The sequence below is a fragment of the Mastigoproctus giganteus genome, chromosome 7, assembly GCF_048544385.1.
Source record: "Mastigoproctus giganteus isolate SK-2022 chromosome 7, ASM4854438v1, whole genome shotgun sequence".
Classification (NCBI taxonomy): domain Eukaryota; kingdom Metazoa; phylum Arthropoda; class Arachnida; order Uropygi; family Thelyphonidae; genus Mastigoproctus; species Mastigoproctus giganteus.
In genome coordinates this window covers 124,418,718-124,490,806 of record NC_143581.1, presented here as the reverse complement: position 1 = coordinate 124,490,806, position 72,089 = coordinate 124,418,718, and positions in this window count along the sequence as shown.

The following is a 72,089-nucleotide window of genomic DNA, read 5'->3' as shown; positions in this document are numbered from 1 at the left end:
CGTTTCTACACGTATAGAAAAACCTTCTGCAAGAACGCTAGTGTTACTGCGAGTGCTTTAATGCCTGCTGGGAACTTCCTCTCCTGCCTAAAGCTCAGGAGTACCATGTGAACTATCTACATGGAAATCGCCTTGAGGAACTTCTATAGCCCTACTCTACAAGCTCAGATTCTACCAGGGAAGAAATTAAATGAGACTATATTTCCTGAACAGTTAGACTACTGGACAGTCTTTACCATTGTATAAAACGGAAATACATGTAACTATTGGAATGTAACAACAAATGTTGCTGTAAAAACGACTGTAAATAATTCTCAAATTCTGTTGCTAGAACTGTCAAACAAAGAGACTGGTAAATCTCACTGTAATGTAAATAGTGATCAATGTTAACAGTTTATTTCCTTGTTAGTGCTAAACTTAATAGGATAACTGATATACATAATGCTCCTGATAACTGCAGGTCTCTTTAAAAATGTTTGTCTTGGCTGTGTGACTTCAATGGGTTTTTGGAGCTCCAGCCTTTTTTTTTTTTTTGCGGGCTCTAGGCCTGGGCAGCCTATGAGCGGGATAGCGGGCACCCACTGGTATTGCACTATTTCCAGTCGGTGCGGGATTTCGTGCACTTTGGCATGTAAAAGGTTTAAAAAAAAAACTGGCTACTCGCGCCTGGGGACAGGCACCAGACAGCAGCTGCACAGGAGTTGGCTGCTCCTTTGCAGAGGTCCTACATTCAATACAGATCCACTAGGTGGAGATGGGCTATGCCTAGGGGCCACCCTTGATACCAGGACACACACACACACACGTTATCATTTGATACAGTACATTTGCTTATTGCAAATCGTGACTGTTTTAATTTATTTCAGGAGTTTTCAGCTGCTGTTTTTGCAAGAAGAACTGTTCTCAGAGCCTTTCTTGAGAGGCAAACCTAGTGTCTTAATTGTCTTCATGGAGTTTCATTATTTGTTTCTACAGCTGGGGTGCTGGACCTGATTCATGGTGTTGGGTCTGGTGCTCTGGTTAGTTGTCTTTTGTGCTGCGATCATGAATACTCCATTCTGGATTCTGCCGTTCTGGATCAGATTCAATGCGTCGGGTCAGGTGGTCTAAAGGTTCTATTATCCATGGCGTACAGTTGGAGATTGCTGGATAGTACCGTTATTGGTTTTGGAGGTTCCAGTGCATGTGAAACAGCAACTGAGGAAATATTCAGTTGAACTGTGATTTTTGAAGTTTATAGTTGTGCCATCCAGACTATTGAATATTATTGTTGTTTTATTATATATATATATATATATATATATATATATATATATTTTATTATTTTTTATTTTTATTTTGTTTATTCCCATAAATTTCCTATCTTAATATTGTTAGACACTAATTATGTATCTCTTCAGTCTTATAATCATTGTGATTACTGACTTGTCACTAATGTAAACCTCACTAGCTCTATGCTGTCTAGGGGTGAAATTACGATCTCCAACTGAATAAATAATTATATTTATGTAAAGCTTACCAGGTATTCGGATGGAGCGTCTTCGAAGTAGTGTCCACGACTCTAAGTACATCGATTCCGACCCTTCTGAAAGCATTCTTCCCTTCGGAATTACTAATAGTTCTTTAATCGCAGCAAATCTGCAACCTTTCGCGGGAGCCTTAATCTTGGAAACAAAAACAAACACAGGGAGCTGAATCCAATGAGTATGGTAGATGCGGAACCACAGTAATAGTGCTTCACAAGCAATTTTTTTTAATGGAAAAGGTCGAGTGTATAGGGGCTTTGTTATGATGAATGTGCCAGTTTCCTCTAGCCCATTCTTCCGGCCGTTTTCTCCGAGTTGCATCGCGAAAAGGCAATAGAACTGTTTTTTAGTATTCCTTTCTTACTGTTTCACAATGAGTGACAAATTCATAATGAACAATGGTCTGCATGATCTTCACCAATTGAATCATTGGTTTTTTGAAGTTGAAGGGCGTCTAAAACTAGGATTATCTTCGACGTAGAAGCGTCCCTCTTGAAATTTTGCAACGACACAGAAGTCTTTCCAGTACGTGGCATAGTCTCCGAGAGCTGTTTTTAAACATTTTGTGTTGCATTTTTCCCTAAGTTGAAAAATAAAAATGTGAATTCACCCTCAGTAAAATCATTCATTTTAATTCGAAAATAAATTTAAAATAAATAAAAACATTTTTAAAATTTTATAGTACCTTTTATTGCTAGTATTCATAATTTAATATACAATTTTTTTTTATTTCTCTGTTCATTAATTACGATTCACAAGGAAATAAAATACAAAACAATGTGAATTTTTCTGCATTGCATAAATAATAAAAACTAATATAATAAATGTGCTATGAAATCCTTAAGCTCAAACAAAGTGATCATGTTTCTTCATTCGAATTTAAAAAAAAAAAAAAAGTAAAGACTAATCAATCTGTGGATAATCAAGGGCTAATCTAGGCAGAATGGGTTGAGATGATGGGAAATTTACTGTTCCATTTGTAATATTTTACAAATACATTTTCAAAATACTTTCGGACGTATCATTTTCCTATATTACCATCTCTCCCCCCCCCCCAGAAAACCGCGCGCCCACATGCGAATGCTGGATCCTCCCTTTGGGACCACCGAAGGGTACAAAATGTAATATATTCTTACTCCAATCGGAAGGAGCCGATTGGATAGTGGTAGTGATCACGAGCGCAATAGACTGAAATGGATTACCGAATGTTCATTGTGTTATTTCAAATACTCGAATGATTGTTTCATTCGGCTTGCAGAATGAATACAATGCACAAAGAAATGTTGATTTAATCACCGATTCATTCGACCGTTTGAGAAAAAACAAAGCAGTTCAATAATTTTTATTTAATCGTGCTCAGACAAGTTTTTTTTTTTTTTCTTATAGTTTCATATGTATCGTTTCGCTAATCTGAGAGAAGAAGCGTTCATTTACATAAAACTATTTGTCATTACCTAGGGAAGATTGGGAATTGAATCTCTTGGCCATTTGATGATTCCAGAAATCATTAAATTCCGCATTCACTGGCCGCTGCCACTACGATGAGTGATGATTATTTCGACGCGACTCGATGATGACCTGTCCCTCTTCTCTAATGATTCGTTTGGTCCATGTCTATTAGGCATGAAAGACAGAACCCCGTATTCTCCCGTCCACTGACCCTCTACTTTTGGATCTCTTTTCTCTTAACAAATCTGGTGTACTTTATTTACTGCCTATATACTCTAATGAATCTGGCAACGTTACCTGTTCGTTCTACCTGATAACAAGCTTTGAAAATCTAACGATGCATCATCCACTATTCTGCTTTAACCAAATTACATTGTATGAAATCAATCAGATTATTAGTAAAGACAAGTATGGTTTCTCTCGACTAGACATCAACCATTTCGCGTTTGAAAACGAAGAATTCTTGACGCTTAACTTGACAGTATTGAATATGCAATATTGTCTGCACCGATGATCCGAGATATTTCTCCTCATTACGAATGTTTATTTAATTAGCAGTTACCGTGCACATTGCATTCATTCAAGAACTTTGTCAGCTTACAATAGCTATGTAGGAAATCTTTCAGGATGGAAATTGATATTCTAAAGGCAGGCTTTTGTGCTTGACGGGATTCTCCAACCAAAACATTGACCGTTACTATGATCCAGCGAACTAAAGTCATTAAAGCCACGAAGGCTCGCTGTAAACCGAATTAATGAAATATAGACTGACTAATTTTAAAGGAATTATCATCGAAAATTATCTTTGAACCGCACGCTCTTTCTTAGCTGACAGTTCCTACACGGTTAATATGAACCTTGAATAAAAATTGCCTTAATTTAAGCACGATAGTGCTTCAACTAAGCACTTCCAGTTTTATTTATTGTCTCCTTCTTTAATTTCTTACCGCAGTATTTCATTAATTAAAAACAAATTCTGCTATTAAATTGAAATTTATTCAACGTCATAATTCTGCGCAATTATCCTCCACACTTATTCACTTCAACGGTAGGGTTTTTAAAGTGAAGGGCATTACCCATCCTTCAAACTGACTCATTACAAAAGAACAATGAAATTTATTCACCAAGAAATGATACTGTATTTAACCTCAAACACAAGAACTCGCTTTCAAATTAACTTTGCATTTTTAAGGCGACTTTGAGTTAATGAACGAAACTTCTTATCAAGCATGCTGTTTATATATATATATATATATATATATATATAATGATAAAATTAGCAGTAATTAATAAAAATACAAAAATATGGAGAAGTAAACAACACAAGGTGCCGAGTCTAATAGGGGGGGAAAGAGAAATTAAAAGAAAGTTAACCTAAAAAAAAAAAATTATGAAATTATATAGAATTAAAGGCTGAAAGTACATGAGCTGAAAGGGAAAGAAGAAATTAATCAATGTTAAATAATAGAGAGCAAAATGAGGGTGGCAGGAAAGGTAATTGGGGGAAAAAAACTTTTGATGCAAATTAAATAAAATTGGTACATAGATCAGGTATTTCAATTTTTACCTCTTTACCACATCATCTGATTATTTCTGTACTTAATGAATTATACTCTAAGTATAAGAACGTAGATGAGATTGTTTGGAATAACTATTAACCTATGTATTCTCAACAATTACATTTATGATGGTAAATGTACTTGAGTCAATCTGTAGGAGTACCCATGGGCTCGCAAATTTCCAGCATAGTCTAATTTATTTCTACATTATTACGAAGGTCTTTATATTCGTGATAATCCAAACCATAATTTCCATGAATTTCGATACTTTGACGACATGCTGGTTCTAAATGTTCATTTTGAAATCATTGCAAAAACTATACATCCTACAGAATTCACCTTGAATTAAGAAAATAATTGTAATCAACACGCAAACTTCCTCGATTTAAATATTACTTTAAATAGCCCCCTACTTCAACATATGTTTGGAATTATTTGATAAAAGAAGCAAATTTAATTTCAACATTATTTACTTAACTAATTGGAATTCAAATATTTCTATTAAAGTTCATAAAAACATCGTCTATACACAAATTATTCGTCTCGCAAATTTAAGCAGCAATCAGAAACTTTTCCATAATGCCTTAAATGGCCTTTATACTAAATTACGCATAACAATATTCCTATTAACTTCATCAATTATATTGTAAAAAATATATATCTGCTTTTATCAAACAAAAATCTGGATTCACTATTTCTCATTTTGGTTAGGGCTAACCTGATACTTATACAGTTGTATAGATGTAAATGGTGGTATTTCCACTAATTTGAAAGTGAACGCATTACATGACTTCTTTTTGAACGATATTCATGCTTTTTCACTCCCTAAGTTTATTTTCCATTTTAATAATCATTATCAATTGTAACGATATTCCATTTTCTCTGCTATCGTCTATGACATGTTGCTCACATTTCTTTCAGAATTTTTCTCCAGTTCACATCTCTTTTTTTATTATTTTTTTTTGTGTTATCTCAACTATAGAGGGCTTCTAGTTCCTTGCGCGTATTTCTCTACTGAGCAACTCGATAGTCGTCATGCTTTCCTTCTGTTTATATTCCATGTTTATTTACTTACTCATCTTGATGAATTATTTTCTTTCTGATATAATACTTTTTGGCCAACTTTGATGTTACATAACTTAACAGATATTTAATTGTTTTCTCCTATGCACTATTTTTATTTACTTTTCGGAATTCTAAAATATAACACAGGCTAGTGCTATTAGTTTCGACTTCTACTAACACTCTCACAGCCAAGGCCCTCTCTAAGAGGTTGGGCATTTTCACACCTAGCTTGCCTAGTATCCTTTAAACTATTTTCCTTTTCTTTTCATTACTTTCTATTCTTCTTTCTTCCGTCCGTTGAACTATTAGTGCAGTACGAGGGCGATTCAGACATTCCTACTTTTTTCAGTCTTGCTATTTTCGCCTCCCTTATTTTTATTACTTTTTTCCCTCCCTTAACCGTGCATTATTTCCTATTTCTATACCACTGCCTGTCACTTTTATCATAATACATAAAATCACCTTTTCGTCTTTTCAAAACAATTTTCAAATATTTTTTTTCAAAACTTTAAGTCCTTAGACGATTCAAAATTTACATTACATTTCATACTCTTAAGACATGTGCATGAAAATAAGGCTTTTACACTTTAATTTGCTTTAATTTAATTACATACACTGCGTTGGGGCTACCCTGCTTACGTTTTCGGAGGTTTTATCTTTCACCCCCCCCCCCTTTTTGTTGTTATATTTTAATCTTTCCTCCATCAGCATAAGTTTGCATAGAAACGCAGTGTTTTGGTACATGATCAGGTGTAGTTCCCTGATGAAATACCTGATCTATGTACCAATTTTATTTAGTTTGCATCAAACGTTTTTCCCCACTATTTACCCTTCCTACCACCCTCATTTTGATGCTCTCTATTATCTAACATTGTTTAATTTCTTCTTTCCCTTTCACTCACGTACATATGATTGGCTTATTAATTCAGCCTTTAATTCTATATAATTTATTTTTATTTTTTTTTTTAGGTTCTTGACATTCTTTTTCTTTTAATTTCTCATTCTCTTCCTTTTCCCCCTATTAGGCTCGGCACTTTGTTATTTACGTCTCCATCTTTTTGTATTTTTTATTAATTACTGCTAATTTTATCATTATATCTTTTGTATCCTGCCTTTGCAGCTTTGCGCATTCAGGTGCAATTTCTGTTTTTCTCTCTTTGTCCTGTCTGTCTCTTTTTCTTGCTTTTTTTTTCCCTTTTTCTTGCATCTCTTACTCATATATACTATATATGTGCTAAGCACATATTGATTTCAGCATATCTGACAATCAGGACTCCCAATGTACAGATTTTCATGAAATTTTGAATTTGGGGTTGTTAAAAGTATTTGTCGAGCCAAGCAAAAATTTCATTAAAATGGTGCAAATAGAAATCGGGCAATTATTTATTTTTCCATACAATCTGTAAATAAAAAAAATTCATAGATTAAATGTAGTTTCAATGCTGTATTGTTAGCTTTAGGCAGATTGTACACATTTCACGGTTGTCTTATGAACGAGATGTAGCTTTTGAGCAGATGCATACACAGAGACATAAAAGAGACTTTAATAAAAAGAGTTACGAGAGAGAGAGAAGGAGAGGAATAAACATTATAATAATAGAGATTTAGTAAGTGTTCTATAAAGTTATAATTAGTAATAATTGATAGAGATAATTATATTTACTTTCCATTTCTATTAATCAAAGAAAATTCACGTAATTAAAGAAAAAAATCGATTTTTTTCAACATACTACATTCAATGTATGATATTCAATTATGTATCATACATTAATGTATGATATTAAATTATACGATAGGTTATTTGAAAATATTAGAAGATATTACCCCCCGACTACTACTCGGTACGAATCCTTTATTTTCTTAAGATAAAATTAATGCAAAGGCCTTAGTAACTGAAAGCTAACGCTTTAAAAATATATATATATATAAACTATCGTATCAAAAGTAATGGGATACTTATAATTATGAACAAAACATGTATTTATTCAAAGAAATTAATAGCATGATAGTGATTCAACTGGTGCACCTGTGATTCTAATGGCTACTTCAGTGTATCGTGGAAAAATTTTCCATTAAGTTTTGGTAGAAAGCTTATAGTACTATACTCCACTCCTTGTCTAATGCACCACGTCTAGGATTCGAATCTGTCTTTTCTGGAGCACTTCAAGGAAGCAAAAAAAATTCTATGCAGCTCTTTGGTCTGCTCGTCAGGAACTGGTTGGTTACGTCAATAAGAAGCTAATATCTAAATTTATCCAAACTTGTATTGTACCCGTGTATTGTACTCGTCGGAAATCTGGTCCTTCGCTCCTCCAACCTACCTGCAGCAGCAGTTCTTGGGGCTAGAGTATTGGCTACTGCGGTCCCTCATAGGTCTTCAAGACATCCCCTTACTATTTCTAGGATTATATTGCACCCACTGCATGGAATGACCCCTTGAAAAGAAATAATCACTACTCGCAATATAATGATCCTTTTGGGTAGACCAGATGCTGCCATCATCAATAGGCTCGCCATTATACCCAAAGATAACAGAAGAGCAACTAATCAGCAAACATCTAAGATCCGACCTGCTCTCAACCAAATCAGCTCGCTCAGTCATATGTTTCCAGCAAACACGATTGGTCTCCTGAACGACCTAAACATTAACACCCCAGGCGATTTGCGTGGACAAGACATACAGATCCAAAGTCTTTGGGATTCTTAATGAATACTGCAATTTTAGATGTTTCAAGTCTCCTCCGCTCTTTGTAGGCTTCTGTGTTTGATGACAAACTGCACTCTCCTCCTGTTCCAGACAGCCTTCTACAACTTGCCTGCTCTTCCGCACTGTGCTTCGAGGGATGCTGAATTTATTTAGAACATTTATACTGAATATTGTCTTAGCCTGCTGTAATAAACTTGATCTGTATCCTTTATATTAATGTATATATATATATATATATATATATATATATATATATTGTTAATCTGTTATAGTTATGTTTACCTTCCTAGAAAATGTTTTCTGTCTAGGGGTAGATTGTATGCTTTTTTTTTCCTTTACTTGAATAAATAACGATGTAGAATTAGGACAAGACCATATGAGCCTTGCCATAGTTCTACACTCCAATCCATTCAAAAGATATTAATTAGAAAGAGATCGTGACATCTATCATTGCTGACCACAGCAATATACCGATGTTGTTTCCCTTCAAACCGTTTGTTCCCAATCCTTGTTTTCTGATATGGAGCGTTGTCTTGACAGCGAGTTTAAGGGCGACTTCCATGACATTGGTCACAATGTAGGGCATACAATTGCCAAAATATCAATGCAGCATTCACTGCTCCATGGACCAACCAGTTGAAGTAGTTTAAATAACGAGAATCACCCCAAGACCACATCACCGCCTCCTCCCTTGAAATAGCGCAATTCCTCGTAGTACACGTACTCCAAATCCATCCATCAGATTGGAAGAGCGTGCAACGACTCATCGCTACACAGTCCAGATTTGGCCCGCCTGGTACCATGCAAATCGACGGTGTGTATTTGTTTCTGTTGTCAAAACTTGAGATACAGGTTACAGGGAAACACAGGTTTGCTCGTGGCCTCTTGCAGCTAAAAACTAAGATTCGTTAAGGCAGCGACGACGAACTTTCTCCACCTTGCGTGCCAAATATAAGCTGAAAAAAATTATAACAATTCGCTTATTAAACACATGCACAGGCCATGCACCCTCACTGACATTGGAGCCCTAATTAATTCGCAAAAAGTCATTCCTTTATACCTAGAGAATTTCTTTTATTGTTATTATCTGCTAATATTAAACCATTAAGATTCTTCCCTAGACAACCACATTTTCCCTATAAGGATATCTGCTATCTGTATTACACATGTGCTTTTGAAATAAAAATATCAAATGCAGTATCCATTCTGGGCAACAGCTGTTGAACCAGAATAGATCGATCCAGGATCTAATGTATACCTTTAAGCCTAACGGCAAATAATATCCAACTAATTATTACAACTTTGAGTGTCTCAAAACGAACTATTAAAAAGGTTTACGCTTACAGAGTTAGTTTCATTTGATATTAAAATAAATATTTAGTGTTCAGTCGAATTAAACTTGCGAGAATATTCGGAATTCTTATGACAGACAGTAAATCCTATTAATGAATAAGTGTAACTCAACTTATTACAGAAAGTGCTGATTCTTCTCGAAAGATGAATTATAAGGAAAAAGTGAGAAATAAGGACAATCAAAAGGGCGTTTCATCAGGGCAGCACGTGCATCCCCAAATGAAACTTGTCTTGTGAATAAAATTCGTGGAAGGAAATGAAAGTTAAAAACCTGTGTGGAGAGAGAGAGAGAGAAGGAGATCTGTGATCTTTCGTTGTCAGGATTCCACGCAGGTATAAAATCAATGAGATTAAACAGCTTAAGACTCATTAATTGGATAAAGTTTTCAGGAAGGTAATAAAGAAGCCGTATTAATTTCCTTTGAGAAAAAAACGAACAAAAGGTTACAATCTAAGATATACGGCGCTTACTTTGTTAAAAATTATTAAAATGATATTGGAATTCTCTAAAATGTTATTGATTCTTCTCGTATTTTGTTTTGCACCGTATTCTAGCAAAGTTTGTGAGATTTGCACTTCCCACAAAGTGTGAGAGGAGACTTCAGTCATAAGAGGATTTGCACTCCCACTCAGTTACAGTGGCATTAGTTGAATAGTTTTAATTAATTCCATTGATTTCGGGGTGAATTGTGACACTTCCCGGGAGAAGGGGGTAGGTATTGATTTCGTCAAAAAGGGATCGTGAAAACCAGAAGGTTGAAAAACAATAAAAGACCATCAGCAACAACCAGTTAGTGAAGGATTAAATATGATGATCTGCGAGTGCGCAGCTATGTTAGCAAATATCCCGCAGTGCAAAGACGCGCACAAATAACACTGAACAACAAATTTTGGATCATATCTTGTTAAGGGACATGAAAGTAAGTTTACTTTACAGATTTTGGGGGCCTAAACACGGAAATAATGCTTAAAATGGCAGATTGGCTCTTGTTTTCGAAAAAAGTAGGTTTCTTATATTTATACGGCAGTGAGATGTAGCTACGAATATACCTGCGTCAAACACGGCACCTTTTCGCCTTTCGCTTGTATTCAGCTCCGGGAGTATCCCTTTTCGCCATCCAAAATATAATCGGCAAACATGGCGGCACTCCATTTGCTTTTGTGCCTTTGTCCATCGCTGCGATGTCTCGATGGATGCACTCACTATGTTCGTCGCTGACGGCACCAGAATTTGGAGGGAAGAAATCCATCTTTACAATACACGCATCTTTATGCATGCGCACGCGAATTCATAAATGTTGCGCTCCAGTTTTTCGTAAGTAACAAGATCTTCCAACAAGCTTCTGGCTTTAGCATTTCTTAGAAAACCATTTGAAACATTTCGAAAGGCTTTCCACGCAGATTTCTCGCTATCATTAAGGATTCGTTTGAACTGTTCGTCTTTGAAAAGTCGCCTTATTTGTGGACCAATGAAAACGCCTACTTAAAATTTTCTGTATTAAGTCTTGGGAATTTCTCTCGCAAGTATGCGGGACAGTTCACTTCCAAATCTTTCACGAGCCCCAGTTTTATGTGGAGTGATGGAAGCTAAACTTTATTTGGATCTACTGTTATATTTTTTTTTTGGAGCAAGGGCTACATAGGCCATATTGCACCTCTCAATGGTACAAATGATACACATATGCGTCGTAATTACTATGACATTAGCCAAAAACGATTATATAATTTTATCTGCTTGATAAAGTGGAAAACCTCCAGCAGATTAGCATCGTTACCTATGATATGGTTGAGCGTCAAGGGTTCTTTAAGATTAGGCAGAAAGCTGAATGAGACTTTCCGGGCAGTGGTGTACAAAGCACATTCAACAAGAATATGTTTCATTGTAAGTGGAGAATTGCATTGTGTGCATTGCGGAGGATGATTACCTGTGAGGAAATAAAGGTGGGTAAGTTGACTGTGGCCAATTCGTGCTTTGGCTAAGACTGCTTCCTCCCTTACGAACCTACAGGTCCATAACTGCGGTAGAGATTTAATCTGATGGAGTTTATTTTGCGTTTGAGCTTGCCATTGAATTGACCATTGTTGCTTACATATTTTTCGTATATTACATTTGTAGTCAGGATATGGAACATAATAGTGGGATAATTCTAGGTTGATTGGATGCTTGGAAGCATAGTCTGCAAGTTCATTTCCTGGTATCCCAGCATGGCATGGGATCCAGCAGATGACCACTGAGTTCCTGGATATGTATCAATTTGGATTTTATGAACTTTATTAAAGGGTGTGTATAAGAGATGTTCTGTAAAGCTAAAAGCGTAATCTGGGAGTCGTTTTTTATCATGCTTTTTTGGATGGACAGATCGACAATATATTCTAGTGCAAGCCTAATGGCACTTAATTCAGCTGTATAGCTACTGCATTCAGGAGGAAGTGATACGGAAACGGTTTTATGAGGGAATACGGCTGTGGCACCCACTCCATTATCAGACTTTGACCCATCCTTATATAATTTTGTAAAACACAAATAATTTTAGGTGTGGGCAATATGGAGTTGTATGTTGACATTCGCAAGATAGCGCTTTCCCCAGTTTAAAAAATAACTGCCACAGTATGGTTTGTAGAGTAACATGGGGAATCCGGACTGTTTGGATCTTGGAGAACTTTGTCAAGATGTATATTCAAAGTTTCTGACAATGCCTGCAATCTGATAGCATTGCCCCGGGTTTATTTCTATAGTACATTGGGAACTGAGGATCATTAAGTATCGACTTAATGGGGTGGTTAGGTAGCCTTTGAATTTTTGTTGTATAGTTGAGGAGTAACATCTTTCTTCTAAGCCTTAGAGGAAGTTCATAGGCATCAACATAAAGACTTTGAACTGGCGAAGTTCTATAAGTGCCTATAGCAATCCTCAGGGCAGAATGTTGAACAGGGGAAAGCCGTGCTAGCACGCTCTCCCTAGCAAAATCATACACTGGTGCACCGTAATCAAGGCGAGATCTGATTAGGGCTCTATACAAATGAAGAACGTGTACAGATAATGATTTTAATGAAATAACTCTGAGTATGTTAATTTTTTTCTGGCAAGACGTCCATAGGTGCTTAACGTGTTCCATGAAGTTCAATTTTCTATCGAAAATCAGACCAAGGAGACGAATGCTGTTTCACAATTGGGATAGGATGTTTTTTTAAGTGTAGCTCTGGATCTAGAAGCATCTTCCGTTTGGTACAAAAGTGAACAACTTTAGATTAATTGAAATTTGGAGCTGCCGCTCAATTGAACTGAAAGAAACAGATCGTCAGCATAGAGGTATGAATTCACACTGTTGGGAATATTTTTAGTCATGTGATTTGTTCTTATTGCGAATGAAGTCGCACTGAGAACAGAGCCCTGTGGAACTCCGTGTATATATATGTTTGGAAGAGGACTTGTCGGTATCGGACTTGAAAAGATCGATGCTGAAGGAAATTCTTTATGAAATATGGTAAGTCGCCATGAGGTGTCGACAGCTTTCTGTATGTCCATGCATACCATGACAAGATGCTCATTTCTGATGAAAGAATTCCTGATGTTCGTTTCCGATTTGACCATGAGATTCAGGGCTGATCTAAAGCTAAATTGATTATCATAAATTAGATTTTTAGATTCAGGGAACCAAGTGAGTCGACGGTGAATTATTTTTTCTAGAGTTTTACTTAAACAGCTGGTGAGAGAAATGGGTCTACAGTTTTTGGGAATAGAGTGATCTTTCCCTGATTTGGAAATTACCAGTGTATATAGGAGTGGTGCTAGGAACTGGGGAAAGAATGTTCAAGGAAGATGCGATTGAAAAATCTCAGCAACTAAGAGACTGATTTATTATCTAAGTGTTGGAGCATTATGTAATATATTCCGTCGGGGTCTGCAGCACTGTTTTTTGAGGTAGATATGTCTTCTTGAAGTTCAATCTTCTTCTAGGGTAAAGAATATGTAGATCAGAAGTTCCGACAGGATTTTTCTGCAGTTACTTTGATCTTCTGAAATGGTCATACGCTACGAGGCAGACAACTGAGAGAATACAGTCCCTAAGGCATTCGCAATCTCTGCAGGAGTAGAAAGCTCTTGCCCGTTCCAGTTCAGAAGTGGGGAGGATAATGCAGGAAATTTGCCATTTAACTGTTTTATTTTTCTCCATATTATTCTTGTATCAGTATTTTTATTAATTGAGTTTGCAAATCAAATCCATGAATCTTTTTTAGCTTTTTTCCTAATTTGATGGGCTTTGGCTCAAAGTCTTCTGTAGTTTATAATATTGGCGGTGGTAGGATGTTTACGAAATAAATTACACTCCCGGTTTTTTCTCTTTTTTTTTTTGCACCTTTACACTCTTCGTTCCACTAATAATTAATGATTCTATGGATTGTTGACTGCGATTATGGAATCGCAGAAGATGCAGCTCCTAGTATTTTTTGTAATGTGATCAGTAACTATGTCGATAGGACAGGTTTCAATAATCTGATCATCAAAGGACACCTGTGAAGTGTACTTTGCCCAATCTGCTTTAGAAAATTTCCATTTTGTATGGTTTTCTAATATGGAATGTAAAGTTTAAATTTTACATATTAAGGGGAAGTGATCACTGTTCAGCGGATCTTCAAGGGCCATCCATTCAATACTAGGAAAGAGAGAGAGCAGATATAGAGGTCTATTGCGGAGGTTGTTCCTGTAGAGAGATGGATGTAGGTTGGCGAGCCAGTATTCAGTATAGTTAGGTTCTGTCTGTCAACGAGCATATCAATGAGTTTTCCTCGTCCATCTGCATTGGGAGAACCCCACAATGGATGGTGTCTATTGAAGTCGCCCAATAAACAGATAGGGGTTGGCAACTGCAGAATAAGATCTTCAAATTCATGAATGGTATAGGATTTACTGGGTGGGAGGTAGATAGACAAGTGTCAGGCAATACCAATCACTATACGCGTCGCAACAGCTTCGATGGAGGTTTTTAATGGAATGTTTGCGGGGCACTAGGAGTAAGGCTACCCCTCCATGAGCATTACCTGTGTCAGATCTGTCTTTTCTAAAAAGGATATAATTTTTAACTGAGAGAGATACATGTGATGTTAAATTTGTCTCTTGTAGACAGATGCCTACAGGATGATACGGACCAATTAGCTCGTGGATATCATCAATGTTACTGCGAATTCTTCTACAGTTCCATTCTATGATATATTGCATTATTTGGTTTTGTTACATGAGGGTGGTTCTGACTCTTCCATTCCTTATCCTTCATTCTCTCTCGGACAAATACTTTATCACCATTTCTCATACAAAAATAGGCGTTTCCAAGAAACGTTGGGCGTCCAGTGTCCATGTCATCTTCTGCGTGAAGGTCTAGGACAAGTTCATTTGGGTCTGCATTATTGTCGCTATCCATGTTTACTAATGTGGTATTGCTTATCTTCCTATTTGGAGCCGAGTCGGTTTTCAATTTTGTATTATCTGATGATCTATGTGGTTGCAGTTAGTGGAACTGTGACTGGAGTGTTGTTGGCTCTGTCTACTACCTTTTGCTCCTTAGGAGTTGGTTTCATCGATATGACAGTATCGATCGGGCCCAATCTGCAATCGATATGGTTGGGGGTAATGAGACTTCAGTTTGTGTTGCCGTTGATTGGTATTTTTGCAATGCTGCTGCATATGTTTTCTTGGGTGCATTGAGCATAATTTGCTTTTTTGCCTCTTGGTAAGTAACTTTTCGTTCTACCCTATACGTCTGGATTTTTTTTCCTGTTTTCCAGAGATCACATGATTTGGAGTAGGCTGGATGTGCGCCTTTGCAATTCGGACAGTGCGATGTTTTAGCATCACAGTCTGATTGTGAATGATCTTTCGACCCACAGTTTGGACAGACTTGATCTCCTCAACAAGCCATTTGTGAGTGGCGAAACTTTTGGCACTTGTAGCATCTTATAGGATTCGGAATATAAGGTCCTACTCGGAAGTTGAGATAGCCAGCTTTGACACTAGATGATAAGACAGGTGTTCCGAATATCAGTATGATGTTACGGGCGGGAATAAGATCTCCATCTTTCCTAATCATGATGCGTTTGACTGGATCACTTTTTGATGTTTCAGTTCCTGGACCAGCTCGGCTTCTGTAACGTTTATCAGATCCCACTCTGCAATTGCCTCCTTGGAGGTATTTAATGTTGCATGTGGGGTGACTTGTACCGGTAGTCCACCAAATGTTGATAGATTCATCAGTCTCAGAATGTTTACGACCCACCAATTCGACCAATAGGTCTTCAGATCTGAGTCTTCTCACCAGTTTGGGAGAGCCGCCACATTTTCTAAGAATTTTTGTATGAGAAATGGTGATAAAGTACTCAGATTTGTCCGAGATAGAATGAAGGATAAGGAATGATGGGCATTTCTGTTGGTCTGGTTCTTTACGCAGTCTTTTGACTTTGTTGTGCCGTGGTCAGCGTCATGATCAGCATTGCTGATAGTACTAGATGAGCGCCTGGGCTGCTCAAGTTCAGGATAATTGTCGCATTCCATTGTTAGATCTTTTTTGCACTGTGGGGGGGTTAACTTTCTCTCCCAGGTTTCTGGCCCCGCCACGGGGAGGCAGGAGCATATTTGGATCTACCAGAGGTTCAAATACTACGCTCTTCATTCCAGGTGTTAATCATTTTCGTTGAGGCCAACTGCTCTTCTCGTAGTGCATATCGTTAGCACGACTATCTCACTCGCAGAGAAAGCAAAAATACTTAGGCTAACCCTTTTGTAGTCCTAATAAAATGGCGATTACCTTTAAATCACCACATATCTGCCACCAGGGCGGTGCAAATTTGGGGTGCATTGAATGTACAGCATCAGGGCCAGCTATCTGCCCCATATCACCAGGGTGTAGTCGCCGTGGTGATATGTGGTAGTGCATGTGCCCGCACCAGGGCCCTTGATCAGGTGCGGCCAGATTATTTTTATTTTATTAACAACAAGATACACAACAGGTAACCATTAACAGTGTATCTGAGAGCATAACAATAAACACAATCGATAACAATATGAAATCCAACAGGAAGATAAATATTGATATAGATTTAAAAATTAATATATATATATGAGCGTGCACGAGCATGCTCATACATATGTGCGCATGCACACGTTTTTAACTTTTTCATATATGCACATGCTCAAGCTATCACACTATGTGCTATGATAGCGTGCATATGCGCATAGAGATATCTTATGCGCGAAATGTGCATAAGGTATGCGCGTGAATTTATGTATGCGCATACATAAATTCACTCATTAAATGCCGAAGAAAGCAATGGCATATGCATATGGCAGTCCTACTGCTCAAATTGGAAAATCTGTACAGAGGAAAATTGGAAGCTGTGTTAACTGGGTGCTGTATCTGAGTTAATTTTAGTGGTAATTAATTTTAAAGGTCCATCACATACATTTATTACCACTCTCTCCCACTTATCCATAGCCTTAATGCCACACTGCACCATCAGTCCAATTTATACAACAGTATTAAAAGCTTTCCTGAAATACAAGTACTTGCTGCACATTCAGAACACAAACCTGATAAAAATGTATATCAGGATGATAATTTTCGGAGGTGGATATGGAGTAGAGTTGTGGGGCTCGGCTACAAACACACAATTAAACCATTAAAAGCTGCTGAATACTGACTCCTGAAGGGGGCTACCTGGAAGTAGCCCCCTCCCACCACAGCAGCAGCACACAACACCGATGGCCAAAGCGCTGAAGTTAACCAGGTTTTCAGCATTAATGCACGAGAGAAGACTCATTTCACCGTAAAAATGATCGCTGGGAGAATCTCAGCGCCCAACATTTGGGACACCGTGCGCTGGCGGATTCCCCAACAAGCTCTCCGCTCCACTCTCATGTTTCTTGCTCTTCCTTCGAGGCTACATTTTAAAGATCAGTTCCTCCCTTATAAGAAGCTCCATCTAGTCCAATCCCTGGATGCTGACTTGTTTAAAATCATAGATGATAAAAAGTATAGACGGCTCATCCTAGATCTGCACGTGGTCTCCACAACTACCAACTTATTTCAGATCGTTACGGCTCGGCAAGAATCTCATAGAAAACCGAACTCAAGGAAACTATCTTTTGTTATCACAATTTGTATTATTTTAGTTATTTTTTATTAGTTTTCCTTCCAAGTTAATATTATCCGCTATAAGAATTTTTTCCCCTTTTATATACATAATCTGCCTATAATTTAATCCTTATTCTTCCGGCGAAGTTATCTCTGCCGCTTTTTAACCCCTGGCATGGTGCCGTGAAGGGTATCGTAAAGGCATGGTACCTGCGTGTACCGGTGAACCTTACAATAAAGATCTTATTTATTACAACTAATTAAAATACAAGTAATCAAAATAACTTTTTGCATCCATTTCCTTTGTGACCACATCGTAATATCCAATCAAATTGGTCAAACAAGATTTCCCGTTAAGAAACGCATGCTATATCTGAAGTATAATTGCAGCTTTCATTACTCCTGCATTACTTCCTTTACCAGTTTACTCCAATATTTTTCCTGGAAAAGTTATAATGCACAAAAGAAAGCTCCTTTTGATCCGAGGGCGAAAGGGCTTTGTCCTACCATATCCTCGGTGACAACTTCGCTGAACGATTTGGGGACGCATAGAAGACACTAGAAAAAGCCCATGATTACATAGGAGGAGACTAACTAGGGTCAACAACATTCCTGAGGACTTCAACCCCCAGGTTACAGAATAACAAATTGAACACCAAATCTCTAATGCAAGGAGAGACTCATAAATGAGATAAATGAATGTGACTACCACCAACCAACCTGGATGGAGGACATGGTCATAGACGTGGCCAAAGCTAACCCCGAATGAGCCATGCAACTCTGCTGTCCACATGCCGTATTGGCAATCAAACCGGGCACTATCCCTGATTCTCTTTCCCCCTCCCCTCGAAGGGGGAGACATCTGTCTCCCCTTTCTCCTGGTAGAGGCCTGGGGCCGATCTCGATAACCCTAGGAAAAGGGTTATTGAGAGTCCAGAACTGAAACGAATTTTTACAAAAATTGAGTAGTTCACAAACTTGAAAACACAACTTTCTTGCTACAGCTCACTGAAGCTCCATTTGAGCCAAGGGGGAAAGGGCATTGTCCTACCATACACTAGGTGACATAACTTCGCTGAACGATTAGGGGGACACACACAGAGATAGAAGATGCAAGAAAAGACCATGAAGACATAGGAGGAGATGTAAGACACAAAGTCTTACAAGTTAAATTGAATATCGATATAATTAAAGAAAGAACGCTAGATAGAGCGATACTGTAAACCTTACAAGAAAACACTTAAAATCACAAATATTGTTTAAGATAGTGGGTCTCGCGCTAATGGAATTAATTTAAGAGAAGGTTAAATTTGATGTACAAGCAAATATACTGTGAAAATAAACATTAGAAAGAGATATACGATCAGCGCCCACTACCTGAAACAGCAAGTGAAGATACGAGACGGAACAGTGGGGGGTTAATTGATGGCATGGCAAAAGGGACGGACTGCTCCAGAGATTACAACAGGGGTACCAGGTGTAAGCGTTTTTGTTTACTGCAAACAGAGCTGGTGTGGTCATTTTAAAATAAGGCGAGACGAATCAAGTAAATGGACGCAGATGTTTTCCGGATGGGTTCCGAGCTCCAGAAATTTCTGGTCATTTCTAGAAGGATCGAGAATTCTCTGGAAAACGGAAGTTCTTTCTACACCGGAAGGAGCTCGACCGTCCTGTCATGTGGAATAGGCAAATGAGAATGGAGATGATGATGGTCAGATAGAAATGATTGGTTGAGAAAGGAAGGGGCGTTACGAAATTTTGGGAAATAAAACGGCAAGAGCGCGCGAGTTAAAGGGGCGTTGAAGTTTTTTCGGAGAGGTATGTTTTAGAAGGAGTGATGAAAGTTTTTTTCGGACGTATGATTAAAGTTTTTTTTCGGAGGTAGGCTCGGGAAACAGTCCCCGGAAGTAATCCACCAGTAGAACCAGTTATGGTGAGTTGACTAAGTTCTGATAGTGTTATTAAAGTATAGCTAAGTTACTGTAAAGGGAACTTTCTCGAGATGGAAATTAGAAGTCCGAAAGCGTCCACCGAGAGATATTTTTAGAAGGAGGACAGCGAGATAATGCTTATGGAAGAAACACCGGACCGTCTTCTAGCCTACAGAAAGAAATAAAGTAATGGGAAGCGACTCCTATTGAATGACCCGGCACAGCAAAGAAGGATATGATCGGCAAAGCGAATAGTGTTCCTGGCAGAAGCAGTCCGGAATCGGAGAAGAGCGTTTCCAAACCAATGGTGGACCCCGATGCAGAGCGGAAAGTCACAGGCCAAACATTGTATTAGCGGTAGGATTCAAATCCCCAGAGGTAAGTGATTAAACAACGTATATACCCCTACGTAATTGCAAAGGACTGCAGGGAAGATTAGATAAATATTAAGTGAGATTTAGGGAAGCATACAGTTAACTCAGTGCATGTTGTATAGATAAGCAAAGAAATATTGTAGAATTAGTTTAACGAAGGATTGATTATAGTTATGGTTTATTTGCTAATTAATTAATGGAAGGAAGTTAATAATGTTGGACGGGTTAACCTATAAAGCAGGTACAGTTGTATGTTACTTATATAATATTACTGAAGTAGAGAAATTAGTCGCTAAATGCTGAAGTTTACCTGAGAGGATGAAGAAATAAAATAAACCAATGTATATTTCATTAACATGTAATTTTAATGTGTTAGGGTGAGAATAGAATAGAATAATGTGTAAAGTGGGCATAAAATTCCAGAAGAAGAATTGTGTTAACCACGAAGAAGAATGTAGGATTGTGCTAGATAAGTATGATTAATAAATAAAAATTGTCAATTGTATTTAAGAAAGAGTTAGGTGAAACTGATCGTAGGAATGTGTTAGTTGCCGAATATTAAGAAGATGATGATAGGAGAGCCTAATGACCAGGAACGTAATCCATGCCATGTACCTATATATGAAGTGAATAATGTGTAATGAATTGCTTGATCTTTTATTTGTAATTATGTATAATAAACTAATTGTATCTAACTTAATGCAAATAGTGTTTGGTCATTTCTGAACACACAGGAAAAAAAAATCCAAAGGAGGAGTGCACTAATATAGGAACTCCCACAGGACCGGAATTCTTCTGTGAGATAACTAGTCAGATGCAAAGTGGGGATTTTTAAGAATATAAATAATAATAAATACTATAGTAATAATATAAACAAAAAAAAATAATAAAGATATATAAAACCCCACCCCCACAGAGACTAACTAGGGTTAACAACATTCCTGAGGACTTCAACCCCCTGGTTCCAGCGTAACAAATTACACATAAACCGCACTAAAATTGAGTTTTCGTATCAATACGTGAAAAAAGTAAAGCTGAACAATAAAAACAAAAAAGTATTAATACTTGAACATATGCTTTCGAAACGATAATCTGTAAATGAATTTTCTTTTACAATACGTGTTTTGTAGTTTATTTTTGTTTGATATCGATTTTGGGGTCGATATTTAAGCAAAAATTGTTAATTTTCAATATTTAAAGAAAAATTACCACATGAAGTCCGAACATTGTATTAGCGTATTTTATTTGTATTGTATTTGTACAAAGTGCAGCAGAAGGTATCCGAACAAATAATGATTCTTTTAAAAGACCCGAGTGATATTTATTAGATAAAATCATTAAAATAATGGTTCTTTTAAAAGAACTGAGTGATATTTATTAGATAAAATCATTAAAATACTAAATGATTGAAGCATCAGCCGAAAGTCCGGTCTAACAGGATTTATTGAACATGTCCCCACAGCAGAATACAAACTCGCTGTGGGGAGATGCAATTCACAAGCACTCACGACTGTTTCTAGTGAGTGCTAGCGGATTGCATCTTATTCAACGCTGGTCATGTCATATTTCTCTTCTCAACAGAAACAAGTTAAATTTAATTAACTACATGATAATTTATACAGCCGCTTTCATCGTATTTTTTCCTCCCTAAAAAATTGCTAGGGATTTACAGATTTATTTAAAAATTTCTAACTAATCAAGAAATTGAATAGCAACAACTAAATCCAAAGTTTGTTTTTCGCAATTTATTCTGCAACGCAGTTATTAACAGCATTCGCGTTCGGCCAGGCGATTACAGAAATATTCACGCTCAATTCTACTTCATTTAAGCCACGCAGTGAACTACGGGTGAACTTCATGTAGCCTATTAGCAGTAAATTAATTTGCTTTGAATACAGAATGCTATTGTTCATGGAATATGTCGAGAGCTGGTCTCCGAACATGTACTGCGTGTTCGCTGCACTGATTGTACACCCTGGAGCACGTAGCTAACTAACATTTATTCTCGCTAGGGATTTACAGATTTACGAACGATGGCTCATTCGTGGTAAGCCGACGGTCGGAGCAGGTTAGGTAAGAGGTTGGCGAACAGGCTGTCGATTCGTGTTGTTCGTTGCGCTTTTTGTGGTTTGTACTTGCTTTCAGCAGGCTTCAATAATTGATAATTTAAAAACAGTCTGGAATCAATACCTCCGAGATGTTGAGTTCAGAGAGAGATCGAAGTGAATAACTTCTGTCTTCTTATATATGGAAAACGCCCGAATTCGATTTCCATTCTCAGCCAAAATAAGTTGAGAAATCATAGAACTCAGTTCTTCCCATCCAAAGCTGCGTGGTTCAGTTAGTCGATCACGGGTAAAGATAAGAGATTTTGCGCAATACAAACCACAAACACATGAATGTTAAAAAACTCTCAAATTAACAATATTAATTCTTTCTACAACTGCAACCACTAAACTAATTCAATTAATTATTTCCTCACATTTCTCTTAATCAGCAATTCTCTTTGCAACTTCAACCAATAAACCAATTAAATACTAAACATTTTTTTTAGAAGGGCAACAAGATTAGTGAATGGAACAAAGGGGTGCTCTTACGAAGAAAGGCTTAAGTTTTGCAAATTACAGTGTCTGGAGACTAGGCACCAGCGAGGTGATCTGATAGAGGTGTATAAAGCCTTGAATGGTTTAAGCATGCTCAATGCTGATGGGATTCTTCCTCTAGCTCAGAAAAATCACCTGAGAGGGCATAAATTCAAATTGAGGAAAGACAGATGTAGGATAGACGTGCGGAAATTTGCCTTTAGCCAGCGGGTGGTTGGTTGGTGGAACAGACTTCCATCCCTTGTGGTGGAGGTTGATAGCCTAAATAAGTTTAAGGCTCAGCTGGACAGGTATTTTGAACGAACAGAGGGGTGAAGTGGAAGTGGTTTTTTTTTTTTTTTTTTTTTGGCTGATGCTGCATAAGCTTGCTTTCTTGCATCAAATGCCTCTACTAATGCTAATTTCCTTATATTTCTCGCAATTTCTTCAACTTCGACCTTACTCTAAAATAATGTACAATTTATCTAAGCACCCTTTCCGATACATGGTTCAGAGGACTTATGTTCCTTCTCCTTTACGTGGGGTTTTCTGCAGATTCCTTCCACGGAATGCGGTGAAGTAACCCTTCTTAGTTGAAGTCTGCCATATAGCTCTTCCAGTACTGTCTTTTCTCTGTTAATACTGAATGAAGTCACCACAGCATTAGTAAAAGCCAGGGGCACTATCATAGGGGTTGCCCGCAGGGCTCTGTGCTTGAAACTCCCTTCTGGAACTATGTGCTTGATGAATTTCTGGCCATGGATCTGGGGGATGTCCGAGCGCAGGCGTTTGCCTTAACAAAACTCAATCCATCTTGCTAAAAGGGCACCTTGTCCCAACGAGACTGCCCCTAATCAAAATACAGGATAAAACCATTAAACTAACGACCGAGCTAAAACACTCTGGACAGAAGCCTCGTATTCCGACCACACCTAAAAAAATCTACAGAAGAAAATGAAAACATACGCAGCGATGATAAATAGAGTGGCAAGAAAAGACTGAGGGATGAAGAGACGCACCCTTGCCTTCTTATACAAAGTTGTATTCATCCCTGCGGTGAATTTGCCTCTGGAGTCTGGTACAACAAAGCCACGACTATGGTTTGTTTGTTATTTGGTTTTTAGGAGCATTAACAACTAAGGCCATATTGCTCCGGGATATGCGGTGGTCATTCCCTGACATTTCCGCATCCTCCGTATTTGGTGGTCACGGGCTCGAACCCCGGTCTAATCAAGAAGCATGTGTTGCGCACTGTGGCTCCTTCCCACCTGGGTACGGAGGTGCCTTAGGTAGGTGGTATTAATTCAACGATCACTCAGTGTATGTATATATATATATATATATGTATATAATTTTTTTATATGTCAATGTGTATGAATAATATGGGCATGCCACACTGCCTAGCCGGGGTCATCTCTTCTATCGACCCATTACTTCTACTTCTATCCCCCAGTCTTCAGCCTCCCCTCCCTCCCACTATTATCTTTCATCTAGCCTCACACGTCTAAATTAATAACATCAAAATTTTGCCCGACCTATTAGGCCTTTTAATACATCTCTCTACAGTTCAACCCGAACCAGCGGTTTCCTAACGTCAAACGCGTGAATTTTTTTTTTTTTAGGTCCTAGCCACTGAAATACCAGGAAACTAGGTTGCAGGACCTGCCAGAGGAACTTGTGATACTGGATACACTCTGTTAGCCTCCATGTGGCGAGGTATGGGCAACGTCGGGCCCCACTAGGGGCCTGGCGGCCAATAAGCCGGACACACAATGGACATAACACATCACACTGCGCAGACATGGCCCACACACTTTCAAGTCTCTGGCTTGACAGTGTACTGTCCTCGATACAGCGAACACACGCGGAGATGGAAGAAATTCTAGGTGCCGTCTGATACGAACATACCTTATACCCCCCACACGCTACTAAAACACAGCCTCTGTGGTGCACGGCGGAACTCCACTTCATAGCTGGACCCCGAACTACAACAGCAACAACGACGACCGCAACCTCCAACTTTTTGCGCGAAACTTTTATTTTCTTCTCATTTATTTATATCCGCCTGTCTAATTTAAATATATTGCTTAAGTGCTCTACTTTCACACTATTCTTACTAAGAGAATACTTGTAAGATTTACGTCTTACAGCTAATACATATACGCTAGCATTTATAAAAGATGAAATTGTATTTTGAGGATGGATGTCGAAATGGAATATGAAAATACACCTTCAAGCGCAAAGCAACTTGGGAAGAATATAAAAATACAAATTTAAAACATCGCATTCCTTTATTTCTTGTAGGCTGGCATCGTGTATAATCTACCCTATTCACGCTTAAATTTATCGTTTGATTTATGCGCGTGTCAAGATATTAAATACGCATTTACTGAAAATACAACATCCCCTTCCACCGCTTTTATAAGGCGAGATTTGATTTGTTCATTTCGGCGACTGCGACTCATTTTTATTATAAAGCCACGGCCGAGTCTTATTTTCGGGATGCTATCAAAAACGGACACGCACATTTCAGAAGGATGCTTCGTTTCGAAATTAATAAATCCCCTTTCCCTGATAATCGCATCCGCTTTCTTCCGAGACAGCTGCTTGAGCTCGAATGTCCGTTACTCTGCTCGAAAGCCGAAGGATGCTGTCCAAACAAAGTGGCAAATGTCCTCTCCTTAATGCTACTAAATAGTAAAAATTCACGTTCCAGAAGTGTGCGCGCAACATCTCGTCAGTGGTGTTTATTTTCATTTTTCGTCGCGTATTACTGCGAAAACGACCGTTTCGCAGAGGCATATTAAATATTAAGGTAGTCGGAAGACAGGACCGAAAGTTATTCGAGCGCGGGAGACACGTGCTGTCGTTTTGCCGAAAGCCATTTAAAAGGAATGTTTAGTCCCGCGCATAATGAAGCTACAGAATAGCGGATTAAATGCATCTGCAGAAAGGCCTTTACGATCCTGCTTTCTTTAATGTAGCCATTTGTGTTCCTTGCTCGTGACATAGCTCGCTATACTTAAAATCGTTCGGTGTTTCGGTTGCATTCCCCTGGCGTGCAGCGATTTGAACAACAGATTGCTACAAGGATTGCGAGCAAATGCAGTTTGCAGATGATTTATACGAAGGAGATGCTGTCCGCTTCCACGCAGTCCTCCGTTCAGTTTACGGTTTCTGGAATCGGTTTCTAAATCGACAATAATGACAGTAATCAACACGGGCCAATGTTATTTTCATTTCTGAATTGACGTATTTTTCTAAGGTGGATTTCGGATGTCTTATTTTCCCTTAAAACCAGAGAGAAAGAACAAGTCATCTTATAATAACCTTTCAATAACAACTACACAATCCAAAGCCTATTGCAATTCTGTTTTACTCTTTCTTCATCCTTTTCTTATAGTTTAATACTCTTAGTCTTGAAATGCTCCTACGGATAGAAACAACCTCGCCTCTGATGTAAAGTCATGGTAAATAACTAAGGAGAAAAGAAAAGGGATCAAAAATTATCCCCGGCTGCATTCTTGAGTAGCGATTTTAATGGTCCACAGCTGAAAAAGCGAAGCAATCCGAACATAATATTGCTAAGTGGCAGTGAAAAATTTCCCAAGTAGATCGCAGAGCCAAACAATATGGAAGGAGTATGAAATATTTAATAGGTAGCTATAATATGAGAGAGAGAGAGAGAGAGAGAGAGAGAGAGAGAGAGAGAGAGAGAGAGAGAGAGACAGTGTTTACAGTTAAGAATAAATGATGCGAGATAAGTGACTGATCTCGGATAATCAACATCGCAATTTGTCGCCGTCCATTTATAAGGATAAAAAGATAAATTCTGATTCTTTGGCCCTCTGGTGAACGATATGGAAAATCTGTTTAGCTTTATCTTAAGGGTCAATACAAGACGGCATATGCAGAATCGGGTTATGTTTAAGATACAGTAACGGCAGCCCCTGTTTACTATTCTCTTAAAGCATCTTTTACAACATGATCAATTAACAATATATTCCTGGAATTTGCAAGCTACCTCAACCAGTTCGGACTAAAAATAAATCCAGAAAAGTATGAATTTATGATATTCTCCTTCAAGAAAATGCCTTCTTATATTCAGCCAACACTATGTAATTCTCCTACCCCCATTGTCAATAAGCATACTGATCTCGAGGTTGTTTTTGATCCTAAGCTCTGTTTTGGTAGCCACATGGAAAAGCTGCTCACCCAAGTAGCTCGACTCTGTTGGATGACCAAACAGCATTTGCATTATAGTATGAAGCCATGACTGCCAGAAGATATATAAAAACCACAGCATGCTCTCCTCTTTTATATGCTGCAGAGGTATGGGCATCTGCTGCCCCTAGCACAATTCGGCCACTTATTTCTACTGAGTTTTGACTCTTAAATTAGACCATAAACAAACAAATTCCCTCCACAGTTAAGGACAACTGAAATGGCCAGTTTGACTAAAAATTCATAGGCTCCCCACACTGATTAGGGCGAAACGCCTTACCACGAATGTAAAAGTGATCACTGGAAAGATTTTGGAACCACCATTCTGGAACTTGTGATCTTGCAGAGTCCCTCAGCATTCTCTCAGAGCGCTTCCAACTCTGTGCCCACATCACAGCCGTCTCCACCTATCCAATAGGTTTCTGCCTTTCCAGCTACTCTCATGTGCCCAGTCTTTGGATGCTGACCTTAAGTTTTCTTGTGGCAGGGAATACAGACCGCATCCTTAAATTCTACTTTCCTGTACCTGATCCTTCTACTTGAAGCTCGCTTTAATGCTGCAAGCCAGAAATACCACATGACATGAAGATAGCTTACTAACTTTCAGTTTTCCACCTATATATTCTTTGTATATAATTGTATCGTATTAGTAACGGCCGTTTGGTGCAAGAAAGCCTATGGCTTATGCTGCACCAGCCAAAAAAAAAAAAAAAAAAAAATCCGAACAAAACAATGATAAAAACAAAAAATAAATAAAATAAATAACTAAATAATAATAATTAATAAAAAAATAATAATAATAAAATGAAATAAAAAATAAATAAAAAGGAAATTAATCCTATCATCCTATGCGCTTCCCTTACCCGAAAGTTCTATCCAGATGACCTTTGAATTTCCCCAAACTGTCGGCCTCTACCACCCATGAAGGCAACTTATTCCAGTAATTTATAACTCGCTGGCTAAAATAAAACTTCCTGCAGTCCAATCTAAGCATTTCCCCCCGTAACTTGAATTTATGTCCCCTAGTTCTAGCATCATTTATAATCTTGAAAATTTTGTCCTCATTCATTTTACTGATGCCTCTCAGAGCCTTAAACACCTCAATCAAATCCCCTCTAAGGTGTCTAGTTTCCAAACTCTGCAACCCACATATTCGAAGTCTTTCTTCATAAGGACGCCCTTTTGCCGATCTCACCAGGCGAGTTACCCTTCTTTGCCCTTTCAAGAAGCTCGATGTCTTTCTTTAGGTGCGGTCTCCATACTTGAACACAGTATTCCAAGTGTGGTCTAACATAAGCCTTATATAATGGGATTATCACGTCCCTATCTCTACTTGCAAAAGTTCGATAGATCATCGATAGGACACCATGGGCCTTCCTTGCAACCTGTTTACAATGCTCAGAGAATTTCATGTCTGACCGTATCGTAACACCCAAGTCCCTTTCCTCCAGTACTGGGTTTAGTTGAACTCCACCAAGTGAATAAGTTATTTTAGGATTACCGTTTCCCAGGTGTTTCCCTTACACTTTGTTGGATTAAAGCACAGCTGCCATTTTTCTGACCATTCCTGAAGTCTATTTAGGTCTCTCTGAAGAAGCTCAGCTTGACAGTGATCATTAACTACTCTACCAATTTTAACATCATCTGCAAATTTAGACATCACGCCCTCTATCCCTTCATCAATGTCGTTTATGAAAATTAAAAACAACAGTGGTCCTAATACTGATCCTTGGGGAACCCCACTTCTTACATCAACCCAATCTGAGAAATAGCCATTTATCACAACCCTCTGCCTCCTGCCCGGAAGCCATCCTGCTATCCATCTAAGGATTTTCCCAGTGATTCCAACCTGTTCCAGCTTATAAAGCAACCGCTCATGTGGGACTGAGTCAAAAGCTTTGCTGAAATCTAAATAAACAACGTCGAAATTATTCCCTAAATCCAGCTCGTGAGTGACCCTTTCGAAATAGCGAACCAGATTTGTTAAACATGATTTTCCCTTTACAAAACCATGCTGAGTATCCTTGAGAATTTCAATTCGATCCAAATGATCCTGAATTCCACCCTTGATCATTGCCTCCATGATTTTCCCTACTACTGAAGTCAGACTGACAGGTCGATAATTTCCCACTTCACTTTTAGAGCTACCCTTATGTATGGGAGATACATTTGCACTTTTCCAATCCAAGGGAATCTCCCCAGAGTCTAGTGATGCTCGCATAATTAGCCTCAGTGGTTCAATGCACTCGCTTGCCGCCTCTCTTAAGATTATAGGGTATATTCCATCAACCCCAGGAGCCTTACTGGTCTGTAGGCTCGAAAGGTTTTCATTAAATAATCTTGCGAAATTTCAATATCATTAATTACATATTTTTTAACTTCGCTCCCACAATTTCCCATTGCCACAAAAGGCTTTTCATTTCTAAATATCGATGCAAAATAACTGTTGAGTTCATCTGCAACGGCAGCTGGTGTATTTAATAATATTCCCGTTCCCTTACGTAAAGGTCTGATCTAGTTTGTCCTTTTCTTCTTGGCATTTATATATGTGAAGAATTCCTCATCCCCCCTCTTTGCTCTGTTTGCTAGTGATTTCTCATAAACTTCCTTTGCCTGTCGAACCTTTTCTGTGGCTCTATTACATATTTTGAGTTATGAGCTGTATTTCCTTTTATTTGTCCACATATATCTATTTTATAATGTTTAATTTATTAATGTTCTTTCGCATACATTTGTACTATTACTGTTAATCCCTTGCTTTGTGGTCGTGAATATTGGGCAATATTGCAATGTATCGATTTGTATTATTATTTTTGCAATAAAGAAGTTTGTCGAATATATATAATGGCTCGCCCTGATAGGGCTAATTCATGACAAAGGCTTATAATAAAAATAATAAAAAGATATATTAGAGAAAAAAATAAGAGAATAATTGCGACATACAGTTTATAAGAGTAATCATTAAAAAAGGGAAAAAATAAAAAGAGTATATAAACAAATAACCATACTACAAGCAATTTACCGGCAAGTTTGCAAAACGCATGGTTGACAGAAACAGGACTTGAACTGTATTCGAAAAGCAGTTAAGATTTTAACTCAAGCTTTAAATTAAGATCTTTGTGGGTAAGATTGACGTACTGGGTTAGAAGTTTCGGATTTTTAACAAGTTGTGTACTATCACTATTTATTCTAGAATATTTACATCTTTTTATTAACCTAAATCTGTCCATATTGCGCAGATTGAGTACTGTGTGTGATCTGTCAACCGATGATGGCCCACAAATCAGAACCTTCTAACAGGGAGTAAAAGTCTGCAGAATAAAACTAGATTATTTTTTTTAATTATTCATTGATGGAATACTCCATATTTGAGACATTCAGTCATAAGCTTTGGATTTAACAGGCTCAGTGCTAAATAGATTTATAAAAGGTACAGCGGAGGAACCAATTCACATGTTTGAAATTGGAGTTAGACTCTAGACCAAATTGGGAAGGCCATGGCGTACATTGAATTTTATGAATTTACTGAAATATTTAGAGATGACTTTATTCGATGAACATGTTGAAGCTGTCTATTCAAAACCCACGAGGCTTGGAAAATCTGTAAAGTGGCTGCAGCGTTGAAACCAAAAATAAATTTTGTATCAGATAATTCCAATATCGCATACGAAGTAACCAAGGGCCTTCTACAAGGTCCAACGGAACTTCAGCCAGTTTATAATAAGTTGTACATTTCTGAATTTTTTTTTTTTTTTTTTTTTTTTTAGATTTTACTGGCAGATTAACAATTTTAGAAACTCTGAGAATTCATTAAGTTGTTACAAAGGGATCTTTGAGAGCAGACAAACGAAAATGAGTGTCGGAAGTATAAAAAAAAATATATTATCTGCGTAGATTAAAACATTTTTATGAGTTTGCAGAAATGGTTGAAGGTTGGCCGAAAGATGTATGATTGAAAGAGCAACCCCTTAACTCGTGGAAGACCGGCTGAAACCCACTGGAGATCGCTTTGTTCCCGAAAAGGAAGTCAGGAATATCCTATACTAAAAGAAGTTGAGGAAAAGGCTAGTACATAGTCTGAAATTAAGTAGAGGGATCTAAAGAACGAAATGAGTGACCTAGAGTAGATGGTAAAACGCTCCATGAATACCCTAATGAGTATGATCAAGATGAACATGAAAAAATTGTTTAGAAAGAATAAATAGAATGCAGCGTTCAAGAACTTAAGCACTGATGATACATTTGCCAAATAGATTTGGCAAATGACTAGTTATTTTTAAATTACACTTTGGAAGAAGGAAAGTTTATAGCTTGCCCATGTATCTGGGAAAAAGTTTGAATAAATTAAAGCAGTGCGTAAGAAAGATTAAGAATGAGGACAGAAAATACTGCGCATAAAAATGTGAATATTATCAACCCCAGATGTATTTTTGAGGGGTAGGGAATGGATAACTTTAACTCAATTCTTGAACTAGGTTTACCGCACCAATATGAACGATTATCATCAAAATTCTGAGGGAATAAATATCATTGCATACTTAGGCAGGTTTAAATGTGTCTGAAAATGCAAGCCAGTTTTCGGCTTGCAAATCTGATCATAGTGAGTTGTCAGATTTCTGGTTGAATCTTGAGCAGACGGTTGTTGTCGATGATTTTGGAGTTCTTAAAGTGAGCGATGGCGGGCCATTTTAGTTTATTAAATTCTATGAGGGCTGTGAGAAGGATAAATATTATGTATCAGCCAATGGCCTCCTATATGCTCTGTATGATTCCTGTTTATTTCTAAAAGCCAAGAAAAGTTGAAGGGGTGTGCCGAGCCTTAGAAACAAAAGAGTCAGATGAAAGTTCGGACTGAAATCTTAGCAATTGATGAAAGTTGTTTAGAGAAAAAAAGTCGTTTAGTGAGGTAAAGCCTAGTAGCTGTCGTTGTGTAATAAAATTTCAGATGGACTTAGCTAAGACGAAATTCAGAGACACATGGCAAAAACAGAGGGCTCAGTTGGGTTGATGCCAGAATCACATAAAGAAAAGAAAAATATACGCTCAGTGATCACTGAATCATGACCACCTACCTAATAATGTGTTGGTTCAATTGAACTGGGGTCAGGCGAATTTGAAAGAAAATAAAGATGGTCATCTTCACTTTGTGTTCTTCAATCCGCTCGTGCACAGTGTGGGTTCCATGACACGGCGCATTATCGTCTTGGAAGATCCCGCTTGGAAGAAAAAAATGCAACACGACAGGAGGCGCATGTTTCAACATGTCGGTGAGAGGGAGTCTCTTAGGTAGTCTGCTGTGGAATTCCATACATTGTGTTCGCGGCGCATCGTCATTTGGGACATTGTTCTTGCATCTCCATACCGTATGTGTGGCACAGTGACCTGCCATTGAGCCCTTACAATATGCTACAACACCCTTCGTTCACCACGAACCTTGCGCAACTCGTTACAGTTCTATCGGCGGACGGTGGTTTGACCCGTCCAACCCCATTCTTTATACATCTTAACCACTGAGTGCCATGAGCAACCAACACGACGTGCCGTTTCCGATATGGAAGCACCCCTCGCACCATCTCCCACGATTTCCCTATTGAAATTCCGTGATGTCTTTACTACGTCTCCTAACTGCTTCTCTATCACTTTGATTTACACGATCAGCTGAAAATTACCACTGTTCTAACGTATAAAGCTATTCGGGTTTTTATACTGCAAGCTATGCAAGCATAGTCCATTACGGAAGGGGTAGTCATAATTCAGTGATCACTGAGTGTATATATTCAACGATTATAGGTTCTGTACTAAGTAGGGTAAAAACATGAACGTCAATTAATAATAGTTCTGTTCGAGGCAGGTAACCATATCACAAGAGATTGCATTGCCAGAGGTCTTGATAGATGGAAGCTGTTTAGCTGGCACCGTCTGTTAAAGATTTCTTTGGCAAATTTTTGGAAGGTTTCCAAAGTTTCCTTATTTGCAATTAAATCATTCTTCATTTCCATGAGCAAAATAAGTCAGTTTAAATTTGTTGCCGAAGGTCTTGGTAGACTGGGAAAGAATAAATCACGTATTTCCAGTTCCGGATGCATCGCATAAGAATCTTTAGGGGTGAGGTTAAACTGTTAGAGCTTCGCATTCAATGATCCGTGTCCTGTTATTAAGTACGTGCAGAGACCGCGGAAGGACAGAACCAGTTCTGTACAATGTTGGAGTTGGAGCTCAATGCACAGGAACGAACGACCACCAAAAATAACCGAACTGATTTTCACTGGTTGATAACAAGCGTATTTTATCCCTTCTGTTTAAACTGCAAATTCGAATTCATCATTATTTAATTGATGCAAGCACTAACGAAGCGAGGAATTACAAGTCGATTTTAGTTCGCTCTATAAAGAACAATAAAGTTCATTTGCCTTATGGCCCAAATTTATTATACAATATAGCGTACCCAACACCAGAACCTACACCCCGTGTTTTTCTGTTCTTCACTCTACGCAGCATCTGGTAAGCAATTAATCAAATGGTGACATCTGAGAAACGAATTACGTGAAGACTCGATGACAGTTAGTCCAAAACACGTTGCTTTTGTGCGATATAACGGATTGCTTATAACAGCTACGTGCTGCTGTTTGTTTAATGTTCTGGCGTCCAGGCACCCCCCCCCCCCCCCCCTAGGATGATGATTCTTAAGAGATAAGAATTCTTTTGACAATCCACGACTACATCTCTTAATAATCCTTATCTTTTGAAAATAAACCAATTCTTGCTTGCTTTTGCAAAATATTCTTTAAGATGGTTTCTCCTTAGGATGATTAGACAAATCATAAAGCGAGTTATATAGTACGAAGTGCCTTTCAGAGATATCTGTATAAACTCCATTTTTTTTTTTTACTTCTGCTTCTGAAAAATGCCTACAGAAAGAGTGATTTCGTAACATTGCAATCCAAGTGAACAAAGAAAGCGGATACAGATTACGATGACCCGGAAACCTTTAAATTACCCCCATAAGCAGCGCCAACGCGGCTTTTATTTAACACGAAAAGATTTCCGCCGATCTCGCGTTGACGCAATATGTATTAGCAATGCATTAGGGTTTCGCGAGAAACTTGGCACCTGTTCTGCTTCGTGGCGTGACCGAGCATCCCCAAGTAGTCTAATTAATTGTTTAGGAAGCTGTTCGGGGGAATTTAGCTGCGCTGTGCTGCTCAGAAAGAAATCCGATAGGTTATCGGAGCAATTAACTAACTCCCATCACTGTCTCTGATTGGAACTGAATTAAGGTTTTCGAGGGTATTAACGCGAGGTCATTTCTTCTCCATTCAACGCAAACTCTGTGTCTGCAAACAGTTCTTTGAAGGGTGCTTTTACTATTACCCGGAGTAGCTGACGGATAATTTTCATACTTAAATGTTAATTAGCTGACTAAGCATTCTGTTAGAATGAAACTCTACAAGGCATTTTATTCTCTATAAGGTTGCTTTGTAGAAGTCTCTTATTAGTTTTTAACTTTCGAACAGATTTTTGAATTGAAAACAAAAAAAACTGTTTTCAATAAATTGTATTGACTATTAAAAGAGGATCACTACAAGATCTGTTATTACTCACTGTAGGGGCTCGTTAAGAGGGTGTGTTTTTGTAAGGGGCGATTCCTAGATTGTCAGTTCAGTTTCGCCTTTTATCTCTATGAAGGACAGTACCACTGCAAAAAGGTCCAATTCAGAGGACAGGATGGAAACTGCTCATTTAGAATGTGCACCTTTGGGATTTTCCCGAATTATTCAACCTCTTTAATCTGTCTGGTTAATCTGGTTTCTTTGTCTCCTCCCCTGCCGGAACAGAAACATTTCACCTATACAGCATAAACTAACAGTGTCCTCAACAAAATGTAAAACTGTGTTATTGAAAGGACACCGGTCAGTGACTAGGAACCCGTTGGTTTCTTGAGATGAAGCTCGTCTCATTCTGAGTGAAAAAGATAAAATACTTAAGGATCTTAATTGATAGGAAACTACGCTTCTTTCCCATATTACTTAAAGTGGAAAAGATCCGAGAATTTTTTGGAATGATTTCACGGACGAGGAAGGCCTGTGGAATAAAAGGAAGAACACAATTTGTTCTATGACTGCATCTTCTTGCCAATTGTTAGTTATGGTGTACATGTATGGTTACACTGTGGGTTGCAAAACATGAACGTCAGGAAGCTGTTTGCAATACAGCGTGCAATATTATTGAACGCGGCCAACAGAACTGTTTCGAAAACGCATTGCAGATCGTTACCGGACGGCTACCTCTAGACCTGCATTCAGTTTTCAAGTCAATGTGTTTGAACTTATGGCGCGGAGTACCATACGGTGCATACAAAGAAGAGAAAAATCGTATTTCGTTTCTCTTGGTTGGTCAATGGCAGGAGAATAAATTCCTTCCGCGTGTAATTATTAATGGTAAATCTTGATCCAGTTGGGTTAGTCCAAATCCAAACTCCAACTTCTTGACAGGATATGGCTATTTTTTACAAAGTTATGAGTTAGGTATTATGGACCGTTCTTCTTGCGTCTGTGGGAAAGATGAAACTTTGGGACATACTGTATATATTATATGACTGTTATGAGCGTTCTGATCTTAGGGAGGAATTAATAGCAGAGTCGCCGAATCTACATGTATTGACTCCTCGATGTCAACTTCTGGTAAGAAAAAGAGGAGTTCAAATCCTTCTAAACGTTTGCCGTCCGGGTATTTCGAAGACGGTTAATCGTATTACAAATAGAGTAGCAAGGAAATTAATTGTTGCATCGTACGATGAGGTCTTGTGACTGACTGGAAAACAACCAGGTTGGCTGATCATAAGAAGGGAGTTAAATATTTCAACGGGGTAGGCGCACGATGTGTCCGTACCGTTCTAATTATCGGTGGGAACTTACCCTGCGTGAATAGGGTAAGTTCCCACCAATCGCCGAAATCGTTTCAAAGAGAAAGGCATCTTGGAGGGTTCTTGCGCAGATGGACTTTGGACATCGTTGCCTACTTTGAATGGATACCTCATTCTCTGTACATCACTATGAATTTTATTTGCAACACTGTACGTATGGTAATATACGGCGGGATTGGCCGAATTTATCAGGACCGCCTAGTGCAAAAAAAAAACTCAAATTGGAGCAACACTGGCTTATAATCTGTACGGGTTGTTGTTTTGGTTTTTAGAAGCATTAGCAACTAAGGCCATATTGCTCCGGGATATGCAGTGGTCATTCCCTGACCTTTCCGCATCTTCCGTATTTGGTGGTGACGGGATCGAACCCCTGTCTAATCAAGAAACATATAATACGCACTACTGCTCCTTCCCACCTGGTGACGGAGGCGCCTATCTGTACGGGTGTCACTGGCAGTGCATCAGAACAGCAGAGTAGACGTAGGATGTAAACACTGTTCCGATCACTGGTGGGAGTCTCCTCAGCTCTCCCTTCCTCAGTTCACAATGTCTGCTATTCATCTAGTGCTGCCAAAACTTTCCGTTTGGACTATATTCTGATTTAGTAATCATACATACTTGGACTATTGATGACGGGTGGACTTAAATTAGCTTATTTGGACTTGCCGCTAACAGTGTTTACAGTTTACCAAGATGTACTTCATGTGGAGAGCACATCTTTGTTAACCCATCATTTCGTTTAGACTTCACTGATTTAAGTCAACTAACGTGGGTTCTTCTTTCTGGTGCATCCTCCTTAAGTCTGGACTTTATCAATATGCACTGTTTTTTTTTATAATTGATGGACCGATAGCACTTTACTAAGCATCCTATCTAATGGGGGGTTGTAGTTCCTGAACATCTGAGACTCATTGGAGACCTACTGGACTAAGTGGATTGATTTATGTATTGTATAAATTATTATACAATATATACAACAATATTATACAATAATATTATACAACATATTATACAATATAAATATATTGTATAATATGGCAGTAATGTCAGTTTTTGGCAGGGAAAGTCTAGTATAATAAAGAAATAACAATAATAAATAAAATAAAATATACAATAGCCCAAGCTACAGTGCAACAAATCTGTGACCCATCAGGCTTGTGGGGTAAAACGTGACCACGTTTTTTTTTTTTTTTTTTTTTTTTAATTCTTTGTAAAGGGTGATTCAAAATTCACGTGATCCAAAATGCGAGTAGTTAATTTCTCTCATTTTGGTAACCTAGAGCGACTCTTATACAAAGTCACATCGGCTGCCAACGCTTTACACTTGAGCATGCAGAGTACTGTTTGTTACACTTAACTCGTCCATATTTGTTTGCTCGTGACGAAGCGATCACGACATATTCCCTGTCCGAATATGCGTTTATATTCCAATAATTCTTTTGCTCAAAATCTTATGCGAACGTCAAAGCTGAATTGAGAAAATTCTCGATTCACCAGTACCTTGTAAATAAATCAACAGTTTCATAATCAGTAACCAGTTTTGGTGAAATACCGTTCGTGGCAAAAAACGAACTGGGTGCCCTTTATTGCTAAGCGAATACAAACTTGAATGTTAATCAACGTTTGTTGCTGAAGCTTAAAAAAAAAAAAAAAAAAACAGTAAGAAGGCTCTGCGACGCATATTCAAGTACAAAAGGGACTGTTAAAAAGTTAGACCTCCATCCCTACCGTAATCATGAATTTAAAAGGCTGCATTATTCTCAACACTTTCGTCCATATATTGATTCTTCCACGCCCCGACGGGATTCGAACTCATTTTGGACCGTGTGTTCTTTAATGATCAAGCTTGGTTTCACTTGAATGGTTATGTCAATCAAAAAACATGGAGTAATGAAAATCCTCATTTTTCATGAAACCATTTTACATCCAAAATTTCTCAATAGCTGTAGCGTGGTGTGTCGTTTTCAGCAAGAATGGACAATCTGTCAAACTTTCAATGAATAGGGGCAATACCAGAAACTTTTTCGGTGATCATCTTATTTTTGAAAATTTGTGGACCCCAAGATTTAACGTCCCCGGATTATTATTATTATTATTATTATTGGAAGACAAAGCATATAAAATTAATCCACACACACACACTAGAGGAACTCAAAGCTAATATGCAGAATGAAATTACGCACAAAGATGTTCATACATTAAATGTTGTTGACTTTTTTTTTTAAAGTTTAACAAGTTTTCAAAAAGTTTTTAAACTACTTGTTAACTTAAAATTAAAAAGTTTACCAACAATTAAAAATGATAAAAAAGGTAGTGCATGTATTCAAGAAGGTGAACATTTTTAATACTGATTGTACTTTTTTTAATTATTACTTATTCATTATAGTTACTTGACTAATAACCTGAATATAAAAGATTTAATAAATTTTAATTATCAATTCTGCTGTGAGAGTTCTTAATCACCCTTTACTTTTCCCTTGATAATTCCTAGATAAGTTTTCTCGGCATACCCCATATTACAAATATTGCCAAACTCCCTATCCTGAAGATTAGGAGCTTTCTTCTGCGAGAAGAAAATTATTAATTATTAACACTTTTTGAATTCCTCATTAGACCTTCCTTAGAATGTTGTTTTCGTATCGTGTTAATGCCACAAAAACTCTTCACCCTTATCAAAGGAGGTTAACTAGATTAATCAACGCGCCGATTACTGACTTATTCCACTTCTTATCATTCAGAAAGTATTTTTCTCTTAATATTTGCACACGCATCGCGTTGCTGAAATTAGCACCTATCTTTTTCCTCTTAATGTGCAGCCAATCAGCATCATTTACTGTCCGAGCTACAAACTCACTTTTCATCATCCTTATTCCATTTATTTCACTTCTGTTCTCGCCAGCCTTCTGTTTATTTTCCATAAAAACGTTTATTCTGAAATTCAAAAGATTCCTTTATTCTTCTTCCCCATTCGCGGCTCAGTCAGCGTACTACAGGTTCCTTTATCTTGAGTGAGTGGATGCCTTGGATCTCTGGCCATCGGAGACTCTTAATTACCACTAATTTACGCCGTGGGAATATTTTAGTGGCATCGGAATGATGCAAGGTTCCTTTGCTAATACAGTTATTTAATGCAAATACGGAATAGCTTACCTGCAGCAATAAGTGATAATAAAGAGCTCTTACAGCGAGTGAATGATGCCGGACTTATTTGTTAGTGACGAAAATGGTAATCCGCTTAAAGGAATTGGTCACGACTGTAAGAACCCGTAATAAGCTCTTCAACAAATTAGCCCATTAATCTGAAGCAGCCGGAAGCCATTCTGACTGGGAACGGAAGTAATTGTAACTGTGGGGAGTCTTTGATTGCAAGTCGCGGGAACCCATTTGAAGTCACTGAATCATCCATTTCGAAGCGGCCCTTCGACTTCTACTCCCATTTTTATCATTTACTTAACACTTAAAGCAATTCGCGTATCGACCAGTAGACGGAATTGCATCGCTCATTACGTATGACAAAATACCCCATACTAATGGTATGGCTTCGCATTATTTTAAATTTATCATCGACTCTCTTGATGCGATGTTCGTATCAGCAGTACAGCGAAATTACACTAATGTTATCACTCGGATGAGTAAAATCCATTACTTTATGGACTCACAAATGATTAATAGGAGACGTTCACCGCTCATTAACTCTGAACATACTTCGTCATCCCTCCCAACTTTCCACTGTAACTGTTACGAAGTGTTATAGCCTCTATAAACTATACCACGTAAAGACCCATTAAGTGAGCCGAGTAGACCACTTCAATGGACTAATGTTACCTTATAAATCAAAAGAAATCTTATATTTAGAAACAATAGAAGTACCCTTTGACGTAAAAGAAAATCTTCTGCTTGAGGTTAATAATAGATGGTCACAAAACGTACTTTCTTTCTCAGGATAAATTGCGGGACATTTCATTTGAATCCTTGTGAACTTACACTTTATACCATGCCAAACCACAGTAATGCACATGGGAAGCTAATATCAAAATAACATGTAAGAATATCGTTGATAATAACTGTGGCAACGGTGCGCCAGTTGTTGCAATATTCCAATTAATATGGTTTTTGTTGCGTATTCCGTAGAAGTGTGTTCAGGGGGTGATTCGGGTGTTGTACAGGCTGGAAAACGAAATAAATCGTTGGAACCATACTTCCTGGGCTCGAGATCAAAGAGCCTTTCGGAGAATTCTTCCACGCCCCGGCTGGATTCGAACTCAGACCTCTCCTGAGGTTCGAAGTTGCAAAACCGCTACACATTCATGGAGGAGAGCTAACGTGGTTAATTAGCTGAAGTACTTTCATAAAAAAGACTTTAAAACGTCTGAAGTGCTCCACGAGTCATCAGTTAATCCATTATAGGGAAATAGAATAAGCGGTGTTTGAGAAATCTGAACATTAATGTTAGTTTCTAAAATATAAAAGCAATATTAATTTATTGTCACTGTTCTTTGAAGTAAATAACAACGAAAAAAAAGAGATTTAAAAATTATTAATTATTTTTGATTGCAATAAAAACTTTCCACGTAGCTCGGACTCCAGTAACCATTTTCTTCAGTTATTGATATAAAGAAATTCTCAGGCAAATTGGAATATAACTGAGTATTTTGATAAGGTTCCCATAAATATCAAATCAATAAAATGGAACAGGTAGTAAAAGGTAAGCTACCAATAAAGTCAGTGTATTCGTGTCAGATCCAAACAGCCTTTTCACACGGTCAACCCCAACGCCATTATATATGAGCATCTGGCTGGATTCAGTGGAGGAGCCTGGATCGAGAATTTGTTTAACATCACTGGGCCTGGGCCCTAACTAACTGAATTATCCTTTCTTTTTTTTCTGGAATTTTTTATTCGCTTAAAGAATATTAACTTACAAAATATTTTAAATTAACTTAAATTGAACCAAAATTCAGTCGGCGACGAGGAAAGGTTGCCGTCTTCAATCTTAAAGTCGCAAATGGAGCATTTTTAAGTCGTTGTTGTTATTGTTATTTGATTTTTAGGAGCATCAGCAACTAAGGCCATATTGCTCCGGGAAATGCGGTGGTCATTCCTTGACCTTTCCACATCCTCCGTATTTGGGGGTGACGGGCTCGAACCCCGGTCTAATCAAGAAGCGTGTGCTACGCACTGCTGCTCCATCCCACCTGGCTACGGAGGCGCCTCTTTTTAAGTAGTAAATTGTGATCCAATTATTTATTTGTTGTTTTATGTATTTAATGATATATATGATTTTTCACCTGAAGAAATCAATACCTGTTACTTTGGATGATGTGCAACTCGACCTAGATGCTCCTTTAACATCTGAGAAAAGAAGGCTTCGTTCTATTTATGTAGATAAATGGCAAAGAGACTGGTCAGCTTCGGAACTTGGCGCGGTGACCAGAAAGTTTTTAAAATCGGTGAAGGAGTTCCGGAAGAGAGAATCTTCTTGGTTTGCACGGTACATTTTTACTCACCGGCCATGGGAGTGTTAACAGCAAATTATTCAAATTAGGATTGTCTCCTACCCGCTTTGTCTCTGTGGACAGAAAGAGTATTTACTACATTTTCGATTGCCAATATTATCAGGACTACAGGGGTGAAGTGCAGCTTGTTTCTGATACCTTCACAATGGGAAATAAAACTGCGCTTATCCGATCTCAAGCGGCATTTATAGCACTAAATACCTTTGCCTCACGCACGTGCTTTTAAAAGAAGAGGGGAGCTTAGACTCTCTAATTTGGAATAATTTTATCAGGAGTTGATGGATGATTGGATATTCATTGTAATCAAATATACCCTGGTGGACATTGAACGTGTTCCTGTATATAGTGTAAATTCTTGGTGTTCTTCTGAAGACGTGGAACCTGTTTATAGCGTGATTGGGGTTTTAAAAAAATAATTATAATAAATAAAACAAAATAAATAAATAATTAAACTTGTTTCTCCGAGGAAGTGCTTGGAGTAATGTCTACAAGAGATTAGACAATTATATCTGAAGAATTCTTGCTGATCATATCTTCTAGGATGGAATCCTCCATGGGATTATTTCCCATAGCATGAGATGTCAGTCCACTTCTCCCTCTCTTTCCTTTAGTATTTGATGATATATTTCTTGCTTTATTTCTTCTACCTTCTAACTATTGGAGGGTTCCTCTGTTTTATCCTCATCTCTTCTATTCTTTCCTACCTCTCCAGCTCCAAAACTTCTTCTATAGCCTTTTCATTTCATCCTAATTTGGGCTCTCTCGGGTCTTTTGCTGTGGGCTAGTCCAGCAGGTGATAGTAGATCCTGGCCGCCTCCAAGCGGCGGGGATGGGACGTGGTGACCAGATGTTGCTACTTCCCATCTGCTAAGAGCCAGGTACCGGCGAAAACGTAACAACATACCATATCACTACACTTACACATCCAACACACTACTTAAATATGGCCGGTTTTGGCGTAAGCTTCTACAAAAGAGGTATAACGGCAGCTGATGGGGGAAACCCTGGGATCCGCTCAACTACACATGAATATCACCTATCCCCACTGTTTTATGTACTTGAAAATTTTTATAAAAAGATCTTTCATTTATAAGTACGTATTTTATTTAAATCGTTAATTATCCAAAACCTTGTGTTAAACCGTCAAAACTAAATTTTATGATTAATTAATTAAATAATTAAAAAGTGCTACTGTGAAAATATGGTGTGTAAAGTGTTTGTTCATACTGTTCCATATCCACAGATCATAACCAAATTTGCTCTGGTAACGTTCTCATTCTTAAGAGAACATAAGCGGTCCCTGTGCTCAAAGGACGAATATTCGACGTAAATCGTTTCTGTAATCCAAAAGTGTAATCTTAAAACGTGGCCGCGTTATAACGAAATATACTACTTGAATGCTTTAATTTAATATTCTGTCCTAATAAAAACCAAGACCGCTTAAAGAATCGCAAGCAAAAAAAAAAAAAGAAATTGTGTGTGCAGAGTACGCATAGGGGAAGTTAAGTAAAACTTCTTTAGGCGAACATATATCACTTGATCAAGGATCCCACATTGCCCATAATGAATGCCGCAGGCGACGAATCTGCATGAACGGGATCCTCTGAGATATGAAGATATGAGAATTCCATTACCAAATCTAGTTTTGGCAAGTGCTGTGGCATCGGATAATATTTAAAACCATTTGACTTCGATAGAGCCGGAATCACTTTGTTCTTCAGAGAGCCACGATAGTTGCTACAGGCTGACATTTGACTTACATCCTCATTTGGAAATGCTGTTTAAAGAAGAGCGTGATCTCGAGTTGCTACAATCTTCACATCGTTCTTCAACCAAAGCCGATCACACACGGAACAGAATGAACAGAAGTCATTATCCAGAAATATACGTTTAAACTGTGCGTGGATGCTTCGGTGTTTCTTAAAATCCTGTCGCTCCTCCGGTTGCGTATTACGTGTTGAATGATTGGATGGACTACTTCTGGCAGTCGGTTTTGGCTTCTTCGCTTTTCGTTTACGACTGGGTTTCGAGGACTCTTCATCGTTTTCATTTGCAGTATCAGCTTCCATGACTCCTCCTTCCAAATTCACTTCTAACATTACTGGAGAGATGTAAGGCTCCGAAAATGTGGATGGATCTTCTCCGGCTTCTTTGTTCAACTCCATCGCACGCTGTAACTTCTTCCGCTGTCAAAATGGATTAGATCTCTGCTTTGTACTCAATGGTGGTTTCGGTGGTTGCATTGCATTCATACGTGCTCTATACGCCTTACAACGCTCACTATTAGTCTTCGACATGTTGAATTATAAATTCTTTTCTGTTGAAATTTATGAAATACGGTGGAGAATGACGAAAGAAATAGCATGACGCAATCAGTAGGGGTACTGATTGGGTCATGCGTCGCTAGTACCTGGTACAATGGTGGGCGGGTGAATGATTTAGTGTTGAATTTTTTTGGTGATTTTTGCCTATCCACGCACGCACTGCAAGTATACGTGTTCTACACGCCTTACAACGCCCACTACAGAGAACTCCCCCGCTTTACGATTGGTTCACTGTACGATCAAATCACTTTAAGATGGACACTCCATTACAAAATACCGTTAACTATACGATATGTAATTGGAGCCGGTGATCATATTAACGAATTAAATCGCAGATGTACATATCCCCGTATATCTCCAATTATTCTTCAGAACACATCTGAACTGATTGGAAAACAGACTGTTGGAACCGTCTGCAAAGTCTATGAACAACCGCAGAAACCGTGCCTTTCTGGCTATACCTGCTTCAATTTGAAGAGCCTCACAATTAACAAATTTTTAATACATGACACAGACATTGATAAAGATAGCTGTTATATGTGATCCATAACGAGTTCATAAAGTCCGTGAAAGTTTGATTTAAAAGCGTCAGCCAAAATTGCTAACGTAATGTGTCGCAACCTGCGCGCCATGTTAGGAGTCCATTAAAACTCCATTATTCTGTAATTAGAGAGGATTGATTAACAGATTTATCTTCCTGAGTTCAGTTTTTTTTTCTAGTAATTAAAATTAATAATTTCGCACGTGGAATATGGTTATATATTGTCAGAATTATGGGATGAGACGAATATTGCTAGAAAACCCAAAATCGAAAATATTACAAAAACAGAAACAAAAAGAAATTGACTTTGGGGAAGAAAAAAGTACGACTAAGTAGAAATTTAGTACGAAACTTATAAGTACGAAAAGATGAAAAACAAACTACCTCGCGCCAGTCCATGTGTAGCTACTGCAAACCGCGCTGGGGCAATATCTATAGTGCATTATAGACAATACCGCTGCGCAGTTTGCACCGGCCATGAGCTACAGACAGTTACACGTATTTAGCCAACTTCGTTCTGTTTATTTTAGTTTCATACTTTAGCCAATTTCCGTAACCTAACTGTACAAAACAGTGTTATTATATTAAGGTTACGTTACCAAAATTTGCATAAGGAGAAGCCAGCAATTCAGAAATTCACCGTGAACCAGCCGCTGCGCGCCACACACATTGCCGCAGCACAGTTTGCGGTGGTTACACGTGAACTGCATCGTCAGTGAGCTACAGACTGCCACAGCACAGTTTGTTTTTCTTCTTCTTTTACTTAGCTAAATATTCTTCTCACCGGTGCTTTAAAAGTATAGGAAAAATCTCAATTTCGGCAATGGATCTGAAACTACCTATTTTACTTAGCTTAAACCTCATTAAAAAGCATGCATTAAAAATTTACACTGGTGAAGAAAATATGTTTCTTCTTACTCTACTGCTTGAGTTCTAATATTTATAGCCGAAATTCTTATCTCTGACTTGGTTTTCGTTCCACGCTTTTTTCATTCCAAAATTTCCTTTCGTATCTTTTGTGCAAGAAGGTCTGTGTATATGAAGCGTTAATTTTTTTTCACATGCCTAAGATCCAACAAACGTTAGATGGCCTCCTTCAGCAAGTGACGCTGTTTGCGGAATAGTTAAAGGCGTTTATTCTCGTTTTCATTCACCTTCAAAACGATTCTTGGAATTTAGAACGAAACCCCATATTCTGGTGCTCGTACCTCGTTCCAAGAGGTGAAAAAGATTTTAATAACTGCCGGATTCTCCTTCTCTCGTAATGCGCATTGCTCATGAGCATTGTGTTCCGTGACAAGTATTTCGGTACACAATGCCGTTTATTGCATTACACCGAGTTGGAATAATACCCGCCCACGAAACTGCCAGCTGAATGGTAGCTCGGCTTTCTTAGTCCTATCCAAACAATTTTGGGGGATTTTTCTCTTAAAAATACTCAAATTACTTTAACAGGTGAAATTTAATGCCGCAGAGCTTTCGCCTGTTTGATAAAAACAAGTTAGTTAAAGTGTGTAGTGCGTTACATTTCAGGCGCATTTAATTTTTTACTTAAATTATTTTTTTTTCATTTTCTGTAATTAACAGAAGTGAAAAGTAAATATAGCTATCTATCTTTTTAGCAGTTAATTACTAAGATTATAACTTTATAGATCACTTAATAAAGCTATAATTGTAGCTATTCGCTTTAATTACAACTGTATAATATTTATTACTTTTTTTTTTCTTAGTCTTTTCTCTGTCTGTATGTCTATCTCTCTCTCTTCACAAACGATATCACATTCATGAGTTTGCACAACAATACACAGGAAGCGGTGCACAGAATGTCTGGAGCCAACAAGACTGACTTAAAACTGCATTTAATATATGAATTTCTTCTTTTTTATACACAAATTATGTAGAAAAGAGAATATTAAGTTTGTCCAATTCGAATAAAATTTGGGATAGCTTGAAAAATATTTTTAAAAGTCTAAATATAAAATGTCATGAAAATCCATCCACTTGGAGCATGGTTGTTACAAGCGAACGGATATGAAGACAACAGACGTGTGTGTGTGTGTGTGTGTGTGTTGTATATACACACACACGCGCGCTTAATGATGAACTATTAATGAGTTATTTTATAGATCAAGTCCATATAATTTATTAATATTTCAGGTTAATTTAATCTGATTTTTAAATAAAGGAGCTTCGTTTTATTTCTATAAAATAATGGCACACAAAAAGTCTTCATTTCGGCCGTTTATATCAGTGTTCAGAAATTCAAGTCCAATATCAACAGTATATTTTCTTCTCAAACTTCAACCCCCACCAATAGTAGGCACTATAGGCTTTCGTGTTTGGGGTTTTCTTTAAAAAATAACGAATATACCATTACTAAATATTAAGACTATTGAAATTTAAAATAATGCTTTGTTTCTAATTCAGAAGAATTTCCCCACTGCGGTTTTCCTATTCAGAATTCTCCGTTTTCAATCCAAGGTGATAAATTAGCAATAACAGAGGGCAAATCAGGAATTGCATAGCTACTCTATGATGATCTTGCAAAACAGATTTAAACAGTAATAATTCATGATAAATAACAAAAAGAATCATAAATATGTTTTAAAGCGGAAAGGTGGAGTGTCGATTAACTAAAAGTCTGTTAAGAGGGGCTTATACTCAGGAAAACAAAGTTAATTATTGTTCACAGTATTTCATTTTCATGTTAATAATTCGCGTTGTTAAAAATACAATGCTGTGACCAACCTAACATACTCGATTTAAAACTACAGACAACTTCTCACACTCATTACTATACAACTGCGGTAATTAATAATAAATAAATAAAATCCCTCTATTAAGAAAATTTATTTTCCATTAAAAATAGGGATATTTAAACGATTATTTTTGTTCTAGTTCAGCTATGTCCCCAGTTGTACAGAATGTTTCTAGTTTTAATATATTCATGAAGTACAGCTTTAACTGAACGATGCATCTTTTGATTCTCATAACAATGCGTAATTTTAGCTAATATGCGAAGGAATAAAAAAAAATTCTGTAAAAAATAAATCATATATTATAGAAACTTTCGTACCAAAGTAAAATACGCTTAAATACGACTTCGTGTAAGAGCAAACTTTAATTTTCGTTTAATATAGCAAAGAGTGTTGACGCCAGCACAAATCGAGACGTTTGGCTCTCCTTGTGTGGGGGACACCAGGAAAAGTCAAATAACCAGACGCATTTGTGTCTGTCCTCAGATTACATTGCTGTTATGCGTGTTACAAGAAGCGAAGTAGGCAATTTGTCTTAGGGATTAACATAAATAATGGCCCGAGTCCATTTTCCTCAAAAATTGATGTTGTCTTGGAGCGAAATTAATGAAACAGAACTGCGTTAGCTGTTGAACTTGCTCCGTCTCCCATAAACAATCATAGCGCCCCAGGGACGTGTCCGTCTTCATCGTCAGCTTAACACACCATCACAGGTGCACCTTGAAATATTACCAGTTTAAAGGAGTGAATGGAAAGAACGAAAGAGACGTGCTGTTTTCTTTTGCCTTCAGCTGACTTCTGCGTCTTTTGTAACGGCGCTGTGATCAAAGGAAATGTCGCTCAGCACGAAAATCGAATATGGAACGTGCGAGACAAAAATTGCAAAAATGAAGTCGTTTTAATCTGATTTCTTTCTGTTTCAAAGAGGAAATGCGTTCCCTTAAAGACGTTTTTTTTTATTTATTTATCATATTTTTAAGAACATGTTCACACACTTCATTTGTTTTTCTTTCTGTCACTGGATGCCAACTTTCCTTTTTTATTCATTTCGTTTGTTCGACTCGTTTCAAAAAGGTGCATTTAATTCAAGAAAATCTTTGAGATTTTTTTTTCTGTCAGCAACGCAATCATAACGTGATTGCCGATTCTCGGTTAAGCGTCCGCGCGTGTTCATTTACGTCACCTTTGAATTTCATTAATTGAATTTGTTCTAAATTAATTCACGCTTTTTTTCTTCCAGCGCGGACCTTTAAAAATTATTCAGAATCACTTAAAGAATTTAACCTTCTCGCAATCACACCTGCACTCTTGCAAAGAAAAGAAATAACTGATTGTGGGGAAACTGTGAGAGAAATTCTCTTTTGTTTCAACGTACAAGGTTTGCTTGAAGTTTGGTTATTAAACGGATAAAACCTTACCTGAACAAAAGATAACACAAATAACAGAAACAGTTGATTAAAAATTTGTTTTCATAAAACAATGTTTGGGAGATATTTTGATAAAAGACAACGCAACTCTTATAATTAAATTGGGGGAAAAAAAGTGAAAACCAATGTTGTTAGTTTTACAAAATGGTATTTGTGCATTATCTACGATTTCTCACACCTCTGATGGATACCCGCTTGATGATTCAACACAGGGATCCCAGAAACAGTACCCGAAATTTCATCTGGAATATTTAAAAAATAACACTCCTTGCATTATTTTTTTCCCTAAAAAATTCGTAATGAGAATTGAAATATTAGCCTCCATCATATACTGGGACATTAAATGAATAAACACCTCATTGGAAAAGGGAATTTTTTTTTAATATCGAGTGCGACCACCGGGCAATGACATTAATAACTGTTTTGGAGGGACACTTTCTTCGAGTTATTGGTTTTCATTGCTTGAACCACCACAATGTCAGGCCTGGTTCCGAGCTACTCCGTAACTTTGCAGTTAGATTCAGATCCGAGATGGAAATGGGAAATTAAACCACTGTTGTACTGTGGTCAGCAACCAAACATTCTCTACAAATCGAATGCTCTACATTAGAATTGTTTAGTGTGTCATAAAAGACAGCTGCATATCACCGACGAAAAGCAATGGAATAAGTTTAAACAATGTAAAACAGTCCTATACGATCACGCTACCACAACCGAACTTCGCTGCAATTAGTATTGTATTGGTGCAATTGCAATACAATACTTAACACAGGCTCGTCCAACTGATGCTTGGATTGTTCATAGATTCATCACATTCTGTTCGGTGCATGGTTGTCCAGTTTTTTTTTTTTTTTTTTTTTGTGTATCGGCAGCTTAGGCCACATTGCGCCGTATGTAAATATCGTGTATTCTGTGGGCTGTATGTAAAACTTCCAGGAGTATAAACCATGCTATCCGCGCCTAACACCGACTAACTCAGCTACATTGTGAAAAAGACCCCATAAAAATTCTTCGCATCATTGACGGGTTTCGAACTCGGGTCTTTTCTACCAATTGAGGAGGACGTGATTATACCAACCGTACTACCCACGAAGACTATACGGTTTAACGTCCAATGCGCCTGATCTCTATACCCGAATACGAGTGACGGTTTGTTAGGAGAAAACTTCGTTATACGAGCAGCAGCGTGACTGAAGTGCTTTTCTGATGTTTGTTGATCCCATACTTACACCAATTCTATCAAATTTCTCTCGAATCAGCTCATTAAGAATATCTGCGATTTCCTCTCGCTTATCTGTTTCAAATGCCTTCATGTTCTGCGAGTTTTTAATGATGATTTACCTTGTTTAGGTTCATGGTCGTGTTATCGTCTATTTTCCGCTGCCATATCAACAGTTTTCTGATGTTTCCAACGTTGATTTTCCCACTCGTTCTGTTCTTGGCAAGTGAATACACCCCTATGTGAAAACATACATCTCATGAAAAAATCGACATCATTTTCTTGTCATTTTCTATCGCCTCATTCTACTTTTTTGACGTTATTGCCATCCGCCTCTCGAAGGACCTCTGGAACTAATCATTATTTCTCCGGCGAGAGGTATTCCAATGCGTGTTGGAGGATTGTGTGTGTGTAGCTGATATTAACTGTTTTGTATACTGCTTTAGAAAAATATGAAAAGCGAGAAAAATTAATTTAAAGTATATTCTCTATCTTGTGAATTCTTCTAAACATAGGATCGTTTTGAAACAAATTTATTTAAGAAACTTCGTGTTGCTTTTCGATGTGTGATTGTGGCAGTTAAGCCTATGAGACTCAATATATTATGTATGCACGCTACGTCCAGTAAATGGTTTAAAGCATTTTGAGGAATTAAAAAAATTCAGTACGCACCCCTATTTCCCCTTAGATCGAATACTGACATCATATGAAAAGGCATTAATTAACGGTTTGTTGTTCTGATAAGCCAGTTTGGTCTTGCTGTAGTAGCCAGATTCAAACTCAGAACTTGTCACACAAGAGAAATGTAACCAATTAACCATTAAGGGAGATCGCTTTATTAAAACTGCAAATTGCAAAAAATTATCATTATAAGTGCCGGCATTCGCGCGTGGCAAATTTTTTCACTTGATCGACAAATCTTCAGAAGTTTTATGGAAATTTTAAATCACCCTAGTTTGGTTTTGTAGATATCCGAGTTTCAAAAAACTAAAACTTGGTTACGTTCATTTGGGCGTTCCTCACGTATGAGAATCTTAACCTCGAAAGTCAAATTGAAAAGCTTTCGTCTTCTTCATTCTACGCCTCCCGAGCTCTTTGATGCAAGTCCATTTTTCTCTTCCCTTAATTACCAAATGGAAAATAATATTGCTGTACATCGATTACCGACATCACGTGATTTGGACTCTATACTCTAATTAGCCAACCTTTCTTCAGCTGATAGAAACGGGATATTTTCCTTTATTACGGTTACTTTACTAATGATCATCGAAGTTCGATTCTGAAGTTACCCCATGCCAACAGAATAAACAAAATGTTTATTAGGTTAGAGCGGAATGGTCCCTTTACTTTCTGCTTAGTTGTCAATTTAAACCTCGTCCTTAATAGATGTTTTTCGCATAGTTCCTTGTCTTCATTTCAATTTCATCTGTTTTGTTGCTCCACCACCCTCAGAAATTCGAGACGTTTCTCGTTCCTTTTAAATAATTGGTAGCAACAAACAGGAAAAAAAGCCAAATATATCACAGTAATTCTGCCCAGAGGTCAGTAGCATAATTGGAAGAAATACGAGTATCTTGCGTAGGGTAATAGAGTGAAAGGATATAGCATAAAATGAAGTTCACTTGCGCTATACACGTTAGTAGCAGGCAATGTATATTTGCCCTTTTTCGAACTGCAGTTGATAAGTTAGTTTAAGCTCGGAGAATAATGATTTAGATGATTTGAAAACACCATTCATAGGAGAAAAAACTCACGGCCTGTGTCACAGGCCGTGAGTTTTTTTGACTCACGGCCTGTGTCACAGGCCGTGAGTCAAAAATGAAAATTGTTTCGCATCAGAAAGCATTCTAACCCAAACCCTTTCAAATAAGGTAAAAAAATAATAAATAAAATTAAAGAGAACTGACGATAATCTACGTACTATTCTGTAAACATTCTCCAAAACCTCTAGTTCGTGTGAATTTCCTTATCTGTAATAAATTTCGAGTTCAATGGCGTGCACGACATTAAAATTTTGGAAGAGACTGCGCTGTGCCCGGAAATCGCTAATTATTCCCACAAGGGATAGATACAAACAGAATTGATGGCAATACTTTCATGTTTACAAGCAATCTGCTTCCTGACGTAGTTTAAAAAGCTTCGTCTTGATTGATTGCAACACTTCGCAAGTTTCAGACTTGTCTTCTGAAGTAGCGCAATAATTCGGTACTACATTAAAGTTGTAAGTTTAAACTAATAACAGAGGAGAGAAACACGGGTAGTTGAAGTGATACATGTGATCACAGGGTTGTAGAGAATGGGAATATGAAAATCAGCTATCCCTGGTCAAAAAATTGTGCCGGGCGGGGACTACTGACAAATTATAAAAAAGGAATAATTAGAAGAAAAAAGCTTTTGCCCGTGTCCCGACCTGCCTGGACGTCGCCCGCCAGCAACTCCCCATCACTTCTGATTCTAAATACAATCTACCGATTGGTGCCTTTGTTTTTTTTTTTTTTTTTAATCTTCTATCTTTTTTTCTTGAATGTAATTGCGATTCATGGAGGCACCATCAAGGTAAAAAAAAAAAGTTAAAAAATAGTGCCTGACGTACTGGGATTTTATTCAAGGGCACCAACTTCTTCGCTAAGACCTTTACAAATATTCATTGTCCTAAGATGGAGCTGGACGACTTATGAATTTACCAAAAAACAAATGTTCATGTACTTTAGCAAATGGCGAGAGAACAATCGCTTTCTGGGTATACTCAAATTCCATAGCGTTGGCTCGTGCTCGTTTTTATATAGAATTTGGAACTGTATCGTTATCTCGTTAGGTAAATGCTATTTTAGTTCACCGAAACGTGAAGAACTAACGCAAAAAGAAATCAGCACCAAAGTCATAAAACGAACTATTTTACGAGGCCCTCTGGGTGCGATAGAACAAATTTTGCTTTTCCTTTGACTTGCGCTCAGTTCCGACAGCTGAAAATGTCCAAGAACCAATACCATTGCTCATAAACCAATGTGAAAAGTGTACGAAGTGACAAATGCATATCACCAGTCATCTGGCACGCCAACCACAAATTGTCATCTGGAGTTCTACGTTATCACTGACTGCTATTCTAAAGTGGTCGTTTATTAAAATAAACGCCCATTCTAAAGAAGCAATACTGTATCGTAACATGTGAGGTGTCCAGTTAGCTTAATATTCATCTACAGCTATTTTATCTATATATACAAAATTTGTATATATGAATTTAGCTATAGAATTTCATCTACAGCTGTAAATTGACTTTCGTGAATGACTTATGTTTAAATGTGTTACAAAGCAAGTCCTGGTGAGTAAAAGCTTTCTGGTCTGCATATTGTCGAAAGACAAGTGCATTTTGAAGGGTAATGGACATGGCGACGTTCCACAAAATGGAGAGCGCTACCAATGGTTTCGGGAAGGAATGCGGGGCTAACAGGATGGAGCATCCGACAGGTTTTTTTTCCCTCCTATATTAGAGCAGGGAAAAAAAAAACAGTTTAAGCGATCTCGAAATTCAATTATGTAAAGTAGCTGTGTGGGCTTCGTGCATTATTACAGTTATTTACTTGTGAGCTTCGGCACAATATCCACGCACCAGATATCAGTCCAATCATTACCAGAGTTCCTACGAGAGATGATTCACGTAGTCGCATACTTTTAAGAACGGACCACACAAGAATCCACCAGATAGACAGGCTGTTCCCTAACTTAGGGACTACAACTTATCACTCACTTCAAAACTTACTGCCCGTAATCAATTCAAGTGATTTCTTTTGAAAATGTACCTAAATGATTTCTATTTGAAATTTACATAGCAAAGTCTATCGAAAAAATCCTCAGCCAGCTAAAAAGAGGATAATTCAGTCCACCATCCAAAGTTCCTCAGACTCTAAAGACATCTTAAATAACCGATTTTCAAATAGTAATTTGCTACACCTAGCCCTCAGGGCCGTGTAAGGTTAGCCTGCCTCTTTACAGTTAAACAATTATTTATTATATTTTTGATAAAAAGGGAAACTTTCCCTCTTGGTTTCCGTCTTTTAATTCTTTCTTCTATGAAAGCAGCATCTTTTCCTTTGTCATTCGCCTATACTCCAGTTTTCCTTTGAGCATACGCCTATTTTTTTTTCTTATTTTTTCTACTAGCGCTTTTATTTTCAATCTAGCTTGAAATCTTCCTGTTGTAAACATTCATTACGTCACTTTCTATACTACTCATACTCCACAGTGGTTTTCTTTTGTCTGCGTATAAAAACAGCGGCCACTTTAATAGGTATACTACCCTTTTCATGATATGGAGCGCTCCTTCAGTAACAGTATCATGTACGTCTTCAATTCAGTGCGAGAATAGGATTTAAGTGACACCGAACATCGCATGGCAGTCGACGCCAGACATGTTAGAATGAATATCACGAAAACGGAACCCAGCTGGAATTTAACGTAAGATTGTCTCAGTAGCAAAATAACGGAAATCCTGTGGTGAGAAACAACCCGTTATTGCCAGAGGCTAACAAGATTTGTGCAGGGCAACAGAAAGGCTACAGTCAGTTAAACGATAACCCAGTACACAATAGTAGTAACCAAAGAGGCATTTCATAACGCGCAAATCATCGTGCCTTGTGACAGATTGGATATCATAGCCAACAATAGTGTTTTTTACTGACTGGATTCAATTCCTGTCAGAAAATATAAGGTCTGGTTACAATGGGCTCAGGAACATCAAAGTGGACAGCAAACGATTGAAAAAGGTTGTCTGACAAATCCTGGCTCTTACTGTTTCGTGTTGATGGGAGGACCACAATATGAAGAATGTGGCGTCAGTCCATGGACACATCCTCCCTCGTCACCCATTATAGGGCTGAAAGCCCTATAATGGGTGGTGCACTTTGGACCCTTTTTATACCAGCGGAGCAACATTTTGATGTCAGATTATGTGGAAATTGATTCCAACTAAGCTCAATCTTTCATGGCTGCATCCTCCTGAGAAGGGATTCTTCCGAGAGGATAATGCACACATCAACGCTAGAATTTTACTTTACAGAACTGCTTCCAGCAACATATCAGTCAATTCAGCCTACAGCGGTGGCCTTCAGATCATCAGATCTCTATCCAACAGAGTATTTTTGGGATGAAGTGGAAAGAGCTTTTCGGAGGAGATCCGCAACCATTCAGTTTGCAATAACTATGGGAAGCAGTTGAATCAACATGGAACAGCTTCCTGTGGCACTTTTTTCTAAATTTCTCTGAGTTCATGCCACGACGAATTCAGATTAATTAGGTGGGTAAAAGGGAATTCTGCTCGCTAGTAGGTAAGAGTACCTAATCGATGTTGTGTATATGGAACCATTCATTCCAGCTAAATATGAGCCCCGGCAAAGTGGCTCTGTTCCTCGGGTAACCTAAGCGGACGCAAATATGCACAATACGAGTTCGCTTCCACACTGCATATCCATTAATAATTGTATTGGCTTGTATTGGCTGTCAAGAACAGTTGCAGTGAAATTAACATCTGGCTAACCAGAGAACACCGCAAGTTAAAAATAAAAACATGGATTTAGTAGTGTTTATTATTTTGTAGTAAGAATAATCATACGTTAAAATGGGAATCCCGTTATGTTTTGGTTCATAGAGAGGAAGGTAAGGGAAAGAAGAATGCAAGAAGACATTCTTGTATATGTGATTATTGGTCACATAAGAATGTTCCCAGATAAAGAATTTTGAGGCATTTGTACGACTTTTTTTTTCTTGTTTTGGACCGTAGATTTTTTTTCATACATTTTAAAAGCATCCTGGCCAGAGGATGTCTTAAACTTCATATTTCACAGTCGTAATAAAGATTTATTATAATCGACGAATTTATGCTTTTATTGCGCATGACAAAAATACAAAAAAAGACTCCGATATTCTGGATTCTGTTTCTTGAAGTTGCGAGTTCAAGTGTATCTTTAGTTGAAAGGAAATAATGCATCTCTTTCGTTACGCGCTCGCGGGTACGGTATATACTTGCCAAAGCACTCGATCTGTCATTCACTTTTCATTTCTGCAGGACAAACCCAATTTGAACGAATGTGGCTATTGGAGGAAAGCGTTTCGATTTTTATTTTCCTATTTAACCTTTTCAAAGTGCTGAACAATAAAAAGCATTATCAATATAAAGTATTGGTTTTTTAACTTTCAAATTCCAGAATTTTCCCAAAAGAAAGACCGAAAAGAGAAGTTAAATTATCCTAAGTCAGCCTTATAATATACATTTCTTTCAGAGAAGAAATTCCTCCTGGACGGGGAGGGGGAAGAAGAATTATATTCCATGACTGTACTCTTGCATATAATACACTTTTCGTGATTATAGTTATTTATGTATTTTGATTCTTGCAAAACAATGAAATACAGTACGAAATTTTGTGCTTCAAAAAGAAAGAAAAAACACAGGAACAGTTTGAGATTTAATAGGAGGGGGAAGATGTTAAATAAGCAATACATACGGCTGGTTTAATTCCCATAAAATTATAAACGCTGCATCAAAATTTTAAATTTGGAATTATACAACAGATCAAACCGATATCTTCATTTTTTTTAATAAACAGAAATATCATTGGTATTCGTTAAAAATATTTAAAGTTGTAAACTGATCTCGAAACTGCTTCCGACGAGAAACAAAGGATAAAACGTGTGGTAATGGAAAATAAGTTCGGTGTAATAGAAAATAATCAACTAATTTCTTTTTGTGCCAGTTTACAGTCAACTCTCAAATATAAATTAAATACAGTATTTTAACCAAAATATAAAACAAACTCTATTATACAGTTAAAACGATTTGGTAATTTTAGCAGCTGTCAGCAGTAATTCTCCGAAGTGTGTGTACACAGGTATCCTTCGTGATATCAATCCGTTCCTCTAAGAGAGGATGTGCTTAGTGTTTTCCATGATGAGACAGTATTTGAAATATTGTGCTCGCGTCCGAAGACCGCATCGACCGAAAGACACCGAGCATCTTGAGAGGGCCAAACATTCTCTAGTGAGAAAAGCAAAGGGACGACCGTGCTTCGCATTGGTAGTGGCAAATGATGAAAAGAAATCAAGCTTACTCAAAGCACCAGCCAAAAAAAACTTCCCAAATCACCTGATCATTCCCTACCATATGGAAATTTGTTTCAACAATCACCATCCCCGCTGGCTGAAGGCAACTTCCCAACATCTGTTCTGCAACTATCCTTCCTCAATTTCAATTTATGCGCCTCATGTACGTAGTCTGAGCAAGAGGAAGAATCCCACCAGCACTGAGTTTGCTCAAGCCATTCAAAGCTTTACAAACACCTCAATCAGATCACCTTTCAGGTCCTTAATTTCCAGACGCTGCCATTTGCAGAAGCCTTTCTTGGTAAGAGCATCCCTTCGTTCCCCTTGACCAATCTCGTTGTCTCAGTACGCATTCCAGCACATCTATACCTTTCCTGAAATGAGACTTCTATCGCAGTACTCCAGATGCAGCATAACCAATGCCTTGTACAACGGGATAATCACCTCCCTATACCTGCTAGCAAAGCTTCAGTATATCATTGACAAAACCTCATGATCTGTGCTGGCAGCCTGTTTGCATTTCTCAAAGAACTTCACATATGACTGGACAATTACCCGCAGATCTTTTTCATTTTCCACTGTCCTGGGTGTAGTAACACACAGTTGGTAAGTTAATCTAGGGTTACTGCTACCTACGTGCAGTATTTTGCATTTGCAATGTTAAACTTCAGCTGCCATTTTTCGGCCCATCTGCCTAATTTCTCTAGATCCTTGATTACTATTTTGTCTATTTAATTTTTGTACAAAAAAAAGGCCTTTGTTGCGTGCAAACTCCGTGTATTCTATAGTTGGTTTTTAACTGTTTTGGGGGATAAAAAAAACTTCGTTTCCGAGGAGAAAACTGCAACACTCGCCTAACTTGGTTACCTGTGGGGGGAAAAATTTTTTTTTTTTTCTATTCTTGACAGGATTCGAACTTAGGCCTTTTTCATACGGTGTGCACACCGATCATAACCAATGCGCTACACGTCCCCCTCAACGAATAGAAGTAGTACGAAGGTGTGGGTTATAGAGCTTAGAAACTAAAATTCGATTGCGGTTTGAGGTGTGTATGGCACTGATGGTTTGGGAGGTAGGCATGAGCTGTGGCAGAATGGGAAACAAAAAGCAGGAGCATAAATACGAAGTTTTGGGAACTAATAGCCAGGATCACAAGAAGTTTAAATTTGGTAAGCGAGTTATTTAGAGCATGAAGATGGCAGTTTTCGTGAAATTAAATGGGTAAATTAATCAGTACCTTTTGGGAGCAGATAGAGTATGACTGTATGTTGGTTGTAATTTATTTTGACATCATTTTTTATTATTTTTGGCTGAGGGGGTTAGAAAGCCTCACCTCCTTGAATTTTTTGGCCTTCACTAACATTCGCCAACGGTTGTCGCTTTGGGATGTCATTCCAAATGACCCCTTAGGTTCGTTTTCGATTTGATTCAAATCACGACACTGAGAGTTCAGAAAAGTTTCCACTTATATTTGGTCTGCTCTTTAACACATTCTTTCCGTTTTCGCTGATGCATTCTCTGAATGCAAGAAGTAATCGGTCCAAGGAGTGCTTCAGAATGAGCAAGTGTTTTTGGCGCATTGGCGACTTAGACCATATTTCTCTATCGTATATTATGCCTGTACAAGTGTGCATTTACAGCCCTATTTACATGTTTACACGATGAAAATTCTACTCCCTTCACCTGAATAGCAATTCTAATCTCGATTGCCCGCAATGGACTTTAGAAATTCTTTCGTCTTCGGCGGGAATCTAATTCAGACTCTTCCAACGAACGACACGTGGCAAAACCACTATTCTGTCACTGAGGACGTACAAAAGTTGACAAAAACCATACGAGTGAACGTCTGTTAACCGTACAAAGTTAACATTCCTCATCGAAAAGCAGAGGCCTTATGGATCCCTTGCTTCTTGTGGATCAACGGCCCCCTCCCCAAACCCTGTGTGTCTGTTCATGGTAAACGAACAGCGAAACAGAATTCATTGAACCGTATTGCCGCCTTTATTACAAAGCATTACGAGTGTTGGTTGATATGAGCGTATCCCGTTCAACTTTAAAGGTAATTACGATTTTGTGCTGTTTTACATCATAAGAAAGTCATTGATCCGGCAGCAAAACGCTTTCCATCTTGCCTTGTATTTGTCACTTTGGGTGGTTTTCCAGTCGATATCTCCTGATTATAAACCCTTGACCGATAAATATTACCCCTAATGCCGTCTTTAGGGATTTAACCAGTGAATGGGAACCAAATCATGCCCCTCATGAAGTCACTGATATCTCGTGCTTTCTTCACGGCAAACTGTTGATGACAGCATCGAGGCTATGCAACTATTCTATTTAATTTCTGAGATAATCGGGGTGTTCAATTTAAATTAGACATCTATTATTTTGGCAAGGCAGTATAGCTACACTATGCCTAACAGTAGGGGATATACATTCTAATCTGTTTACTCACAGCAGTGAGAAACTTCTCAAAAGAATTAATGTATAAAATTAAACTAGAAATGTCTGAGCATACGTTTATGTGCGTGATCTTTAAACAAATTTTCTCTATTATTATATACATAAACATAAAGTAGCGAATTCTTCGCCTGTCCCAGCAGGATATGATTAATATATCAAACGATGGCAAAGCATTTATCACGATGTCATGGGTCACTTAATCCAAAAATTCTGTTTCTGAATCAAAACAAAGAAAAGCATCGAACAAAATCATCTGCTAGTTAATCACCAGTTGGAACCACTCTAATGAATACATTCTCGTGTATGTGACAGAAAAGAGTAAAGCAAACTACTGACAGGAGCTTGTATTGTGGTTGCGCAATTTAGAAGGGCGTGGGGCAATTCTTTCATTGGAAAGCAAAGACAATATTCCCAATCAAACGCATTTACGAAACAATTATACAAGGGAATTAATAATTTCAATATAATCAGCGAAATACGCAATTACAAATGACTTTTATAAATAATTTAAAAACAAATAAATGTGAACTAAAAATATTGTCGATGTGCGCTTCTTAGGTCTTCACCAAACAAAACGCTGAATTTTCTGTTAACACTCATGAGCACTCATTATGTGATATTTTCAAATAAGTTGCGTTGTCGAAGTAGGTTTCAGTTTACACTATGTTACCAAAAATATTGGAACATTAAATGAATAAACAAAAGAGGTCTTTTTAATACATTCGTGAGATACTTTCCATTGTTTTGGCATATATTGGAAAAGATTCCCCATTCCTCCAGCCGAGCGTTTTTTAATTTGGCAAATGATATTTACTGTGCACGAACCCCAATATATTCCAATTCCTCCTACAGCAAATTTTGTTGGTTCGCATCGGGACTCTGAGTTTTGCTACACTGCCGGTATCATACCGTTATACATCGAGCTTTCCGAATGATGATGGAGAGTCTATCTGCTGAAAACTTGAGGTCCTGCAGGTAGGCCCGCTGTCCTTTCACACTGTGTGAAAATGGCTTGAGTTTGAATTCCTTAAAGATAGGATAAATTTTTATACCCCGTTACCGATTTAGTTGCTTCGGTTGAAGGTTGCATGGTTTTTAACCGCCTGAAACTCGGATTTTTCATCTAGAAAAACAGATAGCTTCAGTTGCTTTGGCGAAAAAAAAAAAAATTTTTAAATAAAACGAAAAGTTCTCTGGACTGGCGCCGACCTGATTCCTTCTGGCAATTTGGAATTTCAGAACTTGAAAAAGGGAAGTGAGCTAATGGAACTTATTCAAATCTCTTCAGGGCAGATTCCACTGACCACACCATGCTAAAATACAGTAATTGGGACTGAAAGCCTTTTCTCGATTGGCTTGTGTCCTATCGTTCTTAATTTATACAGGTAAAAACAGATTGCTCTAATTACCGTTTTCAGCCGTTGCATTCGTCTTAGCCAAATAATTAAGTACCAAGTCATGATTTTTAAAAAAAAACTGCTTTCTAACATTGTATTTTTCTCTTAGTATCAGAGAAACTCTGAAAACTAAATTTAAGTCTATTTTAATGGTTTCAGTGCAATAGCTTGCAGTACTTAAAAATATTCCGCTAACTCTGTTCGCTCTTCACCCCCTGGGTACAGAAAATATATCAGTGTCACCCCCCTAGATACAGAAAACAGTGTTCAAATTCGGCTCATGGAATTTGTGAGTAAAAATGAAAAAGAACAATAACAGGTTTAATAAAGACGCCTTACCATGTGAAGTATTCCATTAGTTTATTGGAACGAAATAACAATATTACAATAGATCCAAACAGTCTCAACAACCAAATAATTTGGCCAAGTTTCGGAATTGTGTTGAAATCGCTCTTCGGGCTTGGATTTTTGGTTTAGGTATGTGGTTGTTGGGACTGCTTGGGGATATCAAAATAATTGTCCTCTCGTTCCAATAAAGCAATTAAATACTTCATGTGGTCAAGTTGTCTTTACAAAACCTACTTAGTAGTAATTCCACGTAACATCCTTCGTTTAATTAACAATGCTAATAATTTAACGATGGTGGGCCTGTTAGTAACCCTCGGTATAACCTCATGTGCAAGTCCAGAAATATGACACTTATTATACTGGAGGTGACTACCCAGGTGCGAACCAAATAAACCAGGGTAGAGGTGTGGCACCCGCACCACACGGAAGAATGTCCCCCTCTGTGTCACCAGGCAATAGTAGGTGGTAGATGACACTTATCAATCGGTGCAATACCACCACTTTGCTTATTGGAGGCTTGCAAGGGGAACCCATGTTTATTCTCCAGAGCAAAGCTCCGGCAAACCACATGTCCATTATGCGGTACGACTAACGTCATTTGAGGTTATGATGGACATCCTGCGAAATTCAATCTTCCTTACATTTCGAGGGTACAGCTCTAAAACGGTATACGCAGGTCGGCCGCTAGATAGTCACCAGACCAAACTTATTGATAACTCTCTGGAGGACTCCGGATCAGCTGGTGTATAATCTCAACTGCCTCTACTCTGGGAGGCACTGAGATTATACACTAGGGAGTCCACGTATTGTGTATGTGGGGGCATTGTCGAGGCCACGTTATGTCAAGGAAAATTCGTAATTGCAATGTCCAAGAATTTCATTACTTCATGCAGCAAGTCCCCCCATTTTTTTTACTACATCATGAAATGTCAAACGAATAGAACAGATCTAAACCTCCCAAACACTTCCTCGTTCATTTCATAGATATGTGGTCTCAGTTCCAATCTGAATGATGCCCATTTACTCTAGCTGACAGAATCTCAATTATTAGTTGATTCACTCACTGCCCATCTCAGTTGTCCAAATTATTCACTGTATGATTCCTTTCGCTTTAAAGGTGGTACTTGCGCATATGCCAGCTCCGATATTCCCTGTCAGACTTAGCAATTTGGCTTAAAATCACTGTGGGTAACGGTAGACGGCTGTCTTCTAACTTCTCAACTAATGCTAGTGATCCCCAAGGTTTAGTTCCTTTTCCCACTCTTTTCCTATTGTATATTAGTGACCATCCATTGACCAGAGATCCTATCCACAGTTTTGCTGATGATAGCATATTGCATTCCACCTTCCAGTTTGAAAAACCATGCCCTGCACAAATAGGTTCAACTTCTCGAATATCCAATACCAGTTCCTTAAATGATGATCTCCAGTGGGACAAAAAAAACTTAGTTGATTTTCATCTTTTTAAAACCAAGTCCTATCTTATATCTCGCAAAAAGGATTCTTCTGCTCCTGTGCTTATTTTCAATGACACTAATTGCTAGGCAAGATCATATATCTCTATTGGGACTACCCTCACTTCTAATCTCTCTTGGCATAAGCCATTAAAATATTGCTTCCTCTGCATCTAAAAAACTTTCTCTTTAGCTCTCGGCGTTACTTTTCTTCCAAACAGCTGTTCACTCTGTACAAATCGCAAATCCGCTCTACCATGGAACATTGTTCCCAAATCTGGGGCGGTGCCCGGAAAACCTCTGTCAAGTTTCTAGATTCAATTCAAAAGAGGGCAGTTAGGTTAATTAATGACTCATCTCTAACAGTCTCTCCACTCTGTCTGATAGATGTCATTTCTGGTGCATACTTTTTCTATAGATACTTCCATGGGAACTGTTCTTCTGAATTGGCTTCTGTAATTCCACTCTCTTTCAAAGCAGTCAGAACACGGGAAGCAACCAGTCAGCATCCTTTTACTGTCCAACTCCAAACTCACAGAACCAACTTTTCATTTTCCTCATTTATTCATTCAACTTCCGTTTTCTGGAACAACCTTCCTTCATACGTATTTCCTGAAAATTACAGCCTACAGAAATTGAAGTCTAATGTCAACTTCTTTCACCTTCTCAACCTTCACCCCATGCTGTACTAAGTACTGTAGGTTCTAATACTTCTCGTGCTTGAGGTTCCCATAAAAAAAATTAAATATATAAAAAAGAAGAATTTCCTTCCCATATACTTCCGTTCTAGCAAAAATAATAACAAAACAAAACAATAAATAAATAATATTTTTTTTAATACTCTCAGAGTTCTTTCATCCGGCTACAATTTCGTATTTTGAAATTGTTGCCTCGATATTGCCCTGCAGTACTATCAAAAACTATTTGAAGATGCCAACGTCCTGAAAACGTTTCATTGTGTTACTCTGTCAGATTTGTAGACAACAGCTAGTTTCTATTTGCCCCGCTAATCACCCCTCTAATTCTGTGATTGAAATTAAAGGGGTGATTAGGTGATAAAACAACAAATTATATTAACATTTCCGTAATGAGTGCTTCATCGTTCATATAAAATGGATTTTGCTCACAACATATTAAAATGAATTTCCAATGACTCATCAAGATGGAGTGAAATTTTCTGAATGAGTTACACTTGAAGAAATGGTTGACAGGTTTTTGTGTCAATCATTTATTTCTCGGCGAAATAAAAAAAAATAATAATAAATAATATATAATTACAAGTCTGAGAAAAACTTTGAAAGAAACTTTCTTATTAAAATGCTTTCGGAAACTCCCCAGCCGTAACAGTGAAAGAATTCTATCCCCGCCGGTTCAAGTTAGTTCAGACTTATAGTAGTTTAGACAGGTCACCCGTCACGGCGATGGAGACAAGTGATTAAACTTCGTGCCTTGACATTCTTGTTGATGGGGATTCATTCGGGCTAACAAACAAGGCCCGAAGTTTTAATTCCCCACCATTCTTGAGAATAGACCGAAATGGGTCATAATAAGAACTGTTCTTACTTCTTAAGAAAGAATTCCCGTTGCAGACCACCACCTGATTCTTGAAATGTAAGAGATCTTTCAGAATAATACTGAATGATTCGGGGAATTATTTCTTTCGGCAGCTTCGTTTCTTTCAAACGTTAGTCGCTTAAAGCAAAAGATATCAATTTCGGAGCTCATCGGACGCATAACGAGTAACGAGAGAACCCGTGATGAACGAGTGATTTTATCAATGCCGACATCTCGCTTACATTACTGATGGGGCTTTCCACGGCGCATTATGCACCAGACTACCGTTTTCTTTTCCTTTTTTTCAGAAGAATCGTAGGATCTTAAAAATATCAGAAGGAAGAATTTTTTTTATTGCACAATTCGTGTGCGCGCGATGTATCTGACAGTTCTCCCTGGAGAGAACAATCCCATTTTATCAACCTTGTACACTCTCCATGCACCAATACGAAATCTCGAGGAGAAAACATCAAATATTTAAGAGTTAATTTATGATCTACAGTGGCTAAATCATTGGTTTTTAAATTATGGTAGACGATCCCCGGATGCAGAACCTCTTTCTTGAGAGTTAGTGCCGACCTCACAAAAAATATAAATAAAAATTTAAAAGAATAATAAATAAAATCTTTTTTAAAAATTAGGCGTAACAAAAGCGTCTTACAAATTAAGCTTCTTGACCATAGTTATAGGAGTTAGAAGCCATGGTGAGAAAAGAAGTGGTGGGCGTCGGAAAACTAGAGTGAAAACAGAAGTCCAAGCGTTTTGAGTGACCATCGTTCATGCCAGCATCGAGGAATAAAAACACAATTTTAACATTCCCATAAAATTAACAATTTCAACATTTTAAACATGCAGCGTTGTAAGCAATGAGGAAAGTAGAATTTTCCCAGAAAGTGAACAGACAGAGGTCTCAAATAGATATGAATTCTCAAGATGCATAAAAAAATCTTCAATAATTGAGCTTCCTACATAGTTCCTAACCCACGTCTACTTCGACATGACAATCTTGACGAGTTTTGACAACTTGGGTCCCTAAGAGAAATAAGAATTTTTCCGAATTTTGTCTCTGATGCCTTTTCGATATTAGTATATCATGATTAAGAATTAATCGTGGCTGAACGTATTTTTCAGGACGTTCAATGTTTTTCCCAGAGAGGGGGAAAAAGTAATTAATGATAAAATCTGCAAAATGCCCTCCAAATAGTTTGTGACGCGCATTATTTATTTATATTTTGTGAGGAGTCAACCTTCGCACACGTCAGCCATCTACGCCGTGACCTAAGCTGTTTTCCTTAGCGCCGTTACTCACAAAAGCTCTTACATCACTCAATGCTTGAAGCAAAGCGTTTTACGGTAGCCAAGCCACTTCTTCTGAAGTTCTACGTCGAGGAGCAACTGTCCATCAGAACTCGACTGCTGCCAAGTGCACTAAGTGGATTTGGGATGCGGGCAAAGCACGTGACTTTACCTAACACGTTCGGTCGCCTAGTGCTTACAGAAATCAATGTATTATATTGCCTTTCATCGGTGGATATTATTGGAATAAAACACTGGAATAAGCTTAATCACAAATAAGAAAAATAAACGTGGCAAACAGCTTTCAGCAACTTTTGAAGAATCCCTGACCATACCGGATAACAATTTGCTAATTTTGATTAGTTTGTCTCCTACTAATCAACAACAGCCTTAATAAATACAAGTGAAATTATTTGTTACTCAATTTTTGGAGCATTGTCCACTCTGGTCGTAATGCGCCATTTCATTTGTAGTTGCTGAAATGCAGTCTATTTCAAAAGATCTTCGCGATCTCTCAATCTAAGTCGCCAAATTATTTTTTAAGGAACATGCTTTTGAAAACAATCTACATTTATTTCAAGGACAAACGCTATATTCGGTGTCTCCCATTGTAGAAAAAACTAAACATACCATAAAACTAATACAGTTGCACTAATTTGCAGTATTTGTTTCGGGGTATATTCGGTGGTATTTTTTTCTATAATAGTCAGCATTTTTTTGAACTTAGAGGATACTACCATCCTTGCGGATTGTAATGTCCTCGTAAAAAAAAAAAAATGTAAAGTGCAGCCATTATCAACCCACTGCAGGATGGAAGCCTCCTCAACAATTCATGCTGAGGGAAATTGACCATAATCACCACGCTGGTCCAGTGCGGGTTGGCAGATCGACCGTATGCAACAGTCAGGGGCTTGAACCCCAGTCTACCCCAGGCTTGAACCCCTAGTCAAAGAGCGTGTGTTACTGCACTCCCGCTCCTGACCACTCGGCTACGGAGGCCTTCGTAATGATACTTTGAGTTGTGGTTTTGAACAACGTATCGTCAAATGAATGTACAACGAATGAGATTGCAGACATTTTCAGCACCAACTGTGAACTATCTTCTTTGCATAAATTTTAGGCTACAATTGTGATTTTCACAGATGTTCTATACTTTGTGTGATATGCAATTAATAAAGTTCAGTTTTCTTAAATTTTGAATCACTCTATATAAGTAACAATGGTTATGAAATAATTGTAACGTGAAATCAACTAGCAAAAAACACAAAATTCTGGCTTGTTCAGAATTCGAATTAGAAAACAAAAATTCGAATAATTTAAACTTTATTCGAATCAGATATCAGAATATGGAAGCAAACGAATACGGACATACCTTGAATTTGGAGAGAATCAATCTGCCAAACCCATTCCACGCAGGACGTACTGCAAACAATAACCATTTTACTTTAAAAGTCTGCTCAGGATTCACATCTCGCCATCTTGATTCCAGCACTGAATTTCGCAGTAATGGTGAAATTCTGAATTTAAAGTTCCACTTAGCACTGGCATTAGGGTTTAAGGATTCGAAATTAATATTCGAAGTAGTTTCTGTGAATAAATTAAAAAAAAAAGAATATTTAATATCGTTAAGAAAAGGATATTAAATTAATTACATTAATTTCAAAATAAAATTCAGTAACACGTGTGTTAGTCTACAATAAGATTAGGCATAATTACAGAAAAAGACATCGCACCACCAAGAGGGATTTTGCTCTAAAATAAAGAATAAGCTTTCATTAGGAACATTAGAACGAGTATGGTGTATGGCTTCCACCCGCTTAAATTCTGGAGATATTTCCAAAATGTTGCCAATAATGATTTATGTCAAAACTTACCAAACCATTTTCACCGTTAACTAATTCGCTAAATGGTTCAGCTGAATACACAACGTTTCTGGGCTGAACTCCAGATTATGCGTACACCTTTCCACCGCATTGCGTGCATGGCCAAGGAAAAGAAGTGTGGGTTTTTTTACGCCAGTAATTTGGGACGGATTCAAGCAAAGGAAGCCACTTCCTCCGGAGGTGTACCCATAAACTGGAGTATAACATATTTCTGTGTTAAATTGTAACACCAAACTATTCACCACGTTATTTCAACGAAACTCTGCTTGCTTCATCCGACCCGAACATCCCTTTCAATAATAGCTCGTACCAGCGAGCCGCAGTTTTTACTAACATGTGCGAAAGACAACTAAAATTCGTTGGCAATATCAACAGGGTTGTCCTTATCTTTGTGCATTTTTAAAACACCAGAAAACAAAGACTGCGTGCTTCTTAGGGTATTAAACTCTGTGAATAAATGGAAAAATTTATGAATCCTAACCAACTTTAAGTAAGTGTGCGTGAATAATTAAAGCGAAGAACAGCAAGCACAAATCATTCTCGTACTTCTTTAAATTATGCATGAAGCCGAACATGAGAAAAAATCAAGCAACGAATTCAATGCTTTTCGTAATTATTAAACTCGCGTGAAAAGGAAAACAACTGTAATTATAAATTCGATATATATTGCACTGACCTACAAGCTGGAGAAAATAGTCGACACCGTACTTTGAAATGCTATGAACTATGCTCCGTAACGAATAGGTACTATCACGACACATGACGGGGCTGGCGAAAACTACAAAAAAAGCCCCACTCGCACGCAAATTGCGTTATGCGCAACACAACCTTAATGTCCAGAAAGCAAATTAATGAAAAGCTGAATGCTTTTGGAAGGTTACAAAAAACGATACGGATTGTTTCAAATTTGGACAAAAATATGTTTTCATGCTGCTACGAAAATTAAAAAAGCTCAATGAGCACATGCTCAATAAAGCATGTGCTCATTTCCATACTGTGTAAAGCGGCACGATAATGCTTCACTAATGAAAATGGAATGCCTCAGTCCCATTCTGGCAGTATTGTTCCAGGACTTTTCGAGTTTTAGGAGCTTTAGGGTTTTAACAGCACAAGCGACAAAGGCCATATTTCTCCGTGTATATTGTCTCTAAATTGTGTGCGTTCTGTGATCGACTTTCTGTTTGCTGGACGAAAACACAAGTTTCCGGGAGAAAAACAAACCATGCTTTTTTTTCTTTTTTTTTTTTTTTGATCACTCCTTCTTGCATGCTGGGGTTGAAGGGAAAGTTGGTTCTAATGAGCATAAGCTTGACTGTCTGGCAATTGTGGGGTCAGATGCATGACAGTCAGAGGGTGCAGTCTGTCTTTGTTATCATGAGATGAGATCGCCTCCTGTGTTAGAATGGGTTAATAGTTTAACCCTGTCTAGGGTTAAACTATTATTTTAGGCCACCCGAATAATTAAATTCATCTGCTGTGCTGTGTGTCTTAAGTCTGTTAATTGCGTGTATTCTATGGTCGATTTGTCTGTTTTGCTTGACGAAAAATCCCAGTTTCTTGAGAGGAGACCTTGCTATCTACCTCTGATGTCTAGCATTTTGCAATATCGCAAGTTTGATTTTTGATAGCATGGTGTGAATTTCTGTGGTTGTGGGTTTTTCTGCTCCTTTTATCGCTTGTTCGTGATTTTCAGATTATTAGATCTGTTTGGGATTGGCAAGGTTCATTTGGAATTTGCATCAGTCCGTTTATCACCTGGGACTTTGGGATAGTTTGCTGGCCCATCTGCGGAGGAGGAACAGCGTGTTTGGTGGACATTATGTTTCGATGGTTATGTTCCAGTAAGCGCAACACAACTGGAAGTTGTGTTCCGCTTACTGGTACTATTTCAGTCTGATTCGGTGGATGGAGCGGTCCTTCACATAGGGTTGCTCTGATCTCCTGATTTCTATCTTGAAGGAGGGGGAGAGAACTGTTGGGAAGAGTGCCAAAACAGTGGCTAGGCGGTGTTTTTGAGTAACGCGTGAGAGCTCTTGGGAGTTCATCGCGTTAGTTAGGTTTGGAACGTCTTCACGATTTTTCCTAATTCTATTTTATTAAATATTGGGCCGTGTGAATGATTTTGTTGTTTGATTTTGTGTATATGTATCTTATTATGTTTATTTATAAATAAGGACTGTAACGTGGATGAGTCAAAGGCTCAGGTCCCGTTGTACTACAAGAGGTAGAGAAATAAATTGAAATTGGATTTATTAAATATATCCAACCAGATTAGCCTGATGTCTTCTCAAAACGATGTAATCTCAAAACACAGTCCTAATGCTCAACTGGATTTTCCTTGGTTCCTTGAATGAATTTTCTCTGTTAAGAACTGTTATCATATTTTCTGTGCTTGCCAATCATTCATATATGTTATCTGCTTAGCAAAGGAATCGAGACGGATTGATACTTTTGGAAGAGCAGTGATGTAACTATACCAGTGCAGCCAATGAGGAGCATTGGGGCCCACGACCGAAAGGGGGACCACTGCCTCCTGTCCGAAACAAAAAAAATTGAATTGAGTAAAAATGTTAAGTTTTTTAGTTACGTTTATGATAAATTTTATTACGTCTACGAACAATAATTTTTTTTCACACGAAGCATGTTTGTTGTTAGCAATCTGCACAGCATAAGAGAAACTGCGGTGAATAGAGGTGAAATGGTATTAGCATAGCTGCTGCTTCCAGGGTAATTTTTGAGAATTTGTGATTGCAGTGAGCAAAGTGAAATAGAAGCCCACGATTTGCTGATGGCATTAAATAAAATTATCATACAATTGTCAAAAAGCAATGAAAGGTCAGAAGCCGCCCGGATTACAAATAATATTGAAATTTTTGATTTTGTGCTGATAACTGTACTGATAAAAAAAAATCTTGTCGAGTATTCATTCAACATGAACGATTTTGCAAAGAACGAATATGGATATTGGTCGCGCTACATTGGGCATAGAAACATCGTATAATCAAGTAAAAAAATTAAGAAATGCATTTGAAAATATCGTCAAAGAAGCATCATCTATTGCGCAAAAATGGGGTATACCTTGTCAATTTGTAAATCAACGAAAGCGATTTGTTAAGAAACATTTTAATGAACTGGCAGTGGACTACCGATTTGAAATTGCAGAACTGCTCTGTAAAGTTATCATTTTTATCGTGTAATCGACTTATTGATCGACTGCACACAGGTTTCCATGAATAAATACATTTTCTGACTTGTTTGCATTTCTTACTCCAACTCAATTAATCTAAATGGATGAAAATTCCATTATAAAAAAGCAGAGAAGGTGCAAACGAAATTTTACAGTGAGTTTTCAGAATCTCTGGTGAGGCATGGGCATGCCCCACTGATTTCTGGGGTTGTCTTCTCTATTGGTCCCATACTTCTGTCTTTCCCCCCAGCCTTCAGTCTCCCCTCCATCTCTATCTTCACTACTAGCGTCAAACACATGTCAAAATTTACCAAGCCCAACACGCAAAATTTTAATTTTTATATTCCTTTTAGCCAAACCCCAATCCTAGTGTTTGTTTTTTTAGGGCTTAGCCACTGATATCTCAGAAAACTAGGTGACAGGATCTGCGAGAGTAAATATCTAATACTGGTATACCCGACCTGCCTCCCAGATAAACAACGGTACACAACAGCACAACACTCTACAACATCCATACACTTTTTAAATCTCTGGCCTCAACAGTGTTCTGTATCACACAACAATGTATGTTACGTGAGATGGAGGGGAACCCCTGGTGCCGTTAGACCCTAAACACACTATACCCGCTGCCATCAGGTATCTGCAAGCAGTCCAAGCCCTCCTCCCAGATCGGAAGATTATTCCCTGTGCCGACGCCAAATGTCTTTCTGCAATGTGACACAGCAACTCGTAAGACTGCCCGGGCAACCATAATGGCCGGCAACTCGAGAACTTTCTCGCTATATCCTCTGTTGTAATCCTTGATAAGCCGAACAACATGCCCACCTTCATTAATACCCTATGGGAGTCCACAATAGACATCTCAGCAGCCACAAGATCCATTGCAACTAAGATCACCAAATGGCAAGTCCGCGAGGCTTGGATAACTTCCGACCATAGAGTGATTACTTTTAACCTTCAAAGCTCAATAGAACCAGCACTTCAGTCTAGAAACCATATCATCCGTTAAGCAATTAACAAAGCAGACTAGAACCTCTTTAATTCAATTCAACGGTTCAAGCTTCCTTTCAAATTCCTGGAAACACCAACCTCAACCATAACTATCATCAGAGGAAAACAACATCAATCATAACCAACGTCTGTGACAAAGCAATCAAGAAGAAACACCCTTTCCGAGTGCTGTCCAATGGTAATGCAACCAACTGGAACATCTCCGCTATCAGGTTCATGAAGTACAGAAGACATTCCAACATGCTCGCCTTACCTAGTCCCCCATGAAGTCGAAGCCCTGCGCAATAACTACCGTAGGCTAAGAAATGACTACACTATCTTAATCAGAGTCAAGAAGTAATAGTCATGGGAGCACCTGATCTCCTCGACTAGAAATGGAACTCCCTGGGGAGCTGTGTATCTCACTGTTACGAACAAGCTCCTCAGATGTTGTTTTTTTTGGTTTAGGGAGTTATTAGGCTCATCGGCAACTATGGCCATAGTGCGCCAAGCTCCACAGAGGTGAGGTCATCTCCTGTACATTCACCACGCAGGGCACCACAACTCTTACATGGGAAGAGTTAGACAACATCTTGGACACTCTGTTCCCGCTAAACACAGATACTGAATCCAGTATCTGTGAACCTGTGCTCAAAACACATCCTACAGTACCACTTCTATAGAACACTCTTTCAACTTAGATGAAACACTCTTTCAACTTAGATGAATTGGCAAGACAAAAAAACAAAAAAAGTCCAGGGTTAGACTTTATTGAAGCAAAAGTTATTAAGACGCTCGCAGAAACGCAATCATATCTCCTTCTCAGCCT